The 70,510-nt window shown below is 42.8% G+C and overlaps 7 protein-coding genes and 1 pseudogene across 8 annotated transcripts in view; 6 read left to right on the forward strand and 2 right to left on the reverse strand.

The window, feature by feature from the left end:
- LOC110434350 (GATA transcription factor 6-like) lies at nt 9,826-11,985 on the reverse strand. Its single transcript, XM_021458226.1, has 3 exons — nt 11,721-11,985; nt 11,234-11,578; nt 9,826-11,092 (listed from the first exon to the last, which is right to left on the reverse strand). The coding sequence occupies exons 1-3, from the start codon at nt 11,886-11,888 to the stop codon at nt 10,172-10,174; spliced, it is 1,434 nt and encodes a 477-aa protein (XP_021313901.1). The 5' UTR covers nt 11,889-11,985; the 3' UTR covers nt 9,826-10,171.
- On the forward strand, nt 31,932-38,245 carry LOC8075161 (kinesin-like protein KIN-7C). Its single transcript, XM_021459754.1, has 14 exons — nt 31,932-32,240; nt 32,748-33,048; nt 33,736-33,825; nt 33,912-34,012; nt 34,432-34,545; nt 34,631-34,712; nt 34,805-34,872; nt 34,950-35,015; nt 35,100-35,224; nt 35,343-35,670; nt 35,906-36,004; nt 36,092-36,769; nt 37,095-37,411; nt 37,507-38,245. The coding sequence occupies exons 2-14, from the start codon at nt 32,802-32,804 to the stop codon at nt 37,838-37,840; spliced, it is 2,649 nt and encodes an 882-aa protein (XP_021315429.1). The 5' UTR covers nt 31,932-32,240; nt 32,748-32,801; the 3' UTR covers nt 37,841-38,245.
- On the forward strand, nt 43,755-44,706 carry LOC8075162 (RING-H2 finger protein ATL79). Its single transcript, XM_021460574.1, has one exon. The coding sequence runs from the start codon at nt 43,850-43,852 to the stop codon at nt 44,441-44,443; it is 594 nt and encodes a 197-aa protein (XP_021316249.1). The 5' UTR covers nt 43,755-43,849; the 3' UTR covers nt 44,444-44,706.
- LOC8075163 (autophagy-related protein 13a) lies at nt 48,482-54,496 on the forward strand. 2 transcript variants are annotated; one of them, XM_002452800.2, is made up of 3 exons: nt 48,482-50,182; nt 53,452-53,621; nt 53,810-54,496. In XM_002452800.2, the coding sequence occupies exons 1-3, from the start codon at nt 49,037-49,039 to the stop codon at nt 54,099-54,101; spliced, it is 1,608 nt and encodes a 535-aa protein (XP_002452845.1). In that variant the 5' UTR covers nt 48,482-49,036; the 3' UTR covers nt 54,102-54,496. The 2 variants fall into 2 exon arrangements, with proteins under 2 accessions (XP_002452845.1, XP_021315490.1); XM_021459815.1 differs by having other exon boundaries at nt 48,483-49,648.
- Nucleotides 56,947-57,874, forward strand: LOC8075164 (vacuolar iron transporter homolog 2). The gene has a single exon (XM_002452801.2). It carries the CDS (start codon nt 57,104-57,106, stop codon nt 57,818-57,820), a length of 717 nt encoding a protein of 238 aa, XP_002452846.1. The 5' UTR covers nt 56,947-57,103; the 3' UTR covers nt 57,821-57,874.
- On the forward strand, nt 61,260-62,346 carry LOC8075165 (vacuolar iron transporter homolog 2). Its single transcript, XM_002452802.2, has one exon. The coding sequence runs from the start codon at nt 61,590-61,592 to the stop codon at nt 62,292-62,294; it is 705 nt and encodes a 234-aa protein (XP_002452847.1). The 5' UTR covers nt 61,260-61,589; the 3' UTR covers nt 62,295-62,346.
- Nucleotides 63,431-64,037, forward strand: LOC8075166 (annotated as a pseudogene).
- Nucleotides 68,732-70,510, reverse strand: part of LOC8075167 (hsp70-Hsp90 organizing protein) — a 4,710-nt gene continuing 2,931 nt past the window's right edge. Inside the window, exons 4-7 of the mRNA XM_002454519.2 lie at nt 69,521-69,744; nt 69,360-69,426; nt 69,208-69,267; nt 68,732-69,123 (exon numbers count right to left, since the gene is read on the reverse strand). Of these exons, the coding sequence (XP_002454564.1) occupies nt 69,010-69,123; nt 69,208-69,267; nt 69,360-69,426; nt 69,521-69,744 (465 nt within the window). The 3' untranslated portion in view covers nt 68,732-69,009. The remainder of the gene's footprint in view (nt 69,124-69,207; nt 69,268-69,359; nt 69,427-69,520; nt 69,745-70,510) is intronic.

Below are 70,510 nucleotides of genomic sequence, written 5' to 3' on the forward strand. Positions count from 1 at the left end.
AGAAATACTATTGAATAACTAACTAATTCGACGTCTCAAACGAACCCGCAAATACGGCTAACAAGAAAAAGTTCACATTTCTTGCTAGTCGTCAGTCACTCGTGTCTTGGCGAGGCGGGAGACTTGCCTGGAGAAGTGGGAACCTGAACGGCTGAACCCCCTTGGGGCTTCGGTCGGTCCCTTGTCAAGTGACCTCACTGCACTGTGCTGGTGAGCTACCACCACTGGAAGACTCACATTTGACTCCAAGAATTCGCTGTCGTGGCAGTTAACTGCCGTCAGCATCGGCCTGGCCTCGGCCAGCCAACCACTGACCGAGGGCTATTTGGGTCTTGTTTTGGTCCCAAAAAACCAAAAACTTTTAAAGATTTTTCGTCACATCGAATCTTCTGATTCATATATATAAAAACAAAAACTAGTTACTCCATAATTGAACAATGTGTGTCAAATAAAAATGAAATTACTACAATGTCAAAATTCAAAACCTTTTTGATCTAAATAAGGCCTTGGTTGAATGCGGTAAAGTTTACCGTATGTTATATTGAACGTTTAGACATATGCATAAAGTATTATATATGGATAAGTTACAAAACTAAAAACATAGTCATAGAATAATTTGGAAGACAATTTTTTTGAGCCTATTTGATCTATGATTAAACATTAATTGCTATATAAAATAAAAATATATAGTAACTATTAAAATTTAACTACCCAACCAGGGCCTTGTTTAGTTCCAATTTTTTTTTGAAAAACAATATTGTAGCACTTTCGTTTTTATTTGACAAACATTGTGTAATTATGAAGTAACTAGGCTTAAAAGATTCGTTTCGCAATTTACAGAAAAATTGTGTAATTAGTTTTTATTTTTATCTATATTTAATTCTCTATGCATGTACCACAATATTCAATGTGACGTGAAATCTTGAAAATCTTTTGGTTTTTAGGTGACTAAACAAGGCCCCAAGCACCCCCGGAGTGGGTGCAACCACTAGCGACTCTTGCCGGTTGCAGATCATTTTTAGGGTACGTTGGATATTGTCCAACCACAGGCCGCGGCAACAAGTGTTCTTCGTCAAGAAGTGTGCTATGCTATTGGGCTTGCAGAAATGGACGGTCAACATGTTTTATGGCACACAAGCCTTGGCTTTGTTTAGTTTACCCTGAAAAACAAAAAGTTTTCAAGATTTCCCGTCACATCGAATCTTGTGGCACATACATAAAACATTAAATATAGACGAAAATAAAAACTAATTACACAGTTTAGCTGTAAATTACGAGACGAATCTTTTGATCCTAGTTAGTTCATGATTGGATAATATTTGTCACAGACAAACGAAAATGCTACAGTACCGAAAATTTTTCACTTTTCGGAACTAAACAAGGTCCTTCTAAAAAATACGACCGCAAATCCTGTACTTATCTACTTTGATTTGATTGATGTATGTCATCGACACAAGTAGTAATATTTAATTTAATTGGAGGGCCAAATTGTTAGTACGCCACAAAGTAGATACAATGGCCAAACTTTGCAGGGCCGATGGAACATCTGTGCGGGCCCCAGTGCAGTCGAATTGATCCACAGCGTGTGGCGGCTTAACCGAGTCACAGGTAATGAACTAGAGCCACAAGTTAATCATTTCAAAATCTCCACTGCCTTTTCCTTTTGATTTTTTTTAAAAGACTCCACTTCTTTTTTGGGGGAGATAAGAAAAAAAAACCTCCGCTCTGACGTGGTGGGATGCGATTATGCTTATGCTCAGATGACAGATCCTTCCCCATAGTCTCCTTTAAACCCTGCTGATTTGAAGGACGCCACGTATGGCTGCTCTGATGTCAAAAATCGTCTGAAAGCTTACTAGGCCTTGTTTAGTTCACCCCAAAAAAACAATTTTTTTAAAAAATTTTCCATCACATTAAATCTTGTGGCACATGCATTGAGTACTAAATATAGACGAAAATAAAAACTAATTGTACAGTTTACCTATAAATCGCAAGATGAATTTTTTAAACCTAATTACTTCATAATTAGACAATGTTTTTTAAATAAAAACAAAAATATTACAGTTTCGAAAACCAAAATATTTTCAGAACTAAACAAAGCCCTCAGTGTCACCACGGATCAAACCGTAAGACACTGATACTGAGAGTATTTTTTTTAAAGAAAATACTCGATATCAGTGGCGGACGCAGGAATTGAAGATTGGGTGTACATGGTGTATATAGATACAGAACCAAACCATTATAGTATATGTAAAATTAAAGCAAACAGTACTTAAGTATTGAGTACATTAGTATAATTAATTAGTTAATATATAGTATTTGTGAAGTCTCAACTGATAAAGAAACATTACAAATTTAATTGTGTCATGGTGTGTTTTTTGTGCGGCTGTCGTGCCGCCTACTGGTGCCGACTTTGCGCCAATACCATTGAAATCAAACCGTAGGTGGCCGAGCGGTGCAGGTGGGGAACAAAATTTTTTAGTCGATTAGGAAAGATGAGTTCAGGTAGGCAGGGCAAGTGCTTGAGGCACCGTCACGGACGAGCAGAGGCCATCACTCTTGGTTAGCTGGTTCCCTCCATGAGTTTGCTTCTTGAGCTAGCAGTCAGACGTAGCTAGATAGTGGAGGGGAGGAGGCAGGAAACGTGGCCTTTTTACTCTTAGGTCCTGTTTGGTTACCCACATTAAACTTTAATCTCTATCACATCGAATGTTTGGATATATGCACAAAGTATTAAATATAGTATTTACGAAACTAAAAACACAGCTAGAGAATAATTTGTGGGATAATTTTTTAAGCCTAATTAGTCTATAATTAGACATTAATTGCTATATAGTTACAAATATGCTACAATACCTATTGAACTTTAGTCCCTTCAATCAAACACTCCTTTATTTGGATCAAATATACATAATTTGGTCTAGTTATATGTACAATACATACAAATGTATAGTGCCTGTAATTTTTTTCTCAAATTTATTGGGTGTACATCTGTACACCCATGTCCATATACTGTGTCCGCCAGTGCTCGATATATACAGGCGGTTTGCAACTTTCTTTATCCAAACGTCTCTAGAAATGAGAAATTTTGAGAGCATTTGAACAACCATTCTTAGAAATCTTTTTTTATAAAATATTTTGAAACATGGTCTGTCTTAAAAAAAATACACAAAAAGAAAATGATTTCTCATTTCTAAAAACATACAAAAAGTTTTTTACCCTTAATTTCTTTCACAATATGTTATCATTTGCTACATAATCACTATCATATTAAATATAAGTTTATGCATATCTATTGTTGCGACTTTTATGTCCCAAACTTATATATAATTTGACTAATTATTGGTCAAAGTTTAAAATACTTTTTCTTATATCAAACATGCTTATTATAGAAATACTCCCTGCAAGAGAGGCTGGATCCGTCAGAGCATGGAGCGCGCGTGCATGTCTGCGTTGATGTTAAGAGCATCTTGAGTAGACTACCTAAATAAACTACTTATCTCCAATCTGAATAGTGGAGGGCTAAAAATCCACTCCAGCAGACTATCTATTCCACCCAACAGATTTGTTGGCTACTCAAATCCTCCTCTCCACTACCCATTCCTGTTGAGTCAAGGACACTAACTAAATCTTCTCTCCCACCCACGCGCCTCTCTCTCTCTCCCATTCATGCTCTGATAGTAGGACCTAGAAGTCATCATCTGCTAAGACAAAAATGGATAGTTAGTTTTAGGTAGCATTGCTGGAGTTGAGAGCAAAATCTAGGTAGTATTAAAATGGGTGGCTACCCAAATAGATATTTAGGTAGCCTGATTTAGGTAGCACTACTGGAGATGCTCTTAGACTATGCGTCAGCTAGAGATTGAAGGAGAAGCTAAAGTGCCGAGCCTACACGTCTTTTGGGACATCCGACAATACAATGGCCTTTAATCACCTATTTGTGGGCTAACAATGTCGAATAAATAAATGGCGCAATTATGAAAAACTATAATAACATATTTCCAAATAGGCAAATAGGTATGATATTTCTCTAAACTTGCAAAAATGTAATGCTGCCTATGAAAAAAAACCAAACCCATATATTAAAGACACGTGAAGAAGCACAAATATGGATAAAAATTCACATAGAGTAATTGATAATTTTTGTTCGTGACAACCTGATAGAGTTAAAGTGTACTAACTATTTAGGTAGAAAGAGCGTGCGTAAAGATAAGTAAACACACAAACTTATACATGTACTTATTGGGCTTGCTCGTTAGAGCTGACTACAAAGAAAAGAGAGAACTTTTTTCTGAACCCTAATCTTGGAATGCTATTTATATGCCATGTTAAATAAATTTGAAGTGTTTACAAAGTTCACTCAAAAGGTGCCATGTTTGACCAAATAACGTGATAGTCTCGGACCACTGGCACTATCAAAGAATGGGCCTGCATAATTAAAATGAAAAAAAAAAGCATAGGGACCTCCGTTGGACTGAGGGAAAGAGAGAACCTCAAGACCGTCAAGAAAATTAATTTCTTTTACCTTCTATTTTTAAGTGTGTTTGTTTGACAGTTCCTAGTTTAATTTAGGATTATTTTCTAGGTGGCTTAACCCCTCAGCAGTCAGTAGTCAGCACCTCACCTCGCTGTCCAGAGTCCACAGACTCTGATTCCAGCTCAGCTCAAAGTAGCAGTAGTAGCTTTCACGCTAGAAACCGAGCAATGGCGCGGCGGCCTGATCGATCGGTGTCATGACCCATAATTTCAAGAAGGACGTCGGACGGGGACAGCTCCCTATCGTATCCCTATGGCTGAAGAATCCATCAAACTACTCTTTTACAGTCCCGTAGTTTATATTCCGTGTTTCCAAAACCTAGTAAGCTTTTAGGGCGCCGTCCCAGTCAAAAGCTGGCCATTATCAATCGGACAGCTTCAGTTTTCAAATCATAGCTAAACTAGGGTTTTGTTTACTTTCTAAAAGTTTTACAAATTTTTTTAAAATTTTCTATCACATCGAAATCAATAATTAGGAGAGTGAAACCATATGTCCTTTAAGGCAAAAAAAAAAAGCACCTCGTGCGGATGCGCCATTAGAACAAAAGTTTGATGAAGGATTAGTAGGCCTCCTGGTTCCTGATAATCCATGAGCATCAGCCACCACCCAAGGTGCCTGCAGCCTGCTGATATACAAAAGGCTTTGCCGATACGATTATACCATATAATAAAAACTCAAAGGTCATTATATTGGGCAAAGGCAAGAAACTTTCGGAAAAGAGGGTTAAAGCAAAAGTTGAAAAGAAAAGTAAGAGAAACGTACTCCAAATACAGAAAAACCAGGGTATAAGCAGTAAGCGTTCGCTTGAACTTATGTGCCGAATCTACTAACCATTTAGTAATATCTTTTTTCTTATAATAAATCAGCGAACAATACTTTCAACCATATCTGACAATGTATTTGTAGCGGGCATCGTCCATAATCAAAAACTTTCCCCGAACTCATGTAGTGTCGTAATTTTGTACCCATATCCAGCCTATATGGTTACATGTATCCATAGATTATCTCTATTCAAGGAAAAATATAATACATGCATTAAACTATGACTATATATGAGCAAACAATTAGAACAGTTAATATATATAACAAATGTAATAGAAAAATGATGTGAATATCACTCCTTATATGGCACTAATAAGTGTGCAGTTTGACCATGTTTTAGAGAACATTAGGTTGGAAGACGGTTTTGAACTATAGTTGCATATTGGTACTACACGTATCAATGGATTTATGGATTCATGTGTAGTACAAAGCTATACACATACCCATAAATGATAAATCAAATGGCAAGAACTTTTCCCCATTAACAACCTAGGGATAAGTAAATTATCCCACATTCATTGCCTAAATGGGTAAATACGTACACATCGAGTTTAGTCATGGGTATAGTACGGGCTTATTTGGTTTCCCTTCCTAAATTTTAGCTAGCTAAAATTATTTTAGCTACTCTTGTATGACTAATGGAACTAAACTATTTTAACTTCTTTAGTCAATATATTTAAAACTTTAGCTACTTACTAAAGTTTAGCTAGCTAAAATTTAGCAAAGAGCACCAAACAGCCCTACCTACACAGGGCAATGGCGGCTTCACATATGCCATTTCGTTGGTAGATAAGAGATAATCTAACATCGGATGCCACATGGATAGTACATACTTATATAGCTAGTATACCTACTCAATCATACAGTAATTAAGTAGTAGCCTCTGTACTAGGAATGGTAGCCGGATAGGATCTAATCTATCCGTGCTCAAGCAATTAGTAACGACTAACAAACCCGGGCGTACAATAATTTAATCCGCCAAGGCCCAACGCGCCGCCGGCGATGGTAGGTCCAGCAGGTCACGTGACGAAGCACCGGTGTGCAGAGTGCAGTGAACCGCTGGACGTGTCCGCATCGTGCCATCACATCTCATGCTCTCCGGCCGGCCCTTATCGCCGGGGAGCGGTGGCCCGCCCACGACGACGACGGCGGTTCGCGTGATCCGCTTGTTCCCCGCCCAAACCCGCCTCCGCATCTCACTCGCCATACCAGAAAATGTTTGTTACCTGATGGTTGACAATTCCACTCATAAGTTTAAGCGGACAAGCTAGGTCTTCTTTAGTTCTTTAAAAAATATTACAAAATTTTTTAGATTTTCTCATTATATCAAATTTTGTGATACATATACAAAAAATTGAATATAGATCTTAAAAAATAATTAATTACACATTTTATCTGTAATTTATGAGACAAATTTTTAAATCTAGCTAATTTATAATTAAATAATATTTATTAAATATAAATAGAAACGATATAATATCCTGTTTTTCTGATACTTTTCAGACCTCTCCGTTGCCCATGCGCAACGGCCTGCTGCCGCTGCGGGCGGTTCCAAGACGCACATGCTTTGCCATTGCCACTCAAATTACGGGTGAGTTCAGCTAGTAACTGAAACTTTTTTAAGCCATTATATTAAATCTTGAGATACATGTATAGAATATTAAATATAAATAAAAAATAATAAATTATATAGTTTATATGTAATTTTATAAGACAAATCTTTTCTAGAATTAGATAATAATTATCAAATAAAAACAAAAATACTACAATTGCAAAAACTTTTCAACACGTGAATACTACAATATAAATTACGATTTACAGGCAAAACTTTGTAATTAGTTTTTGTTTTCATCTATATTTAATTATTCATGCATGTGCCGCAAGATTCGATGTGACGGGAAATCTTTGGAACTTTTTGAAACTAAACTAGGTTTAAAAGATTCATCTCACAATTTACAGACAAATTGTGTAATTAGTTTTTGTTTTTTTACTTTATTTAATGCTCCATGCATGTGCCGCAAGATTTGATGTGACAGAAAATCTTGAAAAGTTTTTGTTTTTTTGGTGTGAACTAAACAAGGCCTAACATTGTGTTTGGCAAGGCTCCTCACAAGGGGTTGCTCTAGAGGAGCAGAAGCCATTTTGGTGAAGCCATAAATTGTGGCTTCATTCAACTCTTATACTTTTTACTTTTGTTGAATACAAACGAAATTGTTACAGTGTCTATTTTTTTAAAAAAAATTAGAACTAAACAAGGCCTAAGTTGTAACCGTGCCAAAAGATTTGTCTCGCAAATTATAAACAAACAGTGCAATTAGTTTTTTTTTTCTTTATATTTAATGCTTCATACATCTGTCGCAAGATTCGATATGACGGAAAATCTGAAAAATTTTGCAAATTTTCTTGAGAACTAAATGAGGCCTTAAGGGGTGTTTGGTTAGAAGTGTTATTTTTGTTTTATTTAGTAATTAGTGTCCAATTATGCTAGGCTTAACGAATTTGTCTCACAAATTACTCTCTAGCTGCATTTTTAGTTTCTTAAATAGTTTATATTTAATACTTTTCCTTTCTTCACTTGAGCTATAGACCAACTAAAATAGTTAGAGAAAGACAAATACGAACTTAAAGGGAGTAATTTGGATTTTGTTCTAAATTAATGCTAAATATTTCTGATTTGAAGCCGTTTGTCTTATTAGCCGTACTTTTTTCTGCTAGTCAATAATATTTTTCTCTCATAATAAATCAGCGAACATTATTTTTACCTATGCCTTTTCAAACTAGGAGATGGACTTTTTACTAACACGTACTCCCTCAGTCCCGAAATAAGTGTCGTTTGCGCTTCCCGAAAAATAACTTTAACTAATTATATAGTAAAAAATATTAATATTTATAGTATATAATTAGTATCATTGGAAAAATCTTTAAGTCTAATTTTTTAACAAATTTATTTAGAAATATAAATATTTTACATATTTTCTACAAATTGAGTCAAAGTTGTGGCACGAAAACCAAAACGACACTTTTTTTTTGGGACGGAGGGAGTAGGCTCCAAACGCTGTGTAGTAGTTTGTCTCAACATGGTGAGGAACTGCTAACACTAGTACAGTTCCATAGTTTGTCTGCATACCTTACGCGATATTAGCATTAAGGCCTTGTTTAGTTCAACCCGAAATCTAAAAAGTTTTCAAGATTCTGCGTCACATCGAATCTTGCGGCACATGTATAAAACATTAAATATAGACGAAAACAAAAACTAATTACACAGTTTGTCAGTAAATCGCGAGACGAATCTTTTAATTCTGGTTAGTTCATGATTGGATAATATTTGTTAAATAAAAACGAAAGTACTACAGTAGCGAAATCCGAAATTTTTTCGGAACTAAACAAGGCCTTAAAAGAAACTTACTACAAGGATGCAAAAAGTAACGCAAGAAAACTGGTACGTAGTGAAATTTTTGGGACGGAGGGGCATGAGAAAGGATCCCGCGGACAAGAAAATTTTCAAAGCGCGCGGCGGAGGTGCACACGGGCCACTGCCCACCGGGCACCGGCATCACGAGGCCCCGGCAATGGCAGCGTCCCAGCGCTGCTGCTAGTACTACCTGCTACTGCACGCTAGCATTTGTGTGCACGAGAGCCGAGGCACAAGGCCAGAATCGCGAGGTCCGGTCCGAGAGCAATTGGCTACAAGTGATCAATCACTCCCGGGTCTCCCGCCCACGCACGAAAGGTGCCATGCCTCGTACTACAACAGATATGCCTAACATTCAAGATACGAAAGGTGCCATATTTAGGCCTTGTTTAATTTTAAAATTTTTTGCAAAATAAGAATATTAGCACTTTCGTTTGTATTTAATAAATATTTTTCAATTATGGACTAACTAGGCTCAAAAGATTTGTTTTGTCAATTCCGACTAAACTGTGTAATTAGTTTTTATTTTCATCTATAGTTAATACTCTATGCATACGTCTAAAGATTCGATGTGGCGGAAAATCTAAAAAATTTTGCAAAATTTTTGGGAACTAAACAAGGCCTTATTTCTTTTTCATTCCGTTTTTAATCCATTCAAGATATGCCTAACAATTATAGGTACTTATGTATATTATTAGTACACCTACTAATCAACCAATTATACATGTTAACGTGTCAACGCACATGGCATGCAAATGAATTGTTGTGCGTCTTTAACTCTTTATGCATGCATAATTCTAATTTTCTTTTCTTTTCTTTTTGGCTCTCTCTATATTTGTTCAATTCATATGTTCTTATATCTTCGATTGTGTTTCCGATCTTTTTTTTAGACCCGATCCTGTTTCAAAAAACAGAAAAAAAAACGTGATGATGATGCAGCCAAGACATGCCAAAGCACACAACAAGCACAGCCTGTTTGCTTAGCTCACCAGTTATAGTTAAAAGTAATGTTCGTTAATTTGTTATGAGAAAAAAACATTATTAAATATCCTGATTCGGCTGATAATCTCCTCGTCTGACCATACTCTCGATTACAACAAGGGCAGTCAGTTACTTGTTCTGCGCCAAGGCACGCCATAATCTTGTCGACAATCAACATGACAACATCATTCCTCTTAGGGCAGGCCAAACACAATGCTTTTTCTGTGGAGAGCCTCGCCAAGTTCTTAACACTATGTGGCCATACATACCCTAACAAACCTAATCAACCACGGAAATCTTCTTAATTCCTAAACCTAACTCGACCTAATAAAGCTTCTACAATTCTGGCTAAATAGCACAGCATAACTACTAAAGATAGAGGTGGAAATTAAAAAAAAAACCAAGTACGGTACATCAGTCTAATAATTCCACCCGGGGAGGGAGGAAAAAATGTACTGCGTCGGCCGAACGACGGCCGGCCCAAGACCAAGAGGCGCGGCCGCCGGGACTGGTGGCAGCAGCGGGCCAAGGCCGTCCTCCCCCTCCTTCTTGCGGCGCATCTCCAGCACCTTGCGGTGGGAGTTGGAGTGGATGCTGCTCTCGAACGTGGGGCTGCACGCCGGCCGGTACTCCGGGAGCAGCCGGCCGGACTTGTAACGGACACCGCACGCGTTGCACAGCGTCTTGGCGCCCTCGGGCCCCGCGCGCCACTGCGGCGTCTTCTGCACGCCGCAATGGCTGCAGCGCCGGTCGCCCTGCTGGGCCGTTGCCGGCGCGGAGCCGGCGCCGCCGAACTGGGGCGGCCTGGGGTGGTGCTTCTTCGGCTTGCGCCCGCGCTTCTTCGGCTTGCCGCCGCTCTTGCTGCCGTGCTTCCCGTGCTTGGACTTCTTCTTGGGTGGCCGCGGCGTAGTCTCGTCGACGAGGAGCTGCGACGAGGACAGGAGCAGGGGCGACGAGTCCGCCGCCGGGAGGAGGAGCAGCGGCGAGAAAGAGGCGGACGAGGAGGTGCAGGACGACGTGGTGGTCGTGGAAGACGACGACGTCGTCGACTCCGACAGGGGCGCTCCGGCTCCGCCACCGGACAGCGACCACACGGACGCCCGCGAGCGCTTGCTGCGCTTCGCCTTCACGGGCACCAGCGCCTCCGTCGACAGCGCGCATATGGTCGGGGTCGGGCTCCTCCGCATAGCAGGGCCAGCGGCCGCCGCGCCTTCCAGCAGCGGCCGCCGCACGGCGGTGGGTCCCAACGCGGCGGCGGGCAGCTTCGGCGGCGGCGGGAGCTCGGCGAGCGAGTCGTCCATGATGCGGGACACCCACTCCAGCTCCTCGGCGTCATGGGCCTGCACACAGCACAAGCACCGAAACCTCAACAACCTAGGCGCGGAAATGAAACCTGGCTGGGGGAGGGAGGGGCAAAAAAAAAGAAGAAAGACGCCGCCTTGCCGGAGGACGAGGTCAAAAGTGAGTGGTTTTGCTCTTACCGGCAACGGGAGGTCAATCATCTGGTGCGGAACCGGGAGCGTCATGAGCTCGTAGGACACCACCGACGACGACCCGTGGGAGTCACTGGACAGCTTGTCCTCGTCCTCCACGGCCCCCGGCGCCGGCGCCGCGTCGCCGCCGAGCTCGGCGCAGCAGTCGTTGTCAACCTCGCAGAGGTCCTCGAGGTCCAGCAAGTCCTCCACGGAGAACTCGTCCGCAAAGACGGCGACACCCCTGTCCGCCGCCGCCGGCCCAGCCGCGGCGACCTCGTCGGCCGCCGCCTCGCAAGGCCTGAGGCTGCTCCTCAGGGCAAGGGCGGACGACATCATGCCCTCTCTCTCCAGCTGAAACCGCGCACGCAGAAACCAGCAAAGAGAACCAAAACTGTCGTGAGTTTCCAAGAGTAGCAAACAAAAAAAAGAAGACAGAAAAGAAAAAAAAAACGGTTTTCTTTTCTTGTTCTTGCAGCAGCCGTCGAGACCTTACCAGCGAGCCGTGGTGGTGCGCGACGAACGACGCCATGGCGGGAGGGGAGCAGGAGGAAGACGAGGAGGAACGGGTGAAAAAGAGAGGCGAGGAGCCGGCGTGGTGGGAAGCAGGGGAAAAGGCAGCAGCGAGGGTGGAAGCGATGAGCAGCGTCGTCTGGTGGGTCATTGAATGGCTGCCAAAAGTCCGTGCGCGCAACAAATGCACTGTGGATTTCCCTCCCTCGCCACTCCCTTTTTTCCCCCGCCCCACGGACCACGGTAGGCAGTTGGATTGCCCTCTGGTATAGCCTTTGTAATTTTTTATTACCGCTAATTTGAACTCCCGGGGAGTAGTACTGCAGGCCTTGTTTAGTTTTAAAAAAATTTATAAAATTTTTTAGATTTCTCAACACATCAAATCTTTCAACATATGCATAAAGCATTAAATAAAAATAAAATAAATAACTAATTATATAGTTTTTCTATAATTTAAGAAATAAATCTTTTAAATCTAGTTAATTATAATTAAACAATATTTATTAAATACAAACGAAAGAAAAATGATATAGTATCTATTTTATCAACTTTTTTTGCAACTAAACAAGGCCCTACAGTGCTCCGTATACTACTAAGGACAACTTGTACGAGCATGATTCCTCTTTAAGGCCTTCGAAAATTTTTGGGAAATCGACACTGTAGCATTTACGTTTGTATTTGACAAATATTGTCTAATTATAGAGTAACTAGACTCAAAAGATTCGTCTCGTCAATTCCGAACAAACTGTGCAATTAGTTTTTATTTTCATCTATATTTAATACTCAATGCACACGTCTAAAGATTCGATGTGACGGAGAATGTGAAAAATTTTACAAAATTTTCTGGAACTAAACAAGACCTTAGTTCCAAAAAATGAACACCATAGCAATTTTTTTAGATTTGATAAATATTGTTTAATCATAAACTAACTAGACTTTAAATATTTGTCTCACAAATTATAAGTAAACTATATAATTAGTTATTTTTTATATATATTTAATGTTTGATGCATATGCTGTAAGATTTGTTGTGATGAGAAATTAAAAAATTTGTAATTTTTTTTAAACTCTGTTTAGTTCTCCACCCAAAAATTTTTCATCCATCTCATCGAATCTTTGGACACATGTATGGAACATTAAATGTAGATAAAAAAATAAACTAATTACACAGTTTAGTTGAGAATCGCGAGACGAATCTTTTAAGCCTAGTTACTCCATGATTAGCCTTAAGTGCTACAGTAATCCACATATGCTAATGACAGATTAATTATGCTTAATAAATTTGTCTTGCAGTTTCCTGACGAGCTATGTAATTTGTTTTTTTATTAGTTTTTAAAAACCTCTCCCAACATCCTTCCGACACATCCGATGTGACACTCAAAAAATTTTCGTTCCCAATCTAAACAGCCCTAAACCAGGCCTCACTCTCGTTTCATATACGCGTCTTTAAATTAAAAAAAAAGGAAAATGTGCCTGTACTACTACTACAGCCGAGTGGAATCGAGGCAGGCTCAGGTTTGTCGCTGTGACGACTGACGAGGCGAAACACACATATTCGCCGCGCAATTATTCAAATTATTTTGCCGGTGACCTACTTTGGGCCGGCCAGTGACACACACGCGCACAAACAAACACATGGCCTTCTCTCTCTAAGGCCTTGTGATTCCTCGTCACATCAAGCCTTGTTTAGTTCCAAAAATTTTTGCAAAATATGAATAATAATACTTTCGTTTGTATTTAACAAATATTGTCCAATTATGGACTAACTAGGCTTAAAAGATTCGTCTCGTCAATTCCGACCAAACTGTACAATTAGTTTTTATTTTCATCTATATTTAATACTCTATGCATACGTCTAAAGATTCGATGTGACGGAGAATCTGAAAATTTTTGCAAAATTTTTGGAAACTAAACAAGGCCCAAATCTTTATACACATGCATATAGCATTAAATATAAATAAAAATAAAAACTAATTACACAGTTTATCTGTAATTTGCGAGACGAATCTTTTGAGCCTGGTTACTCCATAATTAGACAATAATTGTCACATACAAACGAAAGTGCTATAGGAGGCAAAACCAAAAATTTTCACAAACTAAACAAGACCTAAGATTTCCGGTTACATCAAATTTTTAAATACATATATTATCTATAATTTACGAGATAAATTTTTTGAGTCTAATTAATTCATAATTATACAATAATTATTAAATACAAATGAAAATGCTATGGCAGAAAGTATTGTTGACTAATTTGTTGTGTAAGAAAAACACTAACTAATAGCTGGCAGATTCGGCTCATAAGCTTAGAGCATCTCCAAGAGACTTTATATATTCTTCCTAAATGCTAGAAATAGCAAATTTGGTGAAAAATTAACCTCCAACAGCTTCTCTAAATGGTCATCCAAATATAGTTATTGTCTATTCCTTGTTTTTCGCTAGTCAAATATAGAAGACGAGAATGACTCTCTAGAGTGCGCATGAGATTTAGAAAAATTGTTGGAAAGTAAAAAAAATACAGAAAGCGATTTTTATGCAAATGGTTCTCCAAATGATGATTTAGAGAGTGAGATTTAGAAAGACTCTTGGAGATGCTCTTAAGCAAATAAGGCGAAAAATTTTCCCCTAGGACCTGTTTAAATGCACTCAAAAATCTAAAAATTTACAATATTTCTTATCACATCGAATCTTACGGCATATTCATGGAGCATTGTTAAATATAAATAAAAATAACTAATTGTATAGTGTATCTATAAAAATTACGAGATGAATTTTTTAAACCTAGTTAGTATATAATTAAATAATGTTCGTTAAATATAAACAAAAGTGGCACATTATCAAATCTTAGAAAAAAAAATTGGACAAACAAGGCTGAGTACTAAGCCATGCGTGGCGGGCCCGGGCCCGGGCCGGGCACCCGCGGCGTGGAACCCTTCCCTTTCCCTGTACTATTCTTCGGAGAACGCCGTCGTGGAATCCGGATTTGGAAAGCCTAAAGCGCGGTGTGCTTGGGACGGCCGAATTGGTTGGCTGACTGGTGGCTATCAACGCCGGGCGAGCGAGAGAGATTGTACCGGGAGTTGATTCGCTGCCGGTCGTGGCACCGGCAGCGCACATTGTGTGGAGCAGGGGTACCCCGTGTGCTGGCTGTACCGGTGTTAGGCACGGTTGGTTTTGCTTTTGGTTCGTGCCTCCATAGTTTTGGCTAGTAGTCTCGCGCACCGTGTCTGCTACGTACAACCTGCTGAGCTAGACTGGGAAAAAATTAACGTGCGTTTGGTTTAGGTGTCCTACTGGGTTGGGTCGGAGCGAATTGGATGAAGGATTCACGCCTTGTTTAGTTCACTTTAAAAACTAAAAAATTTTTAAAATTTCTCGTTACATCAAATTTTGCGGCAAATACATGAAGCATTAAATATAGTCGAAACAAAAATTAATTGCACAGTTTGTCTGTAATTTGCGAGATAAAACTTTTTAGCCTGGTTAGTTCATGACTGGATAATAATTATCAAATAAAAACAAAAGTGTTACGGTACCAAAAACAAAAAAAATCGGAACTAAACAAGGCCTCAGTGGACTCAGTTGGACCCATAGCAGAATATTCCACTCGGATTTGGTTCAGCCCTATCTATCCAAAACGAGCGGATCACACCGACCCATACCTCGCACATGCGGAGGGCGAAGGTAGGGTGTGAGCGAGCAGCCGCGTTGCGCTTGCGAGCCCCGCGTGAACACGCGACGAGGGGCTGGCAAGGCAACGACCAATGGAAAGAGAAGCGACAGCGGGATTGATGGAGCAGGGCACATCACACAAGGATGAGCAAGGTGAATGAGTAGAGGAGCATGACCCAAGGAAGAAGAAGGGATGAGAGGTTGACACGCAGCACCCATATTTGAGGAATTTGCTCCCACATCTAGTTTATCTCCGACGAGGAAAAACATAGGATATCCATGTAAACCTAAGGTCTTGTTTGAATACATATGTATTCATCTTAATACACATGTGTTGAAGTGGATTAGAGTTAAATTAAACTAAATTTCAATCCATTCTATTCAACACATGTGGATTTAAGTAGATATACATACATCTACAATGACCTAACCATACACGGCATGAGTTCAACTCAACCAAAAAAAATCTAGGGCATTGTTTGCATGTTGTCGGATTCACTTCAATCCATGTGGGTTGGTGTGGATTGGGGTAGAATTTATTTCAAGTTCCACTCTAATTCACCTCAACACATGTGGATTGATGTGAATCCAACTACATCCAAAAAGGCCTAGGTTGGAATCAACCCATTTAACTGATTCTCGGTCGGGTTGCGCATAATTGTTGTGGCCACAAAGGAACCATCCATTTTAAGAGCACAAGAATCGTACTCCTGTTCTGGATTTATTTGAAAAGAGCTGCTTTAGCTATTGATATTCGAAATTCAAAAGGAAAGCCAAGATTGCAATTGATTTGTGTACAAATTTATGTTTCTCTTTTTCTCTCTCTTCTTTGGAGTGAAAAAAAGCTGCATGTTGCCAACCCAAAAGTTGTTTCGAGCTTGTTTGCTTGGCTAAAAGTATTGTTTAGTGATTTATTGTGAGAGCTGTTGAATGACTGATGGATTCGAGAGATAAGCCCACATGAAACATAGGCCTTGTTTAGTTCAAAAAAAGATTTGCAAAATTTTCAGATTCTTGGTTGAATCTTGCGGCAAATGCATAAAGCATTAAATATAGATAAAAGAAATAATAATTGTACAGTTTACTTGTAATTTACGAGAAGAGTCTTTTAAGTCTAGTTAGGCCTTGTTTAGATGCAACCAAACAGCCAAAAACTTTTGGAGAAATGAGCACTTTTTGGAATAATGGATCTAAACGGAGGACTATAAAACTTGGGTTGTAAAGATTTGGAATTTGGAAACTTGGAGCTCCAAAATTGTGTAAACTTGCTTAGAGGCCCGTATCACGTGTGTTGAAGAACAAAAAAATTGGAAAGCATTGAAACTCCTATTTGGAATGTAAATTACATCTAACAGATCCTTAGTCTGTGATTAAACAATACTTGTCAAATATAAATGAAAATGCTATGATGTCTATTTTACAAAAAAAAATTAGAGGCCCTAGGCCGTGTTTAGTTCACACCAAAAACCAAAAAGTTTTCAAGATTCCCCGTCACATCGAATCTTTCAACACATACATGCATGAAACATTAAATATAGACGAAAATAAAAACTAATTGCACAGTTTACCTGTAAATCACGAGACGAATCTTTTTATTCTAGTTAGTCTATAATTAGACAATATTTATCACAAATAAACGAAAGTGTCACAGTACCGAAATTTGAAAACTTTTCAGAACTAAACAAGGCTCTAGATTGAATTGGACAGCCAAGACGATCTCGTCCCCTTTCCCTCGGCACTCGGCACTCGGCAGCTCTTCACTTCTTTCCTCCCCCTCGACGGCTGCCGTGACCCACGAGGGACAGTGCACCGTCAACCTCAACCTCCCGGGAGTGACACATGCAGATGCAGCAGCAGATTTGAAAAAGGAAAACCACGGACACGGACAGTGCAGCGTGGAGTTCACAATCGAAGTTGTCCGCTCGAGTGAGCCTGCACGCGTTGACGCTGTGGTGGAGAAACTCGTGTATTGGCCTTTGGGCTTTGGCTGGTGGCTGAGGCTGTCTCCAATAGGAGACCCATTTGGGAACCCAAATCCAAAATGGGTCTCCAACACAATATCTATAGCCTCCAACAGAGTACCCATACAGAAAACCCATTTTGGGTATCAGGAGAGGCAAAACCCAAATTTCGGTATCCTCTCTCCTTGAGACCTATTTGCAGAGAGTGTTCTTTTAGGTCTTGTTGTTGGAGAAGACTAAAAATAGGTATGGAACCTTTTAACTATAGTTATTATATTTTGGGTAACAATCGTTGGAGTCTCAAGGCACGAAAGGAATCCGCCAATTTTGACCGGGGCGAAGTTACCAAAACGCCAGTGGAAAAACAGAGGAAAGCCCGGCCCGGCACGGCGGGACCGCGGCGCTGCCGCCCCTCGTTCACCCCGAGGAAACAGGGAAGAGCGGAGCCGCCCGCGTGGGGGCACAAGCGGGCGCGGTTCTCCCCGAGCCCCAGGGCAGTTTCGGCAGGTTCGCGGCTGCGCCTGCGCCTGCTTGCTTGCGTTGCGCGAGCGAGCGAGACGACGTCGTCTCCGCCGGGTAAACGTAACGGCGACGTGCGCTGGCCCACGGCACGGCACGGCGCGATGACCTTTCACTTCGTGCCAGGACACCGCAGTTCGCGGATGCTGCCCACCACGGCAGCATCTTCGTCCCTGGCCCGTTGGACCCCACAGCCCAGCGTGTCAGCAAGAGAGATGGCATGGGATTCTTTCTTTTTTTTTTTGTGTGACGAAGATGGCATGGGAATGGGAGCGTCGATATTCATCCGACGTGGCGAGAGCTCCAGCATGTCGGCGACGCGGTGCACGTGGCAGGCACCCATCGACCTCCACTCTCTGTCCAAAGTGTTCCATGAAGCGTTCGAATTTGAAACGGCGTGGCGCCGCGGGCCACGGCTTCCTTCGTCACCCGCACCATCTTCCAGCATCTTGAAACTTTTAGGCCCCCTTTGCAACATAGGATTATAAAATATAGAGATAGGAAAAACATAATTACTTTACAGGAATGCACTTGCAAAACATAGAATCCGAAAACACAGGAAAACTATTTAGGTAGGTGTTTGGATGGCTATAGGAAATTCATAGGAATAGGAATGTATAATCTCCCATGATGTGATGTGATGCTTGTTCTCTAGCTTTTTATTGCTTGGTAATACCTGTGATTTGGCTCTTGATATGCCTTGTTCCTACGCAAACCAGAGAAATAAAGAAGTAGGAGTGGATGTTTTTTTCCCTGTACTTTTCCTATGGAATGAGCTGTGAAGGAATGTTTCCTTTACATTTCTTATAGTTCAATCGTATAAGCCAAAGAGTGCTACAGTGTTGAATCCAATAGGAAAGGCAATCCTCCATTTTTCCCATGAAATTCCTGTGAACCAAAGGAGGCCTTAACCAACAACGTTTCACCTCACCAAACAAGGCCTTCCGAAAACTTTATGGTTTTCGGAAATGTAGCACTTTCGTTTTTATTTGACAAACATTTTCCAATCATGAACTAACTACTCAAAAGATTCCTCTCGCGATTTATAGGTAAATTGTGCAATTAGTTTTTATTTTTTATATATTTAACGCTCCATACATATGCTACAAGATTCGATGTGACGGAGAATCTTGAAAAATTTTTAGTTTTTGGGGGTGAACTATTAAACAAGACCCAATAAATTAAATTGCATAGTGTGTTTGAATTCCAAATCTTGTATATTATTAATTTCTGCACCGGCAATCTTTTCCCAGCATGCCATCCCGGTTGCCGACATGGAACTTTTTAGGCATTGTTTAGTTTTCAATTTTTTTTCAAGATTTCTCATTATGTCAGATCTTTCAGCATATATGTACTAGGACATTAAATATAGATAAAATATAATTATTTGCATAATTTGTCTGTAATTTACAATACATATCTTTTTAGCCTATTTAGCTCATGGTTGAATAATAATTATCAAATACAAATACAAGTGGTACGGTAGCCCAACTCAAAATAAAAATTCACTGGTCCGAAAAGTCATGGCTGAAAGTATTGTTCGCTGATTTGTTATAAAAGAAAAATACTGCTGGCCGGCAGAAAAAAGCACGGCTTATAAGATAAGCGAATAGACTTACGCTGCTCTAATTTTTCTAAATGCAATTTAATAAAGGGCCCTCATACTCCTTTCATACCCGTAAAAAAAATTGTTTAGGACAATGACATGGTTCCCAAAATCTAACTTTAATTACTCGTTTTTATAAAAATATATATTGAAAATTGGTATATGTATATTTTTATGAAAGTATTTTTCAAGACAAATCTATTCATATAGTTTTCACATTCCCAAACTCAAAAACTTAAAAACTATTTATGGTTTATATTCTCAATATTCAACTAAAGTTTTGTTCAAAATGACTTTCTTTATGCGTACTAAGAGAGTAGTATTTAGCAAACAGAGCCCTGTAAGGGAGAGCGTCGTCTTCCTCGTGTTGAACCCCTCACATCCACACACACCTTGCATATCCCACACTCACCTTCCTTGCCCGCCGCTCCCGGCCAGCAGCTCGCTCGGTGCTGGCCGGGCCGCCCACCATACCACCACTGCCGCTCTAGCATACCATCGGCTAATCTCACAATAGAAGGACAAGGTCACTCATCGCCTCCCCCTCCCCCTTGCTGGCTCAACCCAACCGAATGTCTTGCACTACCTGTTCAACGTCGCCCTCGCCATCTTAATTGGATTCAGTGGCTTGTCGTCTTAACGGTCCTTCCATTTCCATCTTAACGGACGTTTTTTTAGATCAAGGCCTTGTTTAGTTCCTCAAAAATTTTGTAAAATTTTTCAGATTCCCCGTCACATCGAATCTTTAGACGTATGCATGAAGTATTAAATATAGATGAAAATAAAAACTAATTGCACAGTTTGGTCGAAATTGACGAGACGCATCTTTTGAGCCTAGTTAGTCTATAATTGGACAATATTTGTCAAATACAAACGAAACTGGTACTATTCCTATTTTGTAAAATTTTTTGGAAGTAAAAAAGGCCCAACTGCTAGCTTGGGGTGCTTGAAGATGCATCATTGAACGTTTTCTCTACTCTTCCTGACCGCGCGCTTTGGTACTGCTCTCGTCCTCGTACTTCTATCTTGGATGGATTCAGTGGCTCTAGTCGAGTCGCATAATTGCAGTGATTGAGCGAGTTGGAGCCGAGTGACATCAAACTCGAAGCATTCTCAGATGGTAGATGCAGCCAAGCGCCAAGCGCCCAGGCATGACGATGCCCATGCTAGCACGCGTAGGCCGTAGGTAAAGATGGCAATGGGTATGGGTTTTTCTATATTAGGATAAGAATATGGGTCAACTTCGCTAACCGTGGGTTTGATAATGGAGCAAAATCTAAACCCAGCGGGTTTATGGGCATGGATCTGGGTGTGTAGTACCAAAACCCGCAAACCCATGGGTTTTTTAAACCCGATTCACCATATCATCACACAATATAATTAGTACATAAAGTACAAAATGCAAGAAAAAATAAATGAAATAGAGAACATGCATGCTTCATACCTTTTTTTAGTAGAAGCTCCTTATGTGAAAGCTGCAGCTAGCTAGCGCGTCTTAATGCATGCACTCTCAAAGATATGACAGATGTTGGCACCGAGCATTAGCAGATCATGACCCAGTGCATGCTAGAGGTGAGTGTTTCTGTCATAACTCGTAAATTTCTAGTGCGGAGGTGTAATAACACATAACATGCGTCCCACCTTGCCAATTAATTCAACTTTAAGTATTTTAGTGTGATATAGAGTAGACTTGCTCACTTGACTGGATGACCATCTTATGACATGCTGTGACGGGCACAGACAACTCGTTAAATACCCGTGACCCGATGGACATGGGTTTGGGCACAAAATCAAACCCTTAACGAGTCATGGGTTTTTTAGTAGGTATATTTTATATTAATGAGCATGGATTTGGGATGACAAAACCCTACGAGTTTATACCCGTTGCCATCTTTAGCCGTAGGGCACCCGCTACTCCTACACTCTCCACTCCGCTCGGCGTGTCCACTGCTGTCCGCCAACACACCATACTTGGGCCTTGTTTAGTTTCGAAAAAATTTCAGATTTCGCTACTGTAGCACTTTCGTTTTTATTTGACAAATATTGTCCAATCATAAACTAACTACGATCAAAAGATTCGTCTCGTGATTTACAGACAAACTGTGTAATTAGTTTTTATTTTCGTCTATATTTAATGTTTTATGCGTGTACCGTAAGATTCGATGTGACGAGGAATCTTGAAAACTTTTTGGATTTCGGGTGAACTAAACAAGACCTTGTGTTGTGTGCACTCAAGCGCGGCCGCGCGCGTGGTTGATGTCAACTTGTCAAGTCCCGACATGCCGAGGACCGGGTCTTCGCCAATCGCCGCTGAGTCCCTCAAATGGATGATGATGATGATATACTACTTTCGAGTGGTCACTAAGAGCCTGTTTAAATTGAAGATGAAAATTTTTTGGGTATCACATCGAATATGTCGGAAGTATGTCGGGAGGGGTTTTTAGAAACTAATAAAAAAACAAATTACATAACTTGTCAGGAAACTGCAAGACGAATCTATTAAGTATAATTAATCTGGCATTAGCACGTGTGGGTTACTGTAGCACTTAAGGCTAATCATAGACTAACTAGGTTTAAAAGGTTCGTTTCGCGATTTTCAACCAAACTGTGTAATTAGTTTATTTTTTTTATCTATATTTAATGTTTTTTCATACATGTGTTCAAAGATTCGATGGGATAGATGAAAATTTTTTGGGTGGGAACTAAACAGGGCCTAACAAGAACGGCCTGCGAAAGAGGAATAAAAATATGGTGAACCAAAAAATAGCGTGTAATCTAGGTCAATGGGCTACAAGTGCAAGTAATTATAGTTGTAGTATATTCATTGCATCTCAGAAAAGTCAGGCCTGCACGCACGTAAGCACCTTGAAATAATCAGTTCGTTCGGCTGCAGTGGTTATAGTGGAGACCACCAGCTTGCACACTCTTGTCGTGTGGACTATGAATTCTATATACTCCTGTATACACGCATTGGCCAGACCGCCAGAGGAGTTTTCAGGACATTGGCCAGGGACTGCAACAGTGCCTTGTTTTTGTTTAGTTTGGGAAAAATTTTGGATTTCGCTACTGTAGCACTTTCGTTTGTTTGTGGCAAATATTATTCAATCATAGACTAATTAGGATCAAAAGTTTCGTCTCGCGATTTACAGGTAAACTGCGTAATTAGTTTTTATTTTCGTCTATATTTAATGCTTCATGCATGTGCCGCAAGATTCGATGTGACGGGGAATCTTGAAAACTTTTGGAAACTAAACAAGGCCTGAAATCTTGTGCCACATGTATAAAATATTAAATATAGACGAAAATAAAAACTAATTACACAGTTTAGCTGTAAATCACGAGACGAATCTTTTGATCCTAGTTAGTCCATAATTGGATAATATTTGTTACAAACAAACAAAAGTGCTACAGTACGAAAAAGTTTTCACTTTTCGGAACTAAACAAGGCCCAGGTTTCATCCACACGTTGGACAAAAAGCGCTAAAGTAATGGCTGAAATTACTGTTGATGATTTATTGTGATAGAAAAATACTGTGTGCTGGCAGAAAAAATACGACTGATAAGAAAAGTGAACGGAGTAATACTCATTCTGTCATATAATACAGTACATTATCAGTCAAAATTTATTCTTAAACATAATGTATTTTAGAGGACAAAACATAATTCTACATTAAATATTTTCTATTTATCAATCAATCACCATTAATCAATGTAATGATAACATAAAATAAAATGAGGGGACATATATTTTATATGTTCTTTCTTAATTTATCTTAAAATTCTTAGAAAGTACTACATCACAAAGACAAAGATAGAGGGAGCGAGTAAGACACGATTCTTTAGATGCCAACATGGAAAACGTACTTGTTTCACCGTGAAATTTGGTTCTTTTGTCATCACCGAAAGTAAAGATGCCCCAAAAGGAAAAGGTAAAGGTAATCCAATAATCAAAAGAGAAAAGTGAGCGTTGGAGATTGATCTTCACTTTAACTCGTGGAAACATTGAGGCACGCGATTAACCTGCGCCTCTCCGAAGCACGGGTACCCTGGCCATGGATGCCCATGTACTGTAACTGGAAATGGAAACGATCCAAAGTTTGTAGTGAAAGGATGCGTCAATACTAGAATAGCATGATACTAGTGGTCATATAGCATAGCCTCACAAGGCAGCAGTGACTACTAGTGACGCTGTGCCAAGGAGGGCTAGGTGCCTGTGCGCTTCCATTTCACAGAAAGAGACACGCATACACGAACGGTGGTGTGGAAATGGAAGCATGCGTGCACAAGCTAAGGTGTCTACTGTCTAGGCGAGGTCCGGGAATGGCCAGATGGAGAGCGGGCTGAAACACACCGGGGAAAAAGCCGCTTTTCTTTTTCTCCTGCATCAAATCAACAGCTTTTCCTTTTTTGAGAAAACCGAAAAACGCCCGCGCAGCTTTGCCTTTTTTTTTTTTTTCCAACTCGTGTCCCGCGCGGGGCGGGGTTTCACGTCGCTTGCAAGGCACATCTTCTCGGCTGCTGCTACGCGTTGCCCCCAACAATGAGCGTCATTCAATAATATTTTTTTTCATAATAAAGTGACAAACAATACTTTCATCTTCCAAATGAATAGGTTTGGACATTGTTTAGTTCTCAGAAAATTTTGTAAATTTTTTCACATTATCCATCTCATCGAATATACATGGAGTACTAAATATATATAAAATAAATAACTAATTAGATATTTTGTCTATAATTTGTAAGACGAATCTTTTAAACTTAGTTAATCTATGATTGAATAATATTTATAAAATATAAACAAAAATAACATCGGTGCTCATTTTGTAAAAAAAAATGTAACTAAACAAGGCCTTGAGATATCTCTACGCTCGCTGTCAGTCAGCGACGTACCAATCATGCCAGGCGGCCGGCTCCACCAAAGAATTTTTGCCAAAGAGTATACAATGCCTGCCAGTGGCCGCGAGCCCAGCTCGATTGGCCCAACTCAATCACTTGGACGGCCCAACAATTCCAACGGAGCTTGCGTGGCGCCCTTATTTGAAGCCGAGCAAAAGGTTCCCAATTCCACACACACACAAAAAAAAAAAACATTTTTTTCGACTCTGTCTCCAGTTGTTTGGACGTTTCAATAGTCACTTGTTGGAGTTTGCCATTTGTTGGAGTTTGCCAAGTCCCTAAACGTTTTGCCAAAGAAAAAAAAAAGTTCATCTCTAAGTGTTTGGCATTTTTAACTTGGCATATCCCAAAATAGTGGACCCAACTATTTTTGTCCGGTAATCTTTCATCTTCGCGGGAAATTTTCTCACGCGTCGCGCGCAATTCCTTCGCCCGTCGCCGCCAATTCTCTCGTGCGTCGCTGCTTGGTCCAGGTCGTCGAGATTCGATCGAGGCAACAGTCCCAAGGTGCACCGCGGTATCCAGATCGCAAGGAAAAAAGGAGGCGGCGCGCAGAAAAAGAAGGCGGCGCGTGGGGAAAGAAAATAGTCACGTGCGGGGAGGAGTCGTTTCACGGGAAACTACCGCGATGTGGGGAGTACGGGCACGATAAGGAGTCTAAGATTCTCGGGATACCAAAATTGCCAACCCATTGTGCCTATGCAAAAATGCCAAGTTTGGTCTATCAAATGCCAAGTTTGCCAAAATGTATAAGTCAAATGAAAAACTGCTGGAGAGCAATTTTTAAGGTTTTTAGCAAATTTCAAGAATGTAAAGTCCAATTGCCTAATTGTTGGAGATGCTCTTAGAGCATCACCAAGGGTTTTGCATTTGAGGTTTGCATTTTGAGTAATTTGCCAAAAAGCTCCAAAAAGGGTATCCAACGGTTTTGCATTTGGAGTTTGTAATTTGGGCAACTTGGCAAATGAGGGAGTAAACTTGGCAAAAATGCCAAGTTGTAGACGGTTTTGCAAACCTGATCGCGTGTGCAAAGTCACACGCAAGGAAAGCGCGCGCGTCTGGAGACCTCTTATTTTTATTCTTTGCCAAGTCCAAATGCCAATTCCCTTAGAGATGACCTATTTTTATGCTTTGCATTTTGTTATGGAAGTTTGCAAACAACAACAAATACCAAATCAATTTGCCAAAGGTCTTTGGAGATGCTCTTAAACGGCCCAACAGTTCGAACGGGGCTTGCGTTTGTTTGAACTTTGAAGCCGAGCAAAAGGTTCCCGATGAACATTTTTTCGAGTCTGTCTCCAGTTGTTGGAACTTGGAAGGTTTCCCGTGTGGAGAAGGCTGAGTAATCTTCGGAGGAGACAGTTCTCCCTTACAAATCATAAGTCAGTTCAAAAATTTGTGAGAGTTAAAAATATCTCAAGTGTAATCAAATTTATATGATAATATAATAATATTTATGATACCAACTAAACATCATTAGATTTTTCTTAATTATATTTTCATAGTATATGTATTTGATATCATAAATCTTTATATATTTTTTTATAATTTTGGTCAAATTTAAGATATTTTGACTTTCTAATATTTTTGGGATCACTTATAGTTTGAGAGGGAGAGAGTACATGATGTTTTCTTCGCTCGTGTCGCTCTAATCAGCTTCTACTAAGGAAAAACCGTTGATATCTTCTTCGCCCATGTCATTGCTGCAATGAATGCTCAACATGTGACTGACTAACACGACTAAGATCTTGTTTATATATCCACGTAAATTTGGGAGTGGTTTTGCATAGAATTTATCACATCAAACCACCTCAACACACAAGCGTTGAGGTGGATACATGGTCATTCAAAAACCCCAAGGCCTTGTTTGGATGTAGGTCTTGTTTAGATGCGGAAAGATTTTGGATTTCGCCACTGTAGCACTTTCGTCTGTTTGTGGCAAATATTGTCCAATTATGAACTAACTAGGATCAAAAGATTCGTCTCGTGATTTACAAGTAAACTGTGTAATTAGTTTTTATTTTTGTCTATATTTAATGCTTCATACATGTGTCGAAAGATTCGATGTGACGGAGAATCTTGAAAACTTTTTGGTTTTCGGGGTGAACTAAACAAGGCCGTAGTCGTATTCACATCAATCCACGTGTATTGAGGTGGATTGGAGGATTGGAGTGGAACTTGAACTAAATTCCACCCCAATCCACACCAACACACATGGATTGAAGTAAATACGACAACATCCAAACAAGACCCAAAGTGGATCATTTGGTGTTTTTGGTGTTTTTGCAGAGCAGTCAGGCCTTGTTTAAGTCATGAAATTATTTGGGTTCAGCTACTGTAATATTTTCGTTTATTTTTTGTAATTATTGTCTAATCATGGACTAACGAGGCTTAAAAGATTTATTTCGCAAATTACAAGTAAACTCTGTAATTAGTTATTTTTTATCTATATTTAATGTTTTATGCATACCTCCAAAGATTCGATGTAACAGGAAATCTTAATTTTTTTAAAAAAACTAAACAAGGTCTCAGGCAGATACATGCAAATCATCCCGAAATAGTCCAAAGAACTTCTAAATCTTAATTTAGGTTGGCATATTCTTTCTGGGCCTCGCATGCTAATAATTCATAACTCAGGTCAGGCTGGGCCAAAAATGCTTGACAGCGAATGAGATTCGTCTCAGGTCAGGTCAGGTCTGCAGAAACATGCGAGACTGTTCTTCCAGTGCAACAAAGGGCTTGTTTACTTTCAAAAAATTTTACAAAATAGAAATAGTAGCACTTTCGTTTATATTTGACAAATATTATCCAATTATAGACTAACTAGGCTCAAAAGATTCGTCTCGTCAATTCCGACCAAATTATACAATTAGTTTTTATTTTCTTCTATATTTAATACTTCATGCATACGTCTAAAGATTCAATGTGACGGAGAATCTGAAAAATTTTGCAAATTTTTTGGGAGAGTTCCAAAATATTTTGCACACTGTAGCTCTTTCGTTTGTATTTGACAAATATTGTTCAATCATGGACTAATTTCCGACCAAACTGTGTAATTAGTTTTTATTTTTGTTTATATTTAATACTTCATGCATATGTAAGATTCGATGTGACGGAGAATCTGAAAAATTTTGCAAAATTTTTTAAAACTAAACAAGGCCAAAAACTAGGCGTCCAGCTCCATGCTACCGACAAAGACGTGCGCCTGGACCCGGAGGCCGGACCTCGTCGCCGCTGAATTAACTAGACCGGCGTGCGCCCAGCTCCATGCTCCCCTGCAGTAAAAAACACGGCGGTTCCGGCGGGCCTGACGCGCTTCCGGTGACACACGGACGAAGGAATCCACCCCACGGGATGCGGATGTTCCCCGTCCTTGCTCTCTCCTCTCCCACTCGTTTCGTTTCGGCAAAGCATGATCGCCGGTGCTCAAAATTCTCCGGTCCCCCGGCGCCGGCTAGGCTTCGGCCCGCTCGGTGAATTTGTCAGCCTGGCAGTGATGGATCACGAGAGCGCGTGCGTCGGCTGTTTATTGCGCTCCGCCTCAAGACCTGCGTGTGTTGTGGCCCTGTGCTGTGGGTCACAATTCACATGGGGCACGCGTATTCAGAGCATTGCAGGTTTGAAAAATTACGCGTTCCGACACGACTTTGCGGTGCTCGAACCGGAGACCATTTCTCTTTTTTTTTTTTCCGGCTGGACAAACGCCTTGTTTAGTTCGCAAAATTTTGTTTTTTTGCTACTGTAGCACTTTCGTTTTTATTTGACAAACAGTGTCCAATCATAAAGTAACTAGGCTCAAAAGATTCATCTCACAAATTTCAGGTAAACTGTGTAATTAGTTTTTATTTTTATCTTTATTTAATGTTTCATGCATGCGATCAAAGATTCGATGTGACGAGGAATCTTGAAATTTTTTGCGAACTAAACAAGGCCAAAATGTGGTAACAACTACTCCCACTAGTCCACTAGTGGGGGAGCAAAAAAAAAATCCAAGATTTTATGGTTGAAGAGAAATGCTCTTGATCTTAATTTCCGGGACCGGTTGACTTCAATTTTGAAAGTCAAGAGGCCATACTCGACAGGCCATGGCCTAAAATATTCAGAGCAGTAGCAGCTGCTGCTCCAGATTATAGCCGTTGGCAGGGTGTTGTCGGGAGGAGGTGTTTTCAAAACCACCGCGAGTTGCGAAATAAGCATTCGTCAGTGGCTGAACTGCACTTTTTAGTGCTGCAGGTGACAAAAATCATTTGAATTTGCTTTACATTTTCCTAGGCTACTATTCCCTTTATCCTAAATTATAAGTCATTTTAATAATTTTGTAGAGTTAAATTACTTAAAATTTGACTATATTTATATGGTAAAATAATAATATTTATGGTGTCAATTTAGTATCATTATATTGTTTATTAATTATATTTTTATATTATATCTATTTGATGTTATGAACTTTTATAATTATTTTTATAATTTTAGTTTAAAGTTGAGATATTTTGATTTTTCAATATTTATAAATAACTTACAATTTGAGATGCAGAGAGAATGTGAAGCGACTGCGTCGGAGGGACTTGAAAACATGGCCTCGATCGAGTGGCTGTTTTCCTATCCTACGGTTCCGTAAAATTTTCCCTGCATTGGATCTCCCTATCGTACTGCATTGAATCTGATTAAGGAGGTGTCTCTTCTAGTCTTTTCTTTACTTCACCGGCATCCAATGTTCTTGTACCGTTGTACGTACGCATGGCGCATTGCGTTTTCGTCTCCTCCAATTTCTTGTACGTAGCTTCGGAGCCATTGTCATACATTCCAATCCAAGGCGAGTCGCCGTCACACTTCGGAATACGGACATATACGTCGAAAGCACATCGCTATCGTATTATTTAAACTTGACCATATGTACAGCATGCAGAATGCAAATGCCAAATCCGAATTTTGGCCAAATGTGGATGAAGTCATGATGTGCCATTCACATGTATCGTCACGCGGAAAGATGTCATGTGCTTCTCTAACACATTCCTTCTCGTCCCATCATCAATATTTGTTTCCTTCCTCGCGCTGCAGTTTCGTTAGGAATTCAGCTAATGTTGGCAGGATCCAAGTTTCTCGCGGTTAATTAGAGCGTTGAACTCTAGGTGTCATTGAAACCCCTTGGTTGGTCCGGGTTTGAAACATGCCATCTGTTTAGTGCGACACCTCAGGAGAGTCTTTCGTGATGGATCACATTTTTTTCAGCACTACAGGGTCTAGATTTTTATTAGTGTTATCTATTTTTGTACAGTTAAATGTTGTACTATATTGTAGAGGTAAATTCAATCATTCAAATTTATCAGCGAACGACTTATATGTATTGACCTTTGTCTAGATATATAGCACCATGGCTATTCAACGTGTTTAGATATATCAATGGACGGCTTATATGATATCCTCGTTTGAGATTATTTGACGAATTTATCAGTCATTCAACAGTTTTTTCTCTCATAAAATAAATTAGCGAACAATATTTTCAACCATGACTTATCAGCCGAGCGAACAAGATGAGTAGCAATGTTTTGCTTTAATGCTGAGTAGAGGCAAACCATAGATAATTTCTATACCTATTAAATTGTGTACCTATTACACGTAGAAATTATATTGTCAAATGGTAGTTTTGCAAAACAGTTTTTTGTTCAAACACATATATTTTTCTCTATTAGCATGTATCTATTTGTCTGTCTATCACATTTTCATGTATGTCTTGGCTTTTGTGTAGACAAGGTTTTACATTTTTTTAAAAAAAATATTTTTCTCTTCTTCTATGTCTATATCTATACTTCAATATTAAAGAGACAAACATTTTCTTGCCATGGTTTTGTTTAGTTCTAAATTTTTTTACAAAATGGATGTTGTAGCACTTTCGGTTGTATTTGATAAATATTGTCCAATCATAGGCTTAAAAGATTTGTCTCGCAAATTACAGATAAATTATGAAATTAATTATTATTTATATTTTTATTTAATGCTTTATAATGCGCCGTAAGATTTGATGTGACGGAAAATCTGAATTTTTTTATAAATTTTTTTTGAAAACTAAACAAGGCCCTAGTCCATCCCTGATTCCCTCCCTCGGGCTCCTTGTGTTGCACGCCGACCACAGTTGGCCCGTTTCTGCTTCCAACCTCGTGTGCAATAGAGACTCCTAACCTTCCCTTCTTTTTCTTCGAGAGAGAGAGATGAGAGCTTGCATTTCGCATGAACGAATGAGGGATGACGGATGGATGGACACAATCGGCTCTTGCCTCTTGAACGATAAGGTTCCGTATAGAACTTTTGTTTTTGAACCCACCCAAATGTCAAAAATCTACCACTATCTTCTTTATTTGTGCCTTTAAATCTTATAAATAACCCCTTATTATTTTTCATAACCATTCAACTCATTATATATTGTGTCATCATGTACAATATTATGGATGGCAGATTATGGCAAAAAAAAACATGTAACACATAAGTTCCGTATATTATTTCTACAAATCGAAACAACTAATAAGAATATATAATATATCCATGTGTATACGCGATATTTATCTATATATGTATATTTCTAAACCACGTATAATGTTAAAGAAAGGTTATTCTTACAAATCAATTTTAATTCCCTATAACCCTCATGCTTCTTATTGTTGCTCATATGAGTAAGAATAACATATGTCCAATAACATTACAGAGTTTGATTATGAGATGCATCAAGCGGTACGACCTAATTGCTGAATATAGAAGTCATAGTTGAATATAGCAAATATAGTTGACATCTTAATTGTTGAATGTAGAAGTCATTGTAACTACTAGATTGGGAGTGCCTTTCACAAGGCCAATCTCTCAAGAGGGAATGAAGCACATTTTTATTAGTTAAATCTATCAGCTATTCAGTAATATTTTTCTCTCAAAATAAATTAGCCAACCGTTTCTGCTATAGGCCTTGTTTAGTTCGCAAAATTTTTTGTTTTTGGCTACTGTAGCATTTCGTTTTTATTTGACAAATATTGTCTAATTACGAAGTAACTAGGCTCAAAAGATTCATCTCATAAATTACAGGTAAACTGTGCAGTTAGTTTTTATTTTCGTCTATATTTAATGCTCCATACATGCGACTAAAGATTCGATATGACAGAGAATCTTGAAAATTTTGCGAACTAAATAAGGCCATAGTTTATGAGGCAAACGAACAAGCTAGGGTCTTGTTTAGTTTCTAAAAAATTTGCAAAATTTTTCAGATTTCCCGTCACATCGAATCTTTAGACGTATGCATGAAGTATTAAATATAAATGAAAATAAAAACTAATTACACAGTTTGGTCGGAATGGACGAGACGAATCTTTTGAGCCTAGTTAATCCATAATTGAAAAATATTTGTCAAATACAAACAAAATTAATACTATTTATATTTTACAAAATATTTTGCAACTAAACAAGGCCTAGGATGAGCTCTTCTTGAAACAAGCAACGACCATAGCACGCAAAAACAAACAATTCTCGTCCGCAGGCGAACCCGAAGGAAACAGTATCATCGCAACGGTCTCCTTCGGCTGGTGGCAACAAAAAAGGGGAAGAAAGGAGAGAAAAAAAAATCGGCAGCGTCTCCTGCACTCCAGAGTCGAAGACCCTCTCCAGAGTCGAAGATCGTGGGCTGCACTCGCCACTCGCTCTCGCAGGCGGTGAGGCGGCGCTATCAGAGCGGACTCCGCCCCCAACCCCTCCACGTCTCCCCACAGGTAGGCCTGCAACCATGGCCGCGGCGGCCGGGCTCAGCCGCCGCTGCACCGTCCGCAGCCAAGTCGACCTTTCGCCCTCCGAGAACAACCGTCTTCGTCTGGTCCTGGTAATCGCCTGCCCCTGCCCCCTTTGCTGCTATTGCTTGAGCGTCTCTGGTTTACCGGAGAGAGGTCGATGATGTTTCCTGGTGCTTACTGATGTGATCCTGGGCCAAATTGGTTGTTAGGTTTGGGGGTTTGGTTTTGCCTTTGCACGACACAGATCTGTTAACTAGGAATTCCCGGGTAGGCGGATGGTTTAGGAGCATTGCAATGACCAGCTGTGGGGGTCAGGGTGGTGATAGATTTGGACTAATCGGCGGTTCTCGGGTAGTGTCGACGTGCTAACCACCGCCCTAATTACGTTCGGAGTTGAGGGTCCACTGGAATTCATGCCTTGCCTTCTCCTCCACCACCTGTTGCCTGCTCCCTGTACAGCCTTGCCCTGCACTCAAACTCAAGGAAACAGGACAGATTCGTGCGTTTCAGCTGTCTAGCTTCTCCTGGTTGCTCTTCGTCTGGGTTTTATATGCTTTGCTTGCTACTTGTGTCTTATGATGGCGCGATTTTGGCAGGCTGTTTAAAAGGAGAGGAAAGGTAGGAGGAGGGAAGGAGTTAGTGTTAGAACAATGGGGGCTATTGGAGGTGACCAGTCGGTGCAGTGGGATAAAGTGGCTGGACCTGATGCTGTTAATGGCGGTGGAGGAAGTGTGGGGAGGATGGACAGGATACAGGTCCTGGTCAGGCTGAGGCCACTGAGCGAAAAGGAGGTTGCGAGGGGGGAGCCTGCTGAATGGGAGTGCATCAACGACACCACTGTCATGTTCCGGAGCACATTCCCTGATCGACCCACCGCTCCGACGGCATACACATTTGGTCAGTGCATCTTGCCCTCCTCTTTTGATGCTAACCTGTGCACTTGGTCATTCTTTTTGTGCTTCTATATGTTTAACTAGTCTGAACTGTATTTGAGGAAATCTTTAATACCTTTTACTGTAACCCAGTTGTTGTAGGAACAACTCCCGAAGCCTAATAGCTGATAATAAAAAAGTATAATTCCCTTCAAGAATCTTATGTGTTGTATTACATTTGAGGTCTTTAGAGCTGATGTTGGTTATCACCAGATAACAGGTATTAGACCACTACTGCATTTTTATGCACTCAATTCTATGGGAGTAACTTAGAGGCTCAGATGATTTATCGATGACTTTTGTAGCTCCAGTGGATTTAAGTTTTTAGTCAAATGTATAATATTAAAGCGGTGAAGACGGTTGTCCTCCCAAGCCACTCGCGACATTATTGAGTCATGACATTAACTGTATAGATTTCGTGTGGCGGCACCATCCTACACCTCAGATTCTTCCATTGGAGCTTCATCTAATCTGACAGCACCCCACCCAATTCTCACATGCACATACTAGATCCTTGCATAATGCATCTTTTCTTCTCAACGGATAAGCTTAGCCTGGCAACTATAAATATTATAATTTGACAGCACATTTCCCATTGCTTTTTACTCACATATACCACTGTTGACACTTAACAGAAATGCTCTACTTGCAGATCGGGTTTTTCATTCTGACTGCAGTACGAAAGAAGTCTACGAGGAAGGGGTTAGGGAAGTTGCCCTCTCTGTAGTTAGCGGCATTAACTGTGAGCATAGGCCATTCAGTGAACATATTTCTATTTGTGAAATGACAAAGCGTTTTCCCTGAATTAGAGCTTTTTTTCTCTGACAGCAAGTATTTTTGCATATGGACAAACGAGTAGTGGAAAGACTTATACCATGACTGGAGTAACAGAATATACAGTTGCAGACATATATGATTATATTAATAAGGTATAAGATCCATTCTCAAATCCCATGGTATTTTTTTTTCTTTTATTTTTCTTTGGTTGCGGCTATAATTAATCTAAAAAAATACTTCTTTTGGAAACTGTCATGGGCATAAAGAGGGGCGCCATAGGGCGCAAGTGTCCTAGTTGGGCCTTAAGCCCATTAGTGTTAATTAGTGTCTCTCTTAGTTATTTGTCTATAGGAATAGTACCATATTGTCTAGGCATAAGAGGTGTTATTCCTATGTACCTTTTATATTCAGCCCATGAGGCACAATGGAAATCAAGCAATGAATTATGAAGAAACAATTCTAGTCTCCCTCAATCTCTCAAGCTCTTGGCAAAGCATAAGGCCTAGTTATCCCAAAGCTCTTGGCAAAGCATAAGGCCTACTGCCCAATAAGTGTACCTTTTCTTTTTCAGCATGAAGAGAGAGCATTTGTTCTGAAATTCTCAGCAATTGAAATATACAATGAAGTTTTAAGGGATCTTCTCAGTGCAGAAAATACTCCTCTTAGACTCTGGGACGATGCAGAGGTGAAAAATAACCTTCCTAAGCACTGTAAACTGTAATTCTGCTCGGTTTGCATCTGTTGATGGTCTGGTGTTATTCTTTATACAGAAGGGCACCTATGTGGAGAATCTTACAGAGGTTGTGTTAAGGGACTGGAACCACCTCAAGGGGCTTATTGCTGTATGTGAAGGTGCAATATTGATCTTGCGGTGTCTTACATTATTTGTAGCTGGTGCTGGTGCTTAGATGTAGTCTCATGTTTGCACTATGTGATTGCAACAGCTCAAAGAAGGACAGGGGAGACCACCTTAAATGAAAAAAGCTCCAGATCTCATCAGATACTAAGATTGGTTTGTCCTTGTTTACATTAAGAAATTGCTTCGAAGTATGCTTTTTTCCTGAAATCTTTATTTATTAATTAATGCAGACCGTTGAAAGTTCTGCACGGGAGTTCTTAGGGAAGGACAAGTCAACTACACTTGTTGCTAGTGCTGTAAGTACATCCAGCAAATATGTGTTCTGTTTTCCTGTATCTATACATATGGAAAAAATTGTAAGCTCTAATCTTCCCATGCAGAACTTCGTTGATCTAGCAGGAAGTGAGCGTGCATCTCAGGCATTGTCTGCTGGCACGAGGCTAAAAGAAGGCTGTCATATTAACAGAAGTTTGCTTGCCCTTGGCACTGTCATTAGAAAACTAAGGTCAGTACCTTGACTCACAGTACATTTGTTCAATGCTAATAGGAAACACTTCTTTAATCTGGTATTAGATGCTTTGTTGGTTGATAAAACTTAAAGTTTTATCGTTTTATTTATGCAGCATGGGGAGTAATGCACACATACCATACAGAGATTCAAAGCTCACACGCATATTACAACCATCTTTAGGAGGTAATGCAAGAACTGCCATTATCTGTACACTGAGCCCTGCCACTAGCCATATTGAACAATCAAGAAATACTCTGTTATTTGGAAGTTGTGCAAAGGAAGTAGTTACAAATGCTCAGGTAAATGTGGTCATGTCTGATAAAGCACTAGTAAAGCATTTGCAAAAGGAAGTTGCTAGATTGGAGAGTGAGTTACGGCAGCCAGCTTCAAGTTCCAGTCTTGAAGCATTAGTAAAGGAAAAGGACAACCAAATTAGAAAGGTACATCTGCTTCCAACCTTTTGTCAACACATTTCTGTTCTTCTGTCACAATTGATGCATTGAGAAATACTTAAAACTGTTGTTTTTGTGCATGAGTTTTGTTTCTATATTTATTGAGTCATTTTCTTGCTTCTTTCCGTATCTATGACATATTCTTGCAGTCAGCATAGTTCCAATTTTTATGAAAACCCATTTTCTTTCCATATCAATGATATCTGTGTCCTTTAAATTGCAGATGGAGAAAGAAATTAAAGAACTCAAGTCACAGCGTGATTTGGCTCAGTCTAGGTTGCAGAATTTGCTGCAGACTGTTGGGGACCATGCGAAGCACTCGGTAAACTTGCTTCCTTGGTTTCTACTTAATAGCGCTATTCATCTTCTTATTTCTTCATAGATACATTTACTTTGGTTATGTACTTAGGGCTCAGGGAAGCGCTCAGCCCGCAGTCCTCCATCAATTGGAATACCCCCAGGCATAAGCAGGGATGATAGTTCTCAGATCTCTCATGATGATTCAGATCTTTACAAGGAAGTGCGATGCATTGAGACCAGTGGAACAGGAAGAAATGAACAGTTGGACCTGTCAGCTGGTGAAAGCAGTAGCCCTCAAGGTTCAAACATGAATTCTAGTTTGCATGGTAATGGTTCAAATGCATCGGTGAATTCTAGGCGTTCAAGGCTCCTTAGTGAATCTCCTATCACGTTGGAGCAGCATTTGGAGAATATCAGAAGGCCTTTTGTCAGTCTCGGCAGAGATCTAGGATCGTTGACACATAACTCATCAGGCTCCCGAATACTTGGCAGAAGCAGGAGTTGTAGATCACTTATGGGTTCTACCATGTTTGATGGCATGGAGATGGATGATGGCACCCCGCTGCATAGAAGTTTGGTTGGTTTCCCTGGAAGACCTGAAGGGGATCATAGAAGGGGATCTGCACCGAACTATGATGCAGAAAGTGAAACTCTTTCAAGGGCAGGAACCATAGTTTCAACCAAGACAAATGGTGCAGGCGTTACAGAGTTTACTGGTATAGGTGAATTTGTTGCTGAACTGAAAGAGATGGCTCAGGTTCATTACCAGAAACAGTTAGGAAATCAGGTACAAACTGAGTATCATAGGAATTTTATGCTCGTCACTGAAGCTCATTTAAAATAGAATGTGTAGGGCAAACTTTTGTTGCTTGCTAAGGTTTTATTCAAATGCACTTTATGCCCAGTTGCCCATTAGGGTAGGAAAAACTACATGTTACGCCAGTTTTGACCATGAGTTGCTTCTAGATGTTCTCTTTGAAGACTGTTTGCTTGTGTTTTCAACTATACATCTATACTGTAAAGTCTAGACTAATTTAAAACTGGTAATAATCTGCTGATTTTTCTTCCTCTATCAACTGACCATATTAATAATTTGTTAATCCTTGTTTCAGGATACAGATGGGGAATTTGGAGACTGCACCATAAAGAGCATTGGGTTGGACCCGATTGCTGATGCTTCACAATCACCTTCTCGCTGGCCATTAGAATTTGAAAAGAAACAGCAGGAGATCATCGGACTTTGGCATGCATGCAGTATTTCCTTAGTCCACAGGACCTACTTTTTCTTGCTATTCAAGGGAGATCAAGCTGATTCAATCTACATGGAAGTGGAGCTCCGGAGGTTATCATTCCTCAGAGATACCTATTCTCGGGGGAGCACCCCTAGCAATGCAGTAGTAGGCAGCTTGAACTCTTCCCCTGTTGCGAGGTAAGTAGTATTTCCTGTATTATAACTTGATGACCATGGTCACAGCGCCTCTTCTCAGAATAAGAAATGATTATCCAATGATATGCTTCATGCAGCGCCAAGAAGCTGCAACGTGAACGGGAGATGCTTGCGAGGCAGATGCAGAAGCGGCTCACAGCAGAGGAAAGGGAGCACCTGTACACCAAATGGGGCATTTCACTGGACTCCAAGAAGAGGAAGCTCCAGGTTGCTCGCCGGCTCTGGACCAATACCGAGGACCTGGAACACGTCAGGGACAGCGCCTCCCTTGTTGCCAAGCTGATCGGTCTCCAGGAGCCAGGGCAAGTCCTCAGGGAGATGTTCGGGCTCAGCTTTGCGCCGCAGCAGCAGCCGCCCCCTCGCAGACGATCCTCCAATGGCTGGAGATATGGGATCCCTTCGTTCGGCTGATCGGATGAACAACCACTTACAACAATGACACGGTGCAAGCGACTGACCAAAGAGATGTAACTACCCTCCTTTTTTTTAATCTTGGTGTGGTGTACTGATTTCTGTAGGCTTTTAGGAATATATCCACCGGGGCCATTTGTTTGTGCGGCTGGCTTCGTGCATGCTTTTCTGCCTAGCCGCCGCCCGTTAGGCCTCAATTCTATTTCCTGACTCTTTAGGGTTGACGTGCGCTGCAATGGTGCAATAGTAATCTGATGTTCCATGTCATCAGGGGGAAAAAAATCACTGGGACAGTCCCTATGGCTAACCATGGTCATCTACTGTGAAGTGTGAACTCATGATATGTATCTGCATATTGAATTATTGCATAAATTTAGAAGTAATAGTTGGAAACTATCTTTTTTATGAGTTGGATATATGCGAATTCATGATATATGTCCTACAATTGTCTCATGATGGGAGACCACGTCATTGTCGCACAAGCTGCAAATAAGAAAGATATATTAGAAAAAATATAGGCACTAGATCACGCATTTTGATATAATTTTTATTTTTTTAGTGCTTTTCTCTCGGTGCCTTCTTTTTTTTTTCACGTTTTCTAGACTCCAGTCACCTGATTTCTGGTGATATTTCACGCGACGTTTTTTTTCTTCCTCTGGTTCGAGGTTAGGGCCTTTGGTGACGAGATTTGTTGTTTTCGAGCTTAGAAGGAGGACCCTAGGGGAGGCTGGCCTGATCGGCGGCAAGCTTGGCAGCGGGGATGCCGTCGATGGGAGACATTCGGTTAGCAAAAGCCGGTGGTGTTTTTTTTTTTTTTTTGGGTTGGGGGGGGGGGGGGGGGGGGGGTTGGAGAATGCTGATTAGCGTGGTCAGATATAATGGATGCGAGGTCGCTGATGTCAGATATAATGGTGAAACTTGATTTAGTGGTGGCTGTGGTCGACGGCGGCGGTGGAGGCAGCGTGGACGCCACCGGAGTACAAGATGTGGTGGAGGCAGGGGCGCTCACGTCGGTTCTGAAGCATCAGGTTGTTAGGGTGGTCGTGGTCGTGGGCGGCGTGAACGCGGCTAGAGCTAGGCGGGGTGGGGCAGTGACAGGGGAGAAGACGTCGCCCGAGAAGTTGAAAAAAATTAGCAAACCCCTATTTTGTTCCGTTTTTCACTATTTGATTTGATACCTCCCAATATATGGTTCATATTTGTCACACTCTCCCCGTTGTATCATATTTGTCGTAGTTTCCCGACCATTTTTAGAGGTTTTTAGCAAGGCTTCTCCTAAGGGGCTCCTTCTGTAGAGCTGGAGCCGTTAGGAGGAGCCACAATTTGTGACACATCCAAAACAGCTCTGGCTCCACTGTTTTTCATTGAAAAACTGATCCTTTCAGAGGAGCCGTACTAAACGGATCATTATTGCACAAGCTGTAAGTAAGAAACATATTAGAAAAAAAATGTAGGTACTCATCCCACACATTTTGATACTATCTTTACCTAGTTAGCATTGTTAGTGTCTTTTCTGAGCACCTTCTAATTTTTCACTATTTTATCTCTCTCAACTACTAAAAAAATATCCCATCCCTTGTTTGGTTCATGGAGAGAAATAAGAAAGAGAATTGATGAGGGAATTCATATCTCTTGTTTGGTGTGGAGGTTTTGAGAGAAAAATTAAAAGTCAAATCACAATGGACGGTAATGATCTACTTTTCTTTTATTAAGGACACAAGTCCCACCAAATTTCCACCCCTCCCTTGATTAGTGGGAGTTGGTCCTCTAAACTCCTCTTTCCCTTTCCACCCAAACTCCCATTCCCACCAAATAAATAAAAGATTTCTAAACTCCTATCTCTAAACTTCTATTCCCTTTACCCCTAACCAAACGAGCCGTGACAGTTCTTTCTATTTTTGTTACTAATTGATCTCTCTCAATTGGTTCATATTTTTTTTGTCAAGCACTATAAAAAAAAAACTTCTAACAAATTGGATCACATAGGCAAATTGAGATGGAGGCAGATGGGGTGCATAGGGTGGGCCCCCTGAACAACGATCTAGGAACAATTTCGTTCCTTGTTCCAAGAGCAATCACATTTCTATAATAGTATAATAGTATAAAAAAAACTTTCTAAAAATACCATACCATGCTTCTTGTCTCTGGCGTTCTAGGAAAGTGGCCGATAAGGGTTCACCAGTGAGGAGCACTGTATGAATTGTTGATAATGCTCAAGAAATACGAGCGCAAAGCCTGCAATGAGCGTCTCGGTTATATTCAGAAATAACGAATGGAACTTGGAACATTGTACGCACAATTACCGTATGTTGTACATGAAAATCGAAGCATTCTGTTCCTAACACAGACACACAGTCCGGCAATGGCAGGGCATGGCTCAAACCCCAGAAGCTGGGAACCGCCGAGCCGGACGTCGTAGAAGCGGCACTGGCGCACTGCGGGAAAGCGCCGGCGGTCAGAGACGGAACAACTCCAGCCTCCAGGTCGAGGACGAGGAGAAGAAGCACGCGCAGGAGCGGCAGGCCGGCAGCCGCTTTCCATCCCCGCCGGTGGCCGGTGGCCAATGCGGTGCTGCCGGGGCCCATGGTCTCGAATCCCCTCCTGTCCTCGGTTCGTTTGCTGGTCCCTGTCCCTCACGGTCGGCAGCCATGAGCCCAATGAGCTCACGCTGTCACGCCCTTTGCTGCGCGCCCAAAGTTATTTTTAAAAGCCGCATGTGGCTATGGCCATGCCCCATGCGTTTCCACTTGTTTCACACCGTCTAATCTGATGTGCACTTGTGTTATGTGGCTGTGCCTACGCGTGCACATGAGAAGAGTGAGACCGTATTACCTCAGCACGATGTGGGGAGGAAGGTGACTGAAAGAATTGAGGGAGAGGACAATGTTGAGTAGCACGCGGAGGAAGTCAAATGTTACTCTAATGTTTATTTGGTACCCTTTGGAACAAAGGATTTACACAGCGAAGGATTTTGAAAAAAAAAAAAGAAAGCTCAGAAAGATGTCTTTGAAAACAATGTAGAAAAGACAGAAACAAGACAATGAGATTGGAGCTCATGTTAGTTTTTTTTTATAAAAATATTCCTATAGGGCCCTTTGGAACATTAGGAATTCCATACGATTTTCACAGTTCAGCGCAGAAACGTAGGAATTTCATAGGAGTTCCGTGGTAATCTCAAAGAAATTATTTAGAATTGCTCTTTTGTTCCAAAGGCTTTGTAGGAGGTTTTCCTATAGGAATTGAATCATTGAAAACTCATATGGCCAGTTTTGATCCTTTCAATTCGAAGAAATAATTGAAGTCTACTTTGTGGACTAATCTTTTTGATTTGGTATTTGATATTTTGGAACTATTCAAAGTTTTGGGCATATCTTAAATTCATGGGTGGAAGATAGAAGTAAATTTCACGGACCCTTACATCATGTGCAACTTATATATCACGCTCTTTAGATCACTCAATGCTCTTTGAATCGTTCAGTGTAGCACACAAAACCTGTGGCCAACAACATTACACATACATTACGTAAGCTCCATGTTAACTTAATGAATCTCAAGGATCCAACTTATGTTTTTCCTCCATTACATGGTGAAGACTTACATGTGAATGGGACGGTAGTGAATGGATGCGTCTTGGCGAAGGCCTTACTTAGCGCCTTCCCTCCAACATTTGATCATTCGATGTTAGGGGTATAATGTTCAGTAGTCATTAGTACTAGAGCATCTCCAACAACTTGGTAAAAATCACTTGTTAAATCTTGAGTTTTAGCGAGTTGCTATTTTATTTAGCAAGTCAAAAAAAAAAGTTCTCTTCAACAATTTGCTATTCAAACTTACTAAAATAAAAAAAGGGGTCAGCTAGCACCCGACACAAGGAAAGCCAGCTAGCATCCAGAATCTAGTGAAACATAGTAGGTAGAGTCCCCGGCAGCCAGCACTTTCCCTCGACCCTGACTCCGGCGATCTTCCCACCGCCATGGCCGCCGCCGGCGAGGCCTCCAGCAAGCTCCTCCGCTTCTCTCACGTGCTTCGCTCTTGTTTCTCCCATCCTCAATCATCTGCACCTACAAGCGGGGCGGCGAGCTCATGCAAGTAGGGCGCGACGAGCACCGGCGAGCAGGGCGCACCGGCGAGATTAAGTTAATTTAGAGAGTTGTTGGAGATGCTAGAAGTATACATTAGTACTACCTACTGTACTTCAAGTTCAAGTTCGTGACAAAGAGATGAGTCCGCAAATGTTGTTGCTAGGCGCACCAAACACTTGCGACTTTGAAGCCTAGTACTAGGGAACTGAGCCAATGGGCCTGCCCTTCCCTTTTGATGCGTTCGATAAGGCGATGAGGACGAGGGCCCTAAAAGTTAGAGCAGTTGGAGACCTACTGGCCCATAGGACCTTCTCGGTGCAGGAGGACCAAACATTGACCGGAGTTATCTACTGCCAATGTGCTGCTGGTTTACAGGTTTAGGGAAGTGATGATGACGAAACATTGACAGGAGTTATCTACGGCCAAAATCCTACTTGGACGCGCCGGTATAGAGAATAGAGATCATACTAGGATTTTGCAGCTGCGACGGAACGTTCCAGGTCAGTTTTCTAAACCGGCGCGTCCAAGTGATTGCCAATTTGTCATCAGCAGTTACTGCAGATTTGTTAGGAAAGTGTTCTTTCATAAAAGATAGTGCCGATAAATTTAGACCTTGTTTAGTTCTAAAAAGTAGTTAATTTTTTTTTCAAAATTTCCCGTCCCATCGAATCTTGCGGCATATGTATAGAACATTAAATATAGATAAAAACAAGAATTAATTATACAATTTGTCTGTAAATCGCGAGATGAATCTTTTGAGTCTAGTTACTCTATGATTTGATAATGTTTGTCAAATAAAAACAAAAATGTTACAGTGGTCCCAAAACAAAAAATTTTAGAAAACTAAACAAGGCCTTAAGACAGGTCGATCGCGCATTCGGCACAACTCAAATAACACTTTCAATTTTGGAGGTAAAAAGGCACGTATTCTGGAAGCATTTCTGCTTTCCATCCCAGCACATCCGCGGTGGTAAATGCTTAGGCCGTGTTTAGCTGGTTTTAGCTAATGTATCAATTTCGTTTGTATTTATTAATTATTGTTTAATTATAAACTAATTAGAGTTAAAAGATTTATTTCGCAAATTACAGATAAATTATATAATTAGTTATTTTTTATTTATATTAAATGTTTAATATATACGTTTAAAGATTTGATGTGACGGAAATCTTAAACTTTATTTTACAACAACGAAGCCTAGGCCTTTCAAGATTTTCCATCATATCAAATATCAAATTTTGCGACACATACATAAAGCATTAAATATAGACAAAAACAAAAACTAATTATACAATTTGCCTATAAATCGCGAGACGAATCTTTTGACTCTAATTAGTTTATTATTGGACAATATTTACCACAAACAAAAATACTACAATAGCGAAATTCAAAATTTTTACATCTAAAACAAGGCCCAAGTCGAAAGCCGTACCACCGCGGATGCAGCATGCTCTGATTGAACAGTTGTCCTACACCTTTTTTTTTTCCGACAAGGACTCCTATTGTAGCGGAAGGCAGTTTTTTTAGGCGTACGTGTTGGGCATTGCTTATCTATACCGTTGAATATGCATCGAGATGTGTGAAACAGTAGGGAGAAGTGTGAACACAGTTAAGAGAAGTGCAGCAGCACGAATCTCAGAGCACATTTGGATGGTCCAGATAAGCTGTATTGCACTTCTCTCAACTGTGTTTACACTTCTCCCCACTGTTTCACACATCTCGATGCATATGGCCAACACGTACACCCTAAAAAACTGCCTTCGTAGCGCGTAGGGCAGCTGAGAAAGATAAAACCCAAAAGGAACACCTCCAACTAGCAGGCACTAGGCAGGCCGAGACAACGGCAGCCGCTCGCGATCGCAGTCGCAGTCGCGGGCGTCAGTCGCCTGGTCACACTGCCTGCGGCCTGCCTCCACACCAGCCACAGCCATGGCGCGCCGGACCAACCACACCTCCTCGCCCTCCATGAACGCCACGGCAGCGGCGGCGGCGGCGACGACGACGACGACGACAATGATCGCCTCCTCGCCGTCTCCCCCGCGGCCGCCGCCTGCGCCTCCCGCGGGAGCGTGGGGCCCCTACGCCAGCTCCCGCGCCTTCTTCTCCAACGTGGCCACCATCCTCATCATCCTGGCCTGCGTGTCCCTGCTCGCCTTCTCCCTCCACGCCGCCGCGCGCTTCCTCCTCCGCTGCCTCGCGCGCCGTCGCGCCGCGCGGGAGTTGGGGCAGCAGGAGCTGGCGCAGGCGCAGGCGCATGATGCGCAGGAGCCCAAGCTCCCCTCCGGCGCCGCTGCCAGAGCCGGCGCCGGCCCTGGCTCGGAGCCGACCGGTGCTGCCAGTGGTGCAGGTGTGTGGGCGGAGGCGGAGTGCGCCATCTGCCTGTCCGAGCTGGAAGGCGGCGAGCGCGTCCGCGTGCTCCCGGCGTGCGGCCACGGGTTCCACGGCGCCTGCGTCGACGGGTGGCTCGCGGCGCGCGCGTCCTGCCCCACCTGCCGCGCGCCGTCGCGGCCGGGAGAGCCGTAGCCGCGCCGAGCACAGCAAGGCTGCTGCCGTGCCGTCGTCGCTGCGCTCGGCCTGTGGCCGTGGCACGTACGATAAGGGACGAAGATCGGCGAGTACCCATTACTCTGGAGCAAGCTCTGCTCCCGTCCTCCATGCCTCACGGTTTCATTTCATGGCGTGTGTTTTAATTATGGCGTAGGAGAATGTATGTAAATGCAAATTGAATGGAATGGTGGCTGCTAGTAGTTCGCATGGAATTACGGCTCGATCATTTCTCTTCCATTATTATCATGATTCATGTGTCTTGGATTGGATTGGATTTTTTTTTCCTGAAATTAGGAGTAGCGAATCCTTGGTCGCGTAGGAAGTTGACTGCAAGTCTGGAACCATGCACGCCGATTACGCTGGTCATTGCAGTGCAGCGTGCTCAAACACTGACATTGCATTGCATGCCATGGCATGCTGCGGATTCCCTGGAGACAGACGAAAGCAATGACAAAAGCAGAGAATAGGCTAGCGTCGTGTCGTGCCCGTAGGCTAGGCATACTTTACGACCCCGAGTTGTTGGGTCGTGGCGCGGCAGGAAGCATCGGAGTCCGGCGGTGGTGTCGCAGTGGAGTCAGGCTTGGCCGCTTGGGCAGGGGCCCCGGCGTAGCAGCAGCAGCAGCAGCTCGCATCGGGCGCGGCGCTTATCACTGGCGCCAAGCACCACACATCTGCAGCAGCTCGTACAGACAGGACACTGTTGTTGTTGTTGTTGGACGGACTCCACTACCTGGGGCTGCAAAGCAAAGCCATGCCCATGCCCGTTTCATTTCGATAGGAAACACCCGGTCCCGAGCTTGTGAAATCCTGGCAAAGTGGCAATCCTGCCGCGCGTTAGGAGGGCCGGACCGGACCGGACCGGGGGTGACAGTGCGCTGGACTGGACCAAGTGGCAATCCTGGACGGTACATTGGGCCATGAACGCGTTGTTTCGGTCCAATCGGTCCATGGACCAAACTCGACGGATTTGATTCAGGTGGGCTGGTGATAGAATTGCAAAAACAAACGACTTTTATAATAAAAAGTTATAATTAAAGCACGGGAAAAAAATCTAGTTTTATAGATAAAAGAAAAGTTAAAGGAGCAAAAAAAAATATTATAGTTCTAAAAAAGGTGCAAGTCGTGTTTCATGCTCGCCGGGGCTTTGTCGCAACGCAAGTCATCATCGACCGGTCTAGGTTCCTACTACCACACGTCTACAGCTACGACGAATCGACGATGACAGTATCGATTACGTCTACGACAGACAACAGGTGCTGTTTACCCACGGTTTCGGTTCAACCAGCTGCCATCATGTCTCGTTTTGTACCAAACAGAGTAAAACGAAATAGCTCCACCAATAAAGCTTTAGGGTGTTAAATAAGCAAAAAAAAAAAAAAAGCTTCTTCTGGCTTCATTTCATCCTACGTGACGTGAGAGCACATTTTACGAAAAAAGCTGTGTTTGCCAAACTGTTTACCAAAATGACTCTAGCTCCACCGATAAAGCTGTTTATGGAACTGAAGTCATCTAAAAACAACTTCACTAGTGAAGTGGAGCCCTGAGTCCATACGGTATATCCAAGGAATTTGACCACGCAAAAGCTCATGAAATAAGCAGCAGCAAATTGTAGCATCCGTTTAGAAAATATTTATCGCAAGCCGACACGCGAGCGAAAGTTTGGAGGGGCATTAGTCGGCAATCTAGTGGTTGAAGCAACTGGCGGGCTACTATACAATCAGCCAACGATCAACACGTAGCTGAAGCAGAAAAGGAAGAAAGACAGGTGTTGTCTGTCTAAAGCTTGGCGGCTGACTTTCTTCATCCCCACACATTTAACAGCACAGCGTTTTTTTAGGGATCATGAGGCGCACGTTTGGATCGGATATATGTCCTCCTCCCATCCTATCTTCTCTATGAAAAAGGGATGCTTGTAACGATACCTAAATTTGCACGGCCGGTCAGCTTCCTCATCAGAGAGATGCTCTGGAATTCTGTAGGTATTCTACTTGCATAATGGAGCCGAGGGAAGACCTGGTACACAGATGGGAATTCAACGAACTATCGGCAGAGTGTACAATTGAGGAAATTGTGTCATTTCCAATTCCAGATAATGGCACGGAGATAAGGATTCTGTGTGTTTTTTAAAGGAAAAGATAAGGATTCCGTTGAACCTCCCATATAAGGACTGTTTGGCATGGTTCTTACTTCAACTTCAACACTACCCTAAACTTCACTTGGCAAATCTTGGATTTTACCAAGTGTAAAGCTCAAATGCCAAGTGAAAAAAGAGGCTTCTCCAACAGTTAGCTATTTTTTTGGCAAATTTAGACTATCTTGTGATTCCTGAAAAAATCAGAAGGACTTTTATGCAAAAGTTGCAATCTATTTAAGGCATGCGTGCATGCTGAATGTGTGGGTCCCACCGCGTAGGCAGGATGCCAAGCGCTCCCAACGCTAGTTGGCCCTCTTTTTGCCAAGCATCCTATTTTGCCAAGTGCATATAGGGTAGTGTTGGAGGAGCTTTTTCCATGTTTTGCCAAAAATTAGGATTTGCCAAGTGCATATAGGGTAGTGTTGGAGTTGCTCTTACTCCGGCTCCAGCAGCATCTTCTCTCTCTCTTTTGCGAAAGAAAAAAAAGAAACTAGCCGATACTAATTCCAGATAATGTTCAGAGCTGATATTAGGGTTGAATTCTAATTTTAAATTCTTATAATCATTCAAATAGTCACATTTGCTACAAAAAAATCACATAACAAATCTAATAACATTTACTTAGTATCATAAGTATTGATTTTTTAAGATATAATCGATTTTAAATTTTTTTGAGTCTTTGCTATGCTAAAAATATTCTTTTCTAGGTTGAAATAGGAATTCAACACCACAGGTCCATAACTGGGCTAACTTATGACCCATTCGCGTCCAATAATGGTACAAAGTTCAATTTCAAGGGATATTGAGTTTTGCTGCAACGTACAAACACATTTGGTAGTAATAGCCTTAAGAATTCTCGTGAGACATTTCAACAAAATTTCTAACATGCCATGTATGTAGGCACACTAAGACTAAGTTTCTGACTCCTGTTACTTTTTAAAAATATTTGTATTCCTCTATGTCTCGTTTCTATTTTGGTTCTCAACCATCATAGTTCTAGTCCCATTTTCGATGTAGAAATAGGAATAGTTAAGGCTGTTTTGATGTAGACATCTAGGCACATGAAATTAATAAATTGGGTTCAATACCAAATCAAACTTGCTATTGAAATTGGCTATAATTTAAATTCTATTTGTTGGGAAAGACTATTAAATTGGCTTTACAATCCTAGTAAGGTGCACCGGTCGTGAGAAAAAGTAGAAGGGCTGTTTGCCACAGGCAAGAAGAGAAAGGGGCGCGAAATAAGTTTGGCTGAAAAATTATGACTGAAAGTATTGTTAAATGATTGACAGATTCGGCAGATAAGTTTAAGCGAAGAAATGACTGCGACTATTGATGTGTTTTGAGACCGGAGGTGCTGTCTGGCTACGAAGTATTGGTGGACGGTTCATCAGGTGCAGCGGCGTATCAGGGCTAGTAAACACATACAACAAAATAAAAGAGCATGGATTGATATTGAAGACGAAGAGGATGCAAGTATAATGAATATACAAGCTAATATTAGGGTCAAATTCTAATTTTGAATTTTTAACCATTCAAATAGTCACATTTGAAGCTAATTGTGACGCCCAATGTTTAGCTCTAAACACTTGGAGTAGGCACGACCTGCGCCCCTAGCCCCCTAGTCCATGCCAATTGCCAAAAGTCCAAGGCTAGTACACTGTGCACTTGTACAGACAAGCAAGCACTTCCGCCGTCTGGCGATTCTTCACACGCCAAAGCAAGCGCAGCCGCCAGCAGCGGATAACGAGCGAATCGACGATGGCGTTTTTCCTCAGAGAGAGAGAGAGAGAGAGAGAGAGAGAGAGAGAGAGAGAGACGGTGCACTCCCTTGAAGCATCCTTCCTCCCATCCCGGCAAAACCAAGTCCAAGATCACAAACAAACGTACTACGTGCACGACAGTGCATCCACAGGCGCCGATCAACATTTCTATTCTTTTAGATTCGATCGGAAGTTGCAATTTCACCAACCCGGAACCGAAACGTTCTCAAATCGGAGAAACCACGTGCAAACCCGCGCCGCGATCGCAGCGGTTGTTGGGGGTCCGCGACAGCGAAGCTACAAACAAATCCCTCGCCACTCGTAGCAAGACACCAAATCATTAGAACGCCCAAGATAATTACTAGTAAATCCGTGCTGCCGTGACGGCACCAACAGCGACCCGTTAGCCGGATTCAAAACCGGGGAGGAATCCATCCATCCATCCCCAATTCCCATCATCGTCGTCGTCCCAGGCCTTTGCGCGAAGCCAACTCCCCCCGTCGTCTCGCAGATCTGTTTCTCCTTCCCGAACAATTCGAATTCGATCGCCCTCCGGGTCACCCGCGCCGGCCAGATTTATGCAGCCATGCAGAGCGGCGGGTTTCGGTACAGTTTGACTACTGCTGTCGCCGCTGCTACCGGGCTGAGGAGGGATCGGTTTCGGGATCCGCAATGGCGAGCCTGTCGGACTCGGCGGGCGCAGGCGGCGGCCGAGCCGGCGCGGAGCTGATGGTGCCACAGTTCCTACTCAAGGCGCTGCACGCCATCCTCGCCGTGCGGTCGCCGCGCCCGAACGCGTTGGCGCCTGCGCCCCCGGCGGCGTCGGCGGCGTTCCGGAGGCGGGACCGGTGGTTCCACCTGCCGCTCCACGCGCCGCCGCCGCCGCCCGCGGCGGAGCACCTGCCGGAGCCGTCCACCGGGGAGCCGCTCGTGGTGGACGTGTACCTGGCCCCGTCGGGCGGCGGACCTGAGGAGGTGCTCGAGAGGTGGACCGTGGCGTGCGAGCCCTGGCCCTCGCCCGCCGCCGTGGGGGAAGGGCTGGCGGTCAACAGGGCGTACAAGCGCTGCATCACGCTGCTCAGGTCACTCTACGCCGCGCTCCGCTTCCTCCCGGCCTACCGCGCCTTCCGCACGCTCTGCGCGTCGTCTGGCCAGGTGTACAACTACGAGATGGGCCACCGCGTCGGCTCCTTCGCCACGCCCTTCTCCCGCGCCGAGGAGGCGGCCATGCGCACTAAACGCCTCGCCCCCGTCGAGACCCAGCTCGGCCGCCTCGTCGTCTCGGTACAGTACCTCCCCAGCCTCGCCGCCTTCAATTTCGAGGTCACTTCCCTCGCGTCCGCCGCGATCATCACGGATTACGTCGGCAGCCCCGCGGCCGAGCCTATGCGTGCCTTCCCAGCTTCGCTCACGGAGGCCGCCGGCTCGCACTTTCCGCAGCCGTCGCGGCGCCCCAACAGCTGGGCGTCGCCAGCGCCCTGGCCGCACACCCTGGGGCAACCGGCGAAATTCTCGCCTCCGCCGGCCCATTACGCGTCGCCCACGCCCTCGCCGCCGACGTTTGGCTATCTGCACTCACGGTTTAGCGGTGAGACTGCACCAATGAGCATACCGCAGGCGGGCGGTGGCAGGGGCCCTGTGCACCCTCGGAACATGTCCGAACCCAGTAGGGCCTTCATGTTTCCTCCACCTTCGCCAAAAAATGTCCGAGGGGAAGCAGGGATGCAGGAGTCACCTACAGAGACCAATCGGTCGTTCAAAAGGGCGGATGGCATCCGCATGGGAGATCTCTATGCAAACTTGCCGCCTGGTTCAAAGGTGATTTTACTCCCTCTTGTCCTTAGTAAACTAGGTGATGTCTGTGTGCTTGTTTGGGAATTATGAACCTTATGATTTAGTTAGTGTGTTCATCCATTGGAGCTTCAATTTAAAGGCAGGTACTTTTTTTGTTGGAAGCTAATTTTCAGTATTTTTCTTTACCTGGAAAGGTTGACAGGGGTTTCTGCTTTGTTTAGATGAAGAAAATAATTCAATAGTAACTGCTAATTTTAGAAATGAAAGAGACACAAGCTCACTGAAATAACTGAGAAACAGCTGAGGCTGACTACTGTTGCCAAAATGACAATAAGTCAAAGATAGTCAGCACTAAACTTGTAGTAGCATCTAGGTGCCTAACAACTGAACTATAACAGCATATGCCTTTGTTGTCTTATTATCTTCTTGGAATTGGTTTTGTGATTTCAAGGATACTCAATGCCTCATTATGGAAAATCTTTTCATTTCTTCCTTTCCATGTGTTCCACGAATTGTAGATGATAATTGATAGCCCCACTAAATTCTTGCAATCCTTTTTTTAGATATTTAGCCTCCATGAACTAGCAGTCTTTCAGCCTGTAAAACTTGGCTAATATGCTTGAAAGCAAGCTAATTTCCTGTAAAGTTCAAATTTGTGTTGTTACTTGTCAACACAGTATACAGGATAATTTGACCATCATCCCTTGGTTATGAGACTGTCCGTAGTTACTGCCCTGTTAGCTGTTATGCAGTTTGATCCATGCAAGGGTTTGTTCAAATAAACCCATCCCCATGGGTATTGGATGGTGTTCTCCCCCCTAGAGTTCACCATATTCTCCTTCCACAGATTTGTAGTATTTGCATTAGTGTAGTAGGATAACCTAGTTACACCAATCTTACTGTGTACTGGCTATTCCCTGTCTGTCTACCTCCACCAAATTTGCTCTTTTGTTGATTTACACTACCTGTCTAACTTATCTTCAGCATGTATATAACATATACTATATATAGCCATGAATGATGATGTGGCCACATATTGTGCATTATTTTTCTTAACATGTTCTGATTGCATCTTATTATCGCCCACTGTAGCTTGGTCTGTCATCATGAATAATTTGAGCACTTTATTCTTTAAATGTCCAGTGAAACTATCTTTTAAAATAAGTGCCAATTGTTTTGAAGTTTAGCTGGCAATTTGGTGTGTTGACCATTTAGTATGCTACTCATGTCTCATACTGGAAGCCAACCCACAATCAGTTTCTCCATCAAGCTCATGATGCATAAATAAGCCCCCCCCCCCCCCCCCCCTTCATGGTTATAATCGATTGCTTGGACCATCAACATGTGTTGTGGCTAGCACAGTGGTGTTGTTTTCCTTTTAAGGTCTCTCTTTTTGTCACTTGTAAATGGGCTGCAGTTTGTGTTTCTCTAGGTGATGGTGTGGTTAAAGAATTAGTGGCATGTTTCAGACACTCCCCAGGAATAAAATGTCAGTGTTGAAATCAGCTATTAATGTGAATTCAGTAAGTTTTGTTATCTATGTATTTTATGTAGGAATATCTTAAACTCAACAGACAGCTATGGACAAGATGCATTTGCATATTTAAGTGCTTAACCAGGCTTCCCTTTGGCTTGTAAGGTCTGGAGACTGGAGATACAATGAATTTGAACTGCCAAATTTGATAAAGTGGCAGTATTCTTTTGCCATTGGATCAATGTTTTCTGATTGTCCGATTAATCATCCTTATTGGTACTTGGCACTCGATTAGGCCCTCCGATTAGATCAGAGCGAACTGAAACCTGGTCGTCCGATAAATCGTCGATTACTCGCGATTAATCGTCTGATTAGGTCTCTGGGTCGATCGGAACTAAATAGACAGATGGGCTGCTTCAGTTAGTGGGCTATATTTATTTGGTCCAGGCCCATTAGGGTTTTCTTATATACCTCACCCCCACTCTCTCTCCTCAGTCCTTACTCCCACTCCAGCCATACATATGGAGTCGGGGACAAAAATATGGAGTCAAATCTCACAGGTAAGTAACCAAGTAGAAATAGTCTTGATGCTTGATGTCTACTATATAAATATATAGTATATGGTATATATAACCATACATATATGATATAAAGTTGATCGTTGGTTAATTGTCCTGATCGGTACTAGATCAATTAGGAACGATAAGCCGATTAGAAAACATTGCATTGGATGTTTCATTTGCCATGTACTTTGCTACTCCCTTTGACTCCAAATAAAAGTCCATTTGTACTCATGGACAAGAATTATAATGTCGTCCATAGTATTGCCTAATCAATCAACATCACGAGATAGGTGATTGCTTGTCAGGTGAAGGGAATAATAGGAAATATTACAAAATACACTGAAATTGTTGCATTTGTATTTCTAGAATATTAAGGAAAGTTTGGTGGACTTGTATTCGGTAATAGTGATTACAAAGATCTACTGATATCAGGAACGGTTTGAATTTGTTGCCAAACTAAGTTGATGTTATCCTTCACAATGCCACAGTAAAGAAACATTGAGTGACTTTGCTTTTCCATAGATTTGTCTTTCCTTCGTAGTTTGGTACCTGAATACCTTTTGTGACTGGTTGTCAGATTTGCATCCTAAAAATACATTGAGATTATCATAATAATACTTCTGAAAGGTTCTAGAAACCTTGATGATTTGTAGTGTGGGGATGTCGTCATCGAAAAGAGACTAGAGACGCCAGGGGGAGTAGCACAGGAGTCTTGAGTGCTCTAGTTGATCCACACTCAAGTTTCCCAAATCTATGAATCAATTGGGAGTGGTAGGTAGGGCATGAAAGGAAGAACTCTATGAGGAAGGGTGAGGAATTGGTAGGCTTGGGTAAATGAAAAAACATCCTGGATCCTTTCCTTCCACACAAACAGAGGAAGCTTGAAGCAACGAAAATCTATATAGAGATTATAAAAGGGAAAGGTCCCTGACTCCATGGGAGCCTACCAAGGAAAAGCTTTCCCATTAAATGAACGTGCCTCACCTACTCTTCCGTTATTGTGGGAAGTGTGGGAATAAATGGATTTGACTACCTCCTCGTTTTCCTTGTATGCTTGTGTTGTGTGTAACGCAGTTTTCTGTTCTGATTCTGGTTTGGCATATCTATGGGGTTTACACTTTGCTCCATAAATTTCTTGTATTAGGCAGTTGTTCTTTGCATTTTATTACAAAGCAGGGTTGATTGCCTGAATTTGGAATGTATTAACATTTTCACTGAGTTTGTTTGTTTTAACCTTTCTTGGTACATATGTGCAGATTAAGGACAGTAGGGATGAATCTGGCAGGTTCTCTGGTGTCTTCTCTTCTAGTGGTTCACCACGACTTGGGTTCTCAAGAAGTTCAAGCAGATTGTCCATGCAGGATGATACTGATGATGCGGATTTTCCTTTTGCTGTGGATGATGTTGATCCAGATTCACGACCAGGGTATCTTCTGCTCCTACTTCATCTTTGGTTGATCATTCTGTGCAATAGTTCTGTATATGTCAACTGATTTGTTTTTTTGTTTTTTTACTCGGTTGTTCAATTTGTTAAGCAACATTGGCAGTCTCGTAGCTTGGAAACTGCAGCACTCATTAGTGAATCTTTGCTGATTAAACCATGCAACTTTACAGGAGTAGTGGCGGAAAGGACACAGGGGATCAGGCTGGTTCGTCATCCCATAAATCCCAAGATGCTGCTGTTGGGTATCTTGTTCACCTGCTGAAATCTGCTCGCCCCCTGCGAGATTCTAGCTACTCATCTCATACATCAAGGGGTGAATCTATGGAAGCTGGAAGCACCAGCTCTTTCATGTCCCGCAGGACATCCGATGCACTGGAGGAGTTCGAATCTTTCAAAGAAATAAGGGAGAACCTCCTAGCACGTAGTAGGTCTAGGCTGCAAGATTCATTGGATAAACCCTAGTGTAGATGCAGCCTGTGGTTCCGTTCCTTAACAGGTGAAAGGTCAAAGGGTCCAAACTGTAGAGTAGAATCATATGGTGAGCTTGGGTAACTCCTCATTTTAGACTTGTCCATGTAAATAACTAATCAACTGGCGCTTGTTTCTGAAAGAGAACACGCAGGCCGCCATTGATTCTATTGTTGGAAAACTTCTCATTCTTAAACTCAAAAGCAGGAATATCGTGTGCCTTTGTTCATAGTGTGTCTGTATACAAGGGAAACCAACTTGGATACAATGTTACTAAGCGCTTGTGAGGCTGTGACAGCCACAGCGCTTAGGCGTGTGGTATCATCGATCATGTAACTAGACTAAACTGTTTACTATTTATTCTGTTTCCTGTCGTATATTTCCATCGATGGACCTATCAAGCTGTTTCTTACTGGTTTTCTGATATCATGCAGATGACCTGATCTGAGAACGTATGTTTGTGTTTTGGGCAACATGCATTCCATGGGTTTGGAACTGAGTTACAGATTTCCCTTTTCACGTTCTCCTTTTGGTTGGTTTGACTGGAATTGAACCTCTGAAGTTTTTTTTTTTCCTTTTCTTTTGGACGTGCAATCTTTACAATCTTATCATTTTTTATTATGCCCCTGGAACCGAAAAGCAACAACTTCAAAATATGAATTCTTGGAACGTTGCTGCTTCTTTTAGCTCCTACATTCATATGCCTTGTGATCTGTCCTGGTTTTTGCATATTTCTTAGGGCTAGTTTGGATAGAAATCCCCTTGAAGATTGAGGGGGAATTGAACCATTCGTTCCATATTTTCATGTCGACTGTTCGAGATGCAACCAAGATCACATCTTACCGGCATTCTCTTCTGTTCTTATACCTTACTTCGAAGAAACGACAAATCAGAATAAAGCGACGCCATGCACCTTTTATGTCCCGAAATTTTCTGCTCGTATCATGTTTGCTAGTCGCTACGATAGAACAGATCGTTCCTGACGAAAGTAGTGCGATCAGCTCCCAGATATTTTATAAGGTTGTGTATCATCATATCATGTACATGCATAATTTTTTTTGGTGAATTTCGACGACTTTTTTGTCATGGTTTGCATGAGTTTTCATGAAGGTTATGGTTTCCACAAGATACGTTCCCAAATTCAAAGAATTAACTTACGATGTAGCACACCCATCTATAATCAGATGATTCCTCAGACCAAACATCACATATTGTTTATAAGAAAAAAAAAGAGGTGTTTATTTGTTACTCAGGAATAAAGCAGTATATGGTAGTACTTTCTCCTATGCTGCAGCATTATTTTAGAAATAAAATGTAAGCAAAATCAAGAAATGGCTTTAGTTAGTGGATTAATCCAAATGTAGGTCTCTCTAATTACTATTCGGTCTCTGAATAAATCAATTTCTAGAATTATCTTAAGTCAAATTACAATTCTTCCTTAGACCAAATATTTATACTTTCTTTTCTATAATTTTGCCCTAATATAAAAATGTTGACTTATGACCAGTTTAGAAATTGATTTATTCAGAAATAGAGGAAGTAACGACGTAGATATAGGTTATAGCACATTAGCACACTGGTTTGATCGATTTAGTGCCTTTTTTTTTGCCGGGTACATTGTTTGGCGCTGCTTGGTTTTTTTTTTGAATCATTGGGTATACTTTATTGATCAAAAGTGGTTAAAAATGGTTACAAAACGGGCAGCATTTGCCGATGGTGTAATGCGCGTATGATGAGATCTTTGGCATGTTGATGCCGGACCAGGGCCCATAACCCGGCCGTGGCCGCCGTCCACGCCGCCAGTCCACGGTCCACCAGCGGGGACCGAGCGCTCAAAAAAAAAAAAATGTAAGCACTCAGAAAATGACGTTGTAGATCTAGGTTAACACGCTGTGGTTTTGATCGATTTAGTGCCACTTTTTTCTGGGTATGTTGTTTGGCGCTGCTCGGTTACGTAAAAAAAACTCAACGACAAAACAAACACTACAAAACTGAAAGCATTTGCGGCCAGTCCACACAACTCGTGGCCACCGTCCACACGGTCCACCGGCGGGGACACCGAGCGCTCGAACTCTCCTATCTGGTAAAGGATGAAGATGAACGCCGGATCGATCGAGTAGCTTTATTCGTTCCAAGCTAGGGCCATCTTTTTCCGCTTTTTTTTTTCCAACTCGAGGAAGCGTCAGCTCCATTAACATGTAACGGAAAATCACACAGAATATGAGACCAGCGGATACCTAAGCATGTTTACAAACTGACTAGCAATCACTAACTGAACCTTAAACCGACCAAAAGGACGAGCGTAACCAGCTCACCTCCCAACTCAAAACAACTGAAAGTGCTACCGACAGAACTGAGTTTAAAATTTATTACAGAACTGCATTCGGTTGCCATGGTTTTGGCCCAAAAACTATTCTAGCTTATCTAAACTATGCAAATTAGTGAAGCAAATTCATCTGGAATCATTTCAGGCACCCAAACCGGATCAACCGAACGGGCCCAGTGATATCAGGAAGACATTCAAAGGGAAACATTCAGGCCACGTTCGGTTCCAAGGAAATCAACCCTGAGAGGCCTCGTTTGTTTCTTCAAAAATGCACTAGGAATTATTCCAACTGACCAGTGCTTATATAGATTTGTAAAGCAATCTAGGTAGGATTCATTCTAGGTATCGAACGAGCCCTAAATTATATATAGCTAAAACTCTCACCAGGATTAATTCCTGCCAGGATTAGCCTCAAACGAACGAGAGCCCTCGCAGCACCGCATCCATGTTTTACGCCTTTGCTGATAAGCTAAAATCTGTTTCCTCCAGCCGTTCGTTATCGATGCCACCGAACAGACCTGTCCAGAACTTCATATATAGGGCACCTCGCACCAAGACCAAGCGTGTGGCATCCACGCTCCCATCGCCATCTCTATTTGCACCTCCTCCACCTTTTCCCATCACATCGATCGCCCCTTGCACCTCCCTCGGAGCTTCCGTTCCATTATCCATGGCTCCCAACCTCAGCTCTGACGCCCCTAAGTTCCCCACCAATCCGAAACACGGAAAGGCCGACGTCGAGGCAGCGGCGGCGGTAGTCCACGGATCGCCGGCCGGTTGCGTCGTCAACGACTACCTGGCCCGCGCGCAGTGGCTCCGCGCCGCCGTCCTGGGCGCCAACGACGGGCTAGTGTCCGTGGCGTCGCTCATGATCGGCGTGGGCGCCGTCCACGACGGCGCGCGGGAGATGCTGGTGTCGGGCCTGGCGGGGCTCGTGGCCGGCGCCTGCAGCATGGCCGTGGGCGAGTTCGTGTCCGTGTACGCGCAGTACGACATCCAGGTGGCGCACTCGGAGCGCGGCAGCAGCGACGACGACAGCAGCAGCAGCAGCAGCGAAGTTGGCCGCGGCGGAGGCGGAGACGAGGAAAGGCTGCCGAGCCCAACCAAGGCCGCGGCCGCGTCGGCGCTGGCGTTCGCGGTGGGCGCGGCGCTGCCGCTGCTGTCGGGCGCCTTCGTGCGGCCCTGGGCGATCAGGGTGGCGGCGGTGTGCGCGGCCAGCAGCCTGGGCCTGGCCGGGTTCGGCGCCGCAGGCGCGTACCTGGGCGGCGCCAGCATCGTCCGCTCCGGGGTCCGCGTGCTCCTGGGTGGCTGGCTGGCCATGGCGGTCACGTTCGGGATCCTCAGGCTGCTCAGCTTGGCGTTCAAGACGCATGTCGCGTCCGCATAAATCACATGTGTCCACTGTATTTGATTACTTAGTAAACAATAAATGATCGGTATACGACGATGGGCACATGATGGAGTCTGGTGGTATCGCCTGTCACGCACTGGCAATAAATGGATCACAATTGGCTAGTCTCAGTGGCCCGTTTCAATGCACTGTTTCCAAAACAAATCCGCCGACAGAGCGTCAATAAAACGAATAATGAAACAACATTCACAATGCATGAGTTTCACCTTGACGTTTTCTAGGCTGGGCAAAGCATTTAATTACTGCAAAATGATTGAATCACATGCAAGATGGTGAAACGATTTAGCCCGCAGTGAGAATTTCATCCCGTTTCACCGCGTGGGAAACAACGCCCGCAAAGTTTCACCATGGTGAAACTACTTCCTTCTCTCTCCTCTTCGTTTCATGCAAAAAATACAATTTTGCTCACATGACGCTCTAATAAATGTGCATGACATCCTGGTGAAACCTCCACTGAAACTAGCCTTATATTAAAGTGTCCATGTTCGGACTCGGATATTATAGCGGCGCGCAATGAACTGATTTCTGTGGATATTGCAGCTCATGTCTTCTTTTCTTTTCTGATGAACCGGATTTGAATGCCGAATTGAGCTGCAATTTGTTATGTGAACGAGTTGTTTGGATGGGTGTCTATCTCCTACATCTAAATTTCATGGTGTCACCATAGAGATGTTTGGTAGCCTGTTTAACCCATTAACCTGGCCTGCCATGAGCACTAACCATGCCCTAGCGGCGGAATATTTTTTCTCACTAGCCACCTTGGCTAGAACCTTAGCTCAACTCTGGTGTGCCATCCGCCTCCACCCTATGACTGCCATTCGTCGAGCTCCCCTCCCCATCTCATCTCGTCGCTCTTTCCTCGCCCGCTTTCACCTTATTAGCCATGCCGACTGTGGCGCTCCCCACCGCCAGCCACCATCCTCCCCACCTGCTACCGCCGTGCCTTCGCTTGGATCCCATTGGGCCCTGCGCCTCTGCCGAATCTTGCTAGATGTTACGAGCACTTGAGATCCGACGTGGTTGGGTGCTCGCTCGAGATCCCCGACCATGTGCACGCGCTGCTCCCCCTCCCCCCTCGCCCGTACACCACCAAATATGTTGATAGTAGGGGCCGTCCTACGATTTGGAGGACCCTAAACAAAACGTGTGATGTGGCTATAAAACTAGAGAAGCAAACTGAGATTATAACATAACATATCTATGAGACCTAGTGGAATGAGGTCCAATACTATAGCGGCTGTGGGCTGGACTGAGTTTGCGTGGTACTGTAGCGACCAAACTTTAGTATCATATTGAAAGTTCAAGAAGAGTTGAAACAAGTTAAAAGGCTGAACCTGGGAAGCTGTTAACTCCGAATCGATTTTTTTGCGCAAAACGAAGATGAAAGTGCAAGAGACTAAATTAGTAGGTGTGGTGCCTTCAACGTGTAGAGTGAGCCTTAGCTGTCATCCTAGGTCGAGGCTTTCAAATGGTAATCAGAGCCAACTCTCGTGATGTCATAGTTACGTATGGTTTGAAACCTTGGACGGGTTGTGCATGGCTTCTGTGAGGGCATGATACTTGGCCTAGGGAACTAGAAATATGAATGTGGCCAAGAGAGTCGCTCCTCGACATTCGTCCTGCTAGGTTTCGACGATGACGTCAAATTTTCTAAATGGGGGAGTATGTGAGACCCAATGATAAAGATGATAGGGCATTTAGAACCCCATGGGGATAAATTTGATACCATACCCGGTCTCTAGTTAGTCTTTAGCGCCGAACCACGGACTCAAGGAAGGGGCTCGTGAAACCACATATGTTTTTCTGTTTTCTACTTAGTACAATACGGTAATAGTATACTCCCTCGGCACTGGTAATTCAAATCGTTTTGGACATCAATACAATTTTGGATTATGATTAGAAAGTTCCCTTTTTGGAGAATTATCTTGTGCCAAATAGTTAAATAATGTCTATATGTTTTGTTTCTATGGGTTAGTATAAAGTGTGGACTCTTGTATGAAATGCTTGATAGTTGAAATTAGCAAGGTTTAGACCTTTTAAGCATTGCGACAAAAGAGCTAATGGTTGTTAGTTTTAACGGAAAATCCTGAATTCGTTAAGTCCCTAAATGATAGTGGACAAGGCTAATTTGGCGTCTAATTTCTAACAAAAAGTCTTAAGCACTAATATCATGTTTTTTGCACCATTGGTTGCATCAAGGTGAGCACTTGGGCATGATGTAGGTTGTAGCCATGGTGCTCGCAAAAATTGCCCGAAGTTCGCTAGAACGTGCTGGGACTGTGGCGTGGGTGCTCAATTCGTGAACCAGCATTTCAGTGACAAAGGTATGTTGACCTTTATGTATCTACCTCTCTGGTCGCTCTTTTGTCGGGGTGAAAGCTTCATTGGGAAGCTCGTGCAACTGGCTTTCGGGTAAACAAGATGGTCAAACCTCAACTGCAGTCCTCACCAGTTTTGCTTCGCTTTAAATCTCGTGCATGGCATCGTTCGCGCTGGCATGGCCTAATCCCATGGTTTACCCGAGCACTGCTAGCGTTGAGGTCTCGGCCGTCGTGGCTGTGTCTACGTGACCCTTGTCATCACATCGTCGAGGACACCGTAAACCCAATTCTAAGAGAAACAGAGAACAAATCTAGATCTATGAAACCTCTAATCACCTGACGAGATCGCCGAATAGAAGAGAGGAGAGGGATTGATGCGGTGGCGGTAGAGGTCGGTGAGAGGACTCCTCGAGGAGGAGCAGTTTCCTTATGGGGAAGACCTGCACCTTGGCCGCCACGCACACAACGTAGCTAGAGGCGGAGCTATATAGTTAGTAATGGGTGCGGCCGTACCCACGAAATTATGAAAAAAAAATGATTATGATCAAATTTTTACTATATATATAACCCTATGATAAAATTATATGTATACACAGGCATAGCGTATCTCTCTTAAATTTGCTCTAGCTCCATCACTGAATATAGCGGACGCACATCCAGCGAATCACAGCACAGCAGTACCACGTACTTACCAGTGCCTCCGTCTTGCGCCGAGCACGCCACAGGCCACACCACTAGCACACACGGGCACACGGCAGGAACACCCGGTGAGTCCGGCGGTCCACGCCGGGCGGCCGCTCTCAGTTGTCGCGCCGTCCTGGCGTTCAGCGCGTACGCGAGCCGTGGCGTTGGCTCTCGGAGAGTCACGCGTATTCACACGAGCAGCGCCGCCAGCCTGCAGCTCCAGGTGCAAAACATAAAAAAGCTGGGAAGGTGCAGATCTCAATCTGCATATGGAAGATGTCTTGGGGACTGTCTTGCAGATCTCAATACTCTGACAAATATATTTTACAGCCTAACTAAGCTTGAATGAACTGGGTCGTGATCATATAACCTTAGATATTATATGCAAGCTTCAACCGTGGCAACGACGAAGTTTGCGTGATCCACCAGAACCTCGTCAAAAGAGCAAAACCTTCCACCATATATGTACAGCTAGCAATTTATAGAGTAATTGTGCACAAGCTATTGAGCAAAACAAAACTAGTTAAACTGTCAGGTAGCAGCATACATGAGTTTAACAGCCATGGGATGGCAAGTGATATCGATCCCAAAACCATGGCGCTCACGCTATATATACAGCTAGCTTCCGACTCCAAGCGTGTGGCTACCACGCTCGATCTCCATCTCCATTTGCAACTGCTCCTTCCATCCCATCCCATCTCATCACCTCTTGCAGCTCGATCCGCGCTTCCGTTCCATCCATGGCCTCCAACCTCAGCTCCGACGCCCCTAAGTTCTTCCCCTCCATGTCGAAACGCGTAGAGGCCGACGTCGAGGCAGCGGCGGCGGTAGTCACCGGATCGCCGGCCCGCCGCGTCGACTACCTGGCCCGCGCGCAGTGGCTCCGCGCCGCCATCCTCGGCGCCAACGACGGGCTGGTGTCCGTGGCGTCCCTCATGATCGGCGTGGGCGCCGTCAACGACGGCGCGCGTGAGATGCTGGTGTCGGGCCTAGCGGGGCTCGTGGCCGGCGCCTGCAGCATGGCCATCGGCGAGTTTGTGTCCGTGTACGCGCAGTACGACGTCCAGGTGGCGCACTCGGAGCGCGGCAGCAGCGACGACAGCAGCAGCGAAGTTGGCCGCGGCGGAGGCGAAGGAGATGTGGAAAGGCTGCCGAGCCCGATGAAGGCCGCGGCCGCGTCGGCGCTGGCGTTCGCGGTGGGCGCGGCGCTGCCGCTGCTGTCGGGCGGTTTCGTGCGGCCCTGGGCGATCAGGGTGGCGGTGGTGTGCGCGGCCAGCAGCCTGGGCCTGACCGGGTTCGGCGCCGCGGGCGCGTACCTGGGCGGCGCCAGCATCGTTCGCTCCGGGCTCCGCGTGCTCCTGGGTGGCTGGCTGGCCATGGCGGTCACGTTCGGGATCCTCAGGCTGCTCAGCTTGGCGTTCAAGACGCATGTCGCGTCCGCATAAATCACATGTGTCCACTGTATTTGATTACTTAGTAAACAATAAATGATCGGTATACGACGATGGGCACATGATGGAGTCTGGTGGTATCGCCTGTCACGCACTTGGCAATGAACTGATTTCTGTGGATATCGCAGCTCATGTCTTCTTTTCTTTTTTTTTTCTCTGATGAACCGGATTGGAATACCGAATTGAGCTGCAATTTGTTATGTGAACGAGCTGTTTGGTTGCGTGTCTATCTCCTACATCTAGATTCCACGGCATCACCGTAGAGATATTTGGTAGCCTATTTAACCCATTAGCCTAGCCTGCCATGCACTAACCATGCCCTAGCCTGACTACCTAGGATCGCGGCGGAATATTTTTTTTTCCCACTAGGCACCTTGGCTAGCACCTTAGTTCAACTCTGATGTCATCCGCCTCCGCCCTATGACTATTGGTCGTCGAGCTCCCCTCCTCATCTCATCTCGCCCCTCTTTCCTCCACCCTAGGTTTTGACGATGACATCGAATTTTCTGAGTGGGGGAGAATATAAGACCCGTTGATGAAGAAGATATGGCATTTAGATCCCCATGGGGATAAATTTGATGCCGTGTCCGGTCTCTAATATGGGAATTGTTCACAGGAAAATCGGGGATCGGGTCCCGTTGTCATCTTTAGCGCCAAACCACGAACTTAGTGGAGGGGCTCGTGAAACCATATATATTTTTTCTGTTTTTTTACTATATATTCCCAGTATAATACGGTTATAATATACTCCATACTGGTAATCCAAATCGTTTTGGACATCAATACGGTTTTCAAAACATAACTTTTATTTTTTTTATAAAAATATTTATTAAAAGTGGTAGATTCATATTTTTATGAAAGTATTTTTCAAGACAAATCTATTCATATGGTTTTTCCATTTTCAAACTCAACATCTTAAAACTTATTCATGATTTCTATTTTCCATATTTAATCCAAACTTTGTCCAAAATAACTTAAATTACTAGTATGGAGGGAATACTGTGTAAATTGTTAGGAGTTGGGTTGGGAAAATGGGAGCCACTAGTGTATCCATGCACCCGGCCCAACAGTCCACACAAGTCAGAAGCTCGGTTAAATCGAGTCGAAACTCCAATTTTTCAGCCGTAGTCATGAACAGGCGTGTGGCACGCACAAGTGATATCGATCCCAAAACCGTGGCTCGAGCACAGTGGCTCCGCGCCGCCGTCCTTGGCGCCAACGACGGGCTGGTGTCCGTGGCGTTCCTCATGATCGGCGTGGGCGCCATCAACGACGGCGCGCGGGAGATGCTGGTGTCGGGCCTGGCGGGGCTCGTGGCCGGCGCCTGCAGCATGGCCATCGACGAGTTCATGTCCGTGTACGCGCAGTATGACATCAAGGTGGCGCGCACTCGGAGTGCGGCGGCAGCGACGACAGCAACAGCAGCGAAGGCGTCGACAAGGGGGAGAGCCTGCCGAACCCAACGAAGGCCGTGGCCGCGTCGGCGCTGGCGTTCACGGTGGGCGCCGCGCTGCCGCTGCTGTTGGGCGGCCAGGGTCGCGGCGGTGTGCGCGGCCAGCAGCCTGGGCCTGGTCAGGTTCGGCGCGGCGGGCGCGTGCCTGGGCGGCGCCAACGTCGTCCGCTCCGGGCTCCGGGCTCCGCGTGCTCCTGGGCGGGTGGCTGGCCATGGCGGACACGTTCGGGATCCTCAGGCTCTTCAGCTTGGCGTTCAAGACGCACGTCGTGTCGTCCGCATAAATCATGTGTCCACGGTGTGATCGAGGACACGGTATACGACGATGGGCACATGCCGAGGGTCTGGTCACGTACGGTATCACTCATCAGTCCGATCACGCACTTGCAATACATCTCGGTCATATTATTAGTTCCACGACTGGAGTACTAGAGATAGTATAGTTACGTGGTGATGCCCGTAGTCGGACTCGGAAATCATACTGGCCTTTGATGAACTGATTACTGTGGATATGGCGGCTCATGTGTCTTTTTTAATCTATATGTTAACTTGTTCTCTTCTTCTTCTTTTTTTCCTGCACTGGATTGGAATGCCGCATGGACTTGCAATTTGTTCTTTTTTTTTTACAAAGACACTCAAAAGAGCACCTCATATCTAATATATATCGAGAAAAACAAATACTAGTTAAGAAGATCAATAATGAGACATAAAAGGACCTTTAAAAAAATGAAAATCGCACTAAGTAGATGGTAAAGAAAAGGAACACCCGTAGAATCCCCACTAAACATGGTTTGCTGACAACGAGATCTTGTACTTTATGAAAGAATAAAAACACTTCAAGGCTTGCAATTCTTCACTATCAGAACAGAGTGTTGAAAATACAAAACCTTGTTATCAAATAGATTGAAAGATATCAAGATCACTATATCGAAAGTTAGCCATCTGCTTTCTAAGATTTAAACACACTAGCTACCAAGATCTGAAGAGAACCAACAGATTTAACAAACCATGCTCTCGCTAACCCCTCGTTGATGCCAAATGGAACATCATCGATGTAGGGAGAGGTTGGAGATCGTCGACATTACATTGCCAACGACACCGTAAACCAAACACTACGAGAAACAGAGAACAAACTTAGACCTATGAAATCTCTAACCACCCGACAAGATCGCTGAATAGAAGAGAGGAGTGGGACTGATGCGGTGGCGGTAGAGGTCGACAAAAGAACACCGCAGGGAGGAGCAGTTTTCGCGTGGGGAATACCCGCAACTTGTTGTCGTGAACCCCGCTGAGCAAATTGCATGCCCTTCTATAACAACCTTGAGCTTATCAGCTGAATCAACCAATCATTCAGTAATATTTTTTTCATAATAAATCGGTCTGCTATGACTTATCAGCCAAACGAACAAGATGACTTGGCTGCCACGCACACAACTTAGCGGACGCACGTCCCGTGTTGGAGCGAATCACAGTACAAGCCACATCACTAGCACACACGGCAGGAGCATCTGGTGAGTCCGGCGGTCCACGCCGGGCGGACGTTCTCAGAGCTTAGGGCCTGTTTAGATTGGAAACAAAAAAATTTTGAGTGTCACATCGGATGTGTCGGAAGGATGTCGGGAGGGGTTTTTAGAAACTAATAAAAAAACAAATTACATAGCTCGTCAGGAAACTGCAAGACAAATTTATTAAGCATAATTAATCTGTCATTAGCATATGTGGGTTACTGTAGCACTTAAGGCTAATCATGGAGTAACTAGGTTTAAAAGATTCGTCTCGCAATTCTCAACTAAACTGTGTAATTAGTTTATTTTTTTTATCTACATTTAATGTTCCATGCATGTGTCCAAAGATTCGATGGGATCGATGAAAAATTTTTGGGTGGAAAACTAAACAGGGCCTTATTTGCTGGTTAAAAAAACTATGATTGAAAATATACTAATTTATTATAAGAAAAAAATAGTATTGCCTGCTAGAAAAATACGCCTTTATGACACCAACATCAGTTGTCGCGCCGTCCTGGCGTCCCGCGCGTACGCGAGCCGTGGCGTTGGCTCTCGGTGTGTCGCGCGTATTCACACGAGCAGCGCCGCCAGCCTGCAGCCCCAGGTGCAAAACATAAAAAAGCTGGGAAGGGGCAGATCTCAATCTGGCCGTGGAACATGTCTTGGGGACCTGCCAGTGCCAGCCAGAGCTCATCAATCAAAGCGACAAAAACAACAATGTTGCAGCCACGACCACGAGCCCGTCTCGAGCATGGCAACCATGACATCTTGGAAGAGTCAGCTGTGCAAATGCAGTTGTCGGGAAGTAGTAAGTTTTGGACTAAACATGTGAGATGAAATGGTGTACTATATAGGTCTTGTTTAGTTCGTAAAAATTTTTAAAATTCTCCGTCACATCAAATTTTTGGTCGCATGCATGAAGCATTAAATATAGACGAAAATAAAAACTAACTGCACAGTTTACCTGTAATTTGTGAGATGAATCTTTTGAGCCTAATTACTATGTGATTGGAAAATGTTTGTCAAATAAAAACGAAATGCTATAGCCAAAAACAAAAAATTTTGCCAACTAAACAAGACCATAGTAGTTCCTTGAAATTAGTGAGGAGTAATACGTTATGTTGTCATGCTTCTTATTATATTTTTCCACCTTCCATCAGTTTTTATATATCTTATATGCACTCTAGCTAGAAAGCCAATCACACTCTCTATTTTCAAAGATCTAATTAAAAAAAGCTATTGAAGTTTTTTTTTTCACTACAGTCTCTTTCTATCAGTAATGGAAGATATAACAAGGTTCTTGGAGATGCTTTTAAAACTAAACATTGAACTTGAGATGATTAGAGTAGTTCCAATATTAGAAACCACAAGTAGTTTCTATCTATTTAATTTGTATATACACTACACATAGAAATTATGTTCTTAATAGTTTCTACTGATGTTTTGTCCAATCAAGTTTTTCTCTCACTCATCTATTTATCATATTTTTTATGTCTTGGTTTACATGTAAACATGATTTCTTATTTTTATGTTTAGTTGGTACTCTAAGGCTCTGTTTAGATCCCTCCATTTTTAAGAATCTGGCTTTTGGAAAACTGAGTGGGATCCAAACAACCCAATTTTTGCTATCAATTCTTGCTAGATTCAAGCCTGTTGCTTGTCTGAAAAATCATGATTGAAAATATTATTTACTGATCTGTTGTGACTCAGATTTGGCAAATAAGCTCAAACGAATAGGCTAAAACCAAAAAGGTGTTGAAACTCAACTTTTGTCAATTTATTATGACGTATAGAGCAATAGATTTTTAAAAACTAGAGGATTCAAACACCCTCCTAGTTTTTACTCACAATCTAAATTTTAGAAATTATAGATGTAAAAACTATTCTTTTAAGAATATGAAACTGACCCAATCAGGGCTTAATTATTAGATATAGGAAACAGTGGTTTTTGAGTTAGGAGTGCTCGGCGGAAATGGACGGACTGGTAGCACGTGATTGAGTCCTCTCCCGGAAAACATGGATCTCCCAAAGGCGTGCGCGCTTGTCTAGTTGCTCACTGCCCAGGAGGTGCTGAGTGGTTGACGCAAGAAATGAGACGTGGCACATTGAATCTTCGATATCATCATCTTCCAAGTAGTACTTGGCACATTGAATTTTCAAAATCTGAAACTTGGGCACGCACAATGAGATCTTTACATTAAACTGGTGCGCACAACCAAGTGTCTGTCCCACACCTGAGTGTTTCAAAAGTTCAAAACATATGGACTTCTACGTGCGCTAAAAAAAAAGTCATGAAACTCAAATATTTAACTGTATCAAAACATATATAGTACAAAAATTAAAGTTATAATATATTTATAAGTAAAAATTTAAGTGAATTGCAACGGGTGAAAAAAAATAATCTATCAAAGTTTCATTTTAATTATATATAGACTTAATAAGCATTGTCATATTATTGCCTATATTAAGTTATACTCCCTCCATCTATTTATCGGAGTTATTTTAGGGTTGTGCGCAATGACCAAAAAGAAATTAATTCATCCAGTAAAAGGAGTTGCATGTAGACGGTTGAATTAATTAGACCAGTGAGAAAAGTCACATGTGCTTGAAAAAAGATGAAAATAGTGATCCCTAGCTTAGATGACTCTGATTCTTGAACAAAAAATTCGGTAAGATGACTCTAATAAATAGACGGACAGAGTAGTACGGATGTTATGATCATCATAGAATAAATAATAGCTTTTAAATTTTATAGAAAAGGTAAAAGATAAATAGTGTACCACTTTCATTCTTATTTTTCATGAGCGTTTGATATATATTTTTTGTTTCATATTGCAACATCTAGATATGTTTGCTAGTAAAGTTTAAAAAACATAAAAAAAAACAACCACCTAAAATGTTATCATAGATTGTCTTGGATGCACTAGCTGCTGCCTGCTGGTGCTGGGAGAGGGACATCAAATCCGTCGTCCCGTCGACGCATCGCACGACGCCAACCTGCTCTGCACCTTGCTAACGCCCGATGGCATGCCGCCCCGTCCGTCGCAACAATGACGGCCCCCGCCGCTTACCCTCCGTGCACGATGCCGACTCGCCGAGCTATCGAGTTGGCCCGTAACCCGTCAGGCCATCCATCGGGCGAGCCCATGCTACGACAGCCCGAGGCTCAGATCAGGTCGGGTCCAGAACGGGCCCGGGAGAAAAACAGCAGGATTTTTGTGGCCCGACCTGAACACGGCCCAACCTATGGTCAGCATCTTGAACATTATGGAACTCCTGGGTCTAAAAATTCATCCATAGTAAACGCCAATTGGATTTTGATTTAGGGTAAAAACCAACCGTATTTTGGATTGTTACGCACCAAGCTGGGATTGGATTGTTACTCATCAAGCCAAAGACGGCGTTGATACCAGTTTTACTGGACACAGACTAGCAGGCAGCCCTCCTTGTAAAGGGCACATGCCATCAAATCAGGAAATCTGCGGATCAGTAAGTGGCTTGCGCATCATTTTAAAGTCTAGCATCAAGAAAGCAAGACGTTGCCTATACTTAGACTCAGTGCCACAAACACGAACAATCCCAATGTTAATTGCACTTACAATCCAACTGCTAAAAAGATTATCCCCCCAGCATGTTCATTCTTCTGCCGCTGCTGCTGCTTGTTAAAGGATATATATGACCCGGGGGGCATGTGAACTAACAAAGCCAAGCACAAGGGACGAACAAGCAGGTACAATCGCATCGTGCTTGATCATCTCATTTGAACTATCCCAGCACTTACAAGCTTCTGAATCTTCTGCATAACTCCGGGGTTCTTCAGGTGCTCCTGGGCTGCCCTTGGGTTCTCCTGGAAATCAATTAGCACCTGCAGAACATGAAATCATTAGCAGGCCGGTATAGTAAGTTTTGCCGCAAGATACCCCGGCCGAGTTCAGGGACTCGATGGTACCTGTCGCATGATAGGGTCGGTAAGAATGTTCTGGATCTCTGGGTCTTGCATAGCTTTGTTCTGCACAAACAGCATGAAGAACAGTTAACTGAATCTGAACTTTTGAAGCTGCAAATACCAAAGAACACAAAAGCATACTCCAATATGGTTACCTGTCTTTCTTGCAATTCGTCCTGACTTATTTCACCTCTGTTGGCCTTGTTGATCTGTTCAATACACCTGCAAATGTCACCCAAAAAAAAGGTTAACATGCTGTTTATGCAATATACACTGAACAATCAGATTACTGATACTGCATAAGCTTTAATAATACCTCCTAACACCATCAAGCAGTTCCGGGTTGTTTGGGTCATGCTTCAAGCCAGCCTGGTAGGTTTCCATGGCCTTGTCATATTCTTTCATGAAGAATTGAATTGCACCTTTCCTTGTATACCCTTTGGTGAAGGTGGGGTCTAGATCAAGACACTTCTCTGCGTCTTTAAGACCTTCAGGCATGGCTCCTAACTTGGTGTAGCAGGCGGCCCTATTGCTGTAAACCTGTAGATAAATAACATTTGAAGGTCAATTGGCTGCAAGTAGAACATGTAAGCTTATACACAGACACGGCTACAAAGTGCAACAACATTAAGCAGCTCAATATATAACAGCAGAAAGAAAGGAGGATATCAATTAACAAAAATATTACGGATTAAATTATTACAAGATCAGGTAATATGGTTAAGTAAGACAAAAAAGCAATTATTATAAGATCAGGTAAAATATTACGGATTAAATTATTACAAGAAAGCACAAGCACATAAGACATCAATAACAAGCTCCAACAAGTTAGAGCTACCTGCTTAGCTCTAAGGCCAACATCAATAACAAGCTCCAACAAGTTAGAGCTTTCTGCTTACCTCTAAGGCCTAGTCACATCCACCTCAACAAGAGCTAGCTTAAAAGATTAATTCTCCAATTATCTAGCTTTTACACAGTGCTCAAAGCTAATGTGGTTCTCAAAGCAAAGAATGAAGACTGGATGAGAAGTGATGTGACCAACTTAACATCAAGAGGCGTTCAAAGAGCTAGCCCTTCTCTCTCCCCTCCACATACGGAAAAATGATGATATGAATTCTATGAGCTAGTTGAGCTGAGTTGGCATTGTAGGAGGTATGCACACCCATCATTGTTACAACAACCAAGTAACTCAAAGTAACCTAGAATAAACAGATAGGGAAATACCTCAATTTGATGCAACCGGTGTTTTTGGATATATTAAGTTGGAATGGGAAAGGATGAGTGTGGGTTTTGGTTTGTGAAATCA

Source organism: Sorghum bicolor, chromosome 4, assembly GCF_000003195.3.
Source record: "Sorghum bicolor cultivar BTx623 chromosome 4, Sorghum_bicolor_NCBIv3, whole genome shotgun sequence".
NCBI classification, from domain to species: Eukaryota; Viridiplantae; Streptophyta; class Magnoliopsida; order Poales; family Poaceae; genus Sorghum; species Sorghum bicolor.

Excerpts from the sequence above, each read along its gene's own strand:
- LOC8075162 (XM_021460574.1), top strand. The coding sequence starts at position 43,850 with ATGGCGCGCCGGACCAACCACACCTCCTCGCCCTCCATGAACGCCACG.
- LOC8075164 (XM_002452801.2), top strand. The coding sequence starts at position 57,104 with ATGGCTCCCAACCTCAGCTCTGACGCCCCTAAGTTCCCCACCAATCCG.
- LOC8075165 (XM_002452802.2), top strand. The coding sequence starts at position 61,590 with ATGGCCTCCAACCTCAGCTCCGACGCCCCTAAGTTCTTCCCCTCCATG.
- LOC8075161 (XM_021459754.1), top strand. The coding sequence starts at position 32,802 with ATGGGGGCTATTGGAGGTGACCAGTCGGTGCAGTGGGATAAAGTGGCT. Across the intron at positions 35,016-35,099 it reads CTACACTTGTTGCTAGTGCT|AACTTCGTTGATCTAGCAGG; the intron begins GTAAGTACATCC and ends CTTCCCATGCAG. Across the intron at positions 35,671-35,905 it reads AGGACAACCAAATTAGAAAG|ATGGAGAAAGAAATTAAAGA; the intron begins GTACATCTGCTT and ends TTTAAATTGCAG.
- LOC110434350 (XM_021458226.1), bottom strand. The coding sequence starts at position 11,888 with ATGACCCACCAGACGACGCTGCTCATCGCTTCCACCCTCGCTGCTGCC. Across the intron at positions 11,579-11,720 it reads CGCACCACCACGGCTCGCTG|CTGGAGAGAGAGGGCATGAT; the intron begins GTAAGGTCTCGA and ends GCGCGGTTTCAG. Across the intron at positions 11,093-11,233 it reads TGATTGACCTCCCGTTGCCG|GCCCATGACGCCGAGGAGCT; the intron begins GTAAGAGCAAAA and ends TGCTGTGTGCAG.
- LOC8075163 (XM_002452800.2), top strand. The coding sequence starts at position 49,037 with ATGGCGAGCCTGTCGGACTCGGCGGGCGCAGGCGGCGGCCGAGCCGGC. Across the intron at positions 50,183-53,451 it reads ACTTGCCGCCTGGTTCAAAG|ATTAAGGACAGTAGGGATGA; the intron begins GTGATTTTACTC and ends ACATATGTGCAG. Across the intron at positions 53,622-53,809 it reads GATCCAGATTCACGACCAGG|GAGTAGTGGCGGAAAGGACA; the intron begins GTATCTTCTGCT and ends GCAACTTTACAG.